Genomic DNA, 67,768 nt, shown 5'->3' with positions numbered 1-67,768 from the left:
TCAAATGTATAGGTACGAAAATCAGAATGTTGATAATGTGTGGGGTTAGTATAAGAATTTTTACAACAAATGAAATGAATATATATTCATATATACATATTTATAGCGGCTTTTGTAATGGCCTTTGCAATGCTTATGATAGCCATTAGAAAATATAGCCGTTATTTTGTAACGGCTTTTATAACGACCGTTACAAAAGAAAGAAAACATTCTTAATATGACGGTTCTTGTAATACCGTCTTACTTTGCAATGCCTTTTGCTACTGCCATTGTAACGACTGATTATTTGACCAAATATCCGTTACAAAAATAGATGGAGTTACAAAAATTATAGTAAGATAGTAATGGCCTACAAATTGTAATGATTTTAGGTACACACAAATTTTGTAGCGGTTTTGGCCGTCAAATTATTTTTTCATTTTTATCCCCTCAATGACGTTAGCACATCCAGTCCAGTACAAAGCCATTACAAAAGTCGTGTGTATTGAAACGACCTTCTGGCCATTACGAAAAAATCGTTATAAACCCCGCCATGTTTTGTAGTGTACAACACGTGTGCTTTTTGGTTCTATTCATACGATATATATATATAGAGGTGGAAATAATATTGATATATTATTACAATATGTATTTTAGTTGTATGAATTATAGATTACTCAAATATATAAAAAAAATAAGAAAAAAGAATACATATTAGTTTATTCTTATCTATTTTTTTACTTATATTTCAACCTCTGAACATGACGTTTGAATTTCGACTTCTTGTCCTGTATTCAACAAAATCAAATCCCTTTATTCTCTCTTATTTAACTATGCATGTTTTAGAAATCAGGCAAATAATATTTGAAAATATCTATTCATTGCAATAATATTTTGCTTACTTTTATTACAAGAAACCTCGGATATATTACCTACTACGTAGAATAATATTGTAAAAACAATAAATGAGATCACTTTTCTTTTGATATGTATACATTTTGCGAATTTGATTTTCAATCTTAATTGTATTATTGAATACTAATATAGACAATCACCACGATAACTATAAACACATCCTAAAGCATGTGTGTGTAGTAAAGATCGCAAATAGAAACAATCATGAGACGAATTATTTTATGTAAGAAATAAACATGTTTTTCTTCCAGTATTATATATTCAATTTGACACTCGAATATTTTTCAAGCACAAATATGATCCTTGCATGATTTAGTATAGATTTGGGCTACATATTCAAAATATATAGCTTATTATATGTCTCCGCCCATTGAGTTTACATATGCACACGTGCGTGTACACACGTGCATGTTTGTACGATTGCATAAAGTTGTAAAAAATTTACTTATTTCGTAGTACATCTTAAAAATATAATTTGTGTAAGAGAAACAAATATATTTTACTTCATTGTGTACTATTCTTCCATCCCAGTTGGCCCTTTTAAATACAACATAAACACATGGATGCACACTGTTTCAATTGATTTGTCATGATAAATAAGTGTATCAATATTTTGATCAAGAAAGTATTAAAATTTCAGCACGGATTAAATGGCACAATCACGAGGAAATATATGTATCGCTCAAAGTAAAGGATAACATGGAAGCATATTTTGATATCATGACACAGTTATCCAACAATATGAAACTGTGTACAACAGTACTACAACTAAAAAGCCTTGTTTTTTTTTTTTCTAATTCGACATGCAATGTCATTTAATATATTTCAAATATAGGAACTAACTACATAAATTACAAAATTCACCCAAAAAGAAAAGAAAAGAATACAACGTATTGGACATATATTATTTGCAAGTATTACACAATATGTATCTCTATTATACACAAATTACGCACGCAATGCTGGCATTATTTTTACTTAATATGCAGGTTGAACATATATACATGCATATATTCTAATTAAACAAATTGCTTTTTTGTTAACATTGTTGACGATAATATCCCTAGGTTTAGTCGTAAAATCAAAATTACTAGCTAAAATGGATCTTTGAAGATGCATCTTTGACGTAAATCGTGGATTTCTTAAATTTTCATCTTTCTCCTTCTACATCATACATAATATTTGAGGATAGCATCTCATTGCTAATTGTATGATTGTATCATGATCTTTTTATGATGTGATCTTATTTATCACCTATTATTAAGTAAGAGAAACTAGAGAAGAAAAAACTTGTTATGTAGATTAGTTGATTTGATTTTAAGCTCAATTTTGTGCTCTAACGCATGTTTTAAGACATGAAGAGAGCTTATGATGATCATTTTAGTGGATGTGAATGTCTTTGATCTTAAACTCCTTGAACCCAGAGTCTATTCAACCATTTGAACAACATAGCGATTGAGAATAATAAGTTTAAGTTGCGGCGCCTCTTATCATGACAGATTACTCAATAGACTTCTCCACGTGTCTTTTTCGTTTTTCATTACGAGCTGTATTTTTTTTGAATAAGTGAAGTAAGAAAGTTTGGAAATGGATTTATTTGAGATGCTTAATAAAGCAACACAACATGTCATTGTGGCCCTCTTCTGAGCTTTCATAGCCAATTTATCGTTATCGTTGTACCTTATAGTCCACCCATGTGAAACTCCCGGGAATATCTTCACAAAGCTATCAACCTGAGCAAGAACATTATAAGCTCTATTCATAAAATTAGTAGTTGGGCACCTCAAGAGTGTGGAAAATTTAAAAAAATAAAAAATAAAAAACAATATTTATGTGCTCGTGAGAAAAAAATATTAAGCATATAGACTTTATCATAATATTAAAAAATTAATTTATATTAACAGTCGAAACAAACTCAATATGTATGCGCAATATAAAATATTTTTATACTTTTTGTCTAATTAAATAAAAAGAAAATTAAATACAAGATAAATAATTAATTAAAATTGATAAATAGAATAATATTAAAATGTGAATAAAACAAAAGTATTGAAAGAGTTAATTGATTAAAATAAATGGATATCTTGTAAATAAATTAATATGTTTATGTGTATTTTTGTCATTCAAGTTAATTACTCTAGGAGTTATATCACGTCTTTAATAAATAGTATAGATTTATCATGGCGCTCGAACCATTTTATAGTTCCGAATGAACAAATAAAATCCGAAAATGAGTCGAGTGCCTCATTTAATGAGCCAATCATATGATACTTATATACGAGCGACAAACAAAGATTGTCATACAAAGTAATTAATATTGTACAGATGATTTTTGGTTCTATTCGTATGACATATATATTAGATATGAAAATAATGTTGATATATTATTAACATATGTATTTAAGTTGTATTAATTACATATTACTCATATTTATAAAAAAAATAGAAAAAAGAATAAAGTTTTTTCTTGTCTGAATATTTTGCTATTATTTTAACCTCTAAAAAGAATGTTCGAATTTTTGGAAATCATTGTTATTTTGATATGTAAATCCCTTTAGTCTCTCTTCTTTAACTATGCATGTTTTATAGTTTTAGGAATCAGGCAATTAAAATTTGAAAATATATGTTCAATGCAATAATATTTTGCTTACTTTTATTATAGAAAGAGTTCAGATTTATTACCTAGTACGTAAAATAATATTGTAATAAATGTAATCACTTATATATGGATATGTATATATTTTGCGAATTTATTTTTCAATCTTAATGTGTTTTCAATACTAATTAAGACAACCACTACTATAATTAACAAATAAATCCATAAGCACGTGCGTGTAGTAAATACGTAAAAGAAACAATGATGGGATGAATTGTTTTATGTTAATTTCCTAATGTGGTTGAATCAAATTATGTAAACTCGTAACATAAATAAAAAATGAGCATGTTTTTCTTCTAGTATTATATTTTCATTTGGCACCTGAATGATACGTGCATGTTTGTAAGATTGCATAAGGTTGTAATGAAATTACTTATTTCGTAGTACATTTAAAAACAATAATTTATGTAAGAGAATAGCAACAAATATATTTTACTTCATTTTGTAATATTATTCCATCTCAATTGGCTTTGTTAAACACAACATGAACATGTGGACTGCACGCTGTTTTAATCAATTTGTTATGATGAATAAGTGTATTAATATCTTGATCTAGAAAGTATTAAAATTATAAGGTGATTGATTTAGTAGAATCGACGAAGGAATATATATCGCTCAAAGCAAAGGATAACATAAAAGCATATTTTGATATTATGGCACAGTTATCCAACAATATGAAACTGCCTGCCGCAGTACTACAACTGAAAAGCGCTTTTTTTCTAATTCGACATGCCATGACCATTTAATATTCTTTCAAATGTAGGAACTAACTACATAAATCACATAATTCTCCCAAAAAGAAAAGAAAAAAACTATGTATAAAACAAATATTATTTGCCAGTATTACATAATATATTTATGTTATACACAAATTACGCACGTAATCCTGACATCATTTTTACTTAATATGCATGTTGAACATCCATGCATATATATATTCTGATTAAACAAATTGATTTCATTATTTTACTACGTTGTTGACGACAATATCCCTAGGTTTACTCATATATTAGCTAAGCGGATCATTGAAGGCGCATCTTTGATGTAAATTGTGGATTTCTTAAAAATCTCCATCCTTCTCCTTTGACATCATACATACTATTTGAGGACAAAATCTAATTGATAATTATATATTTGTATCATGATCTTTTTACGATGTGGTCTATTTATTCACCTATTATTACACTCCAATCGTTGAGTAAGAGAAACTAGATTAGATAAAACTTGTTATGTAGGTTTGTTGTTTGATTTTGAGCTTCGTTTTGTGCTCTACCGCATGCATGTTTTAAGACATGAATACTAATGCTTATGATCATATTAGCGGATGTTAATGTTTTTTATAATAAAATCCTACCCCGAGTCTATTTAATTATTTGAACAACGTAGCGATTGAGAATAACCAACTTACGTTGCAATGTGTTTTATCAAGATAAATTACTCATTAGACAATGTGTTTTTTTCGTTTTTCGACGAGTTGGAGATTTTCTTTAAATAAGTGAAGTAAGAAAGTTTGCGGATGAATTTATTTGAGATGCTTAATAAACCAATGCAACATGGCATTGTGAGCCTCTTCTGCGCTCTTCACAGCTAATTTATCATCATCGTTGTACCTTATAGTCCACCCATGTTGAACTCCGGGAAATATCTTCACAAAGCTATCAACCTAATCAGGAAAATCGCCGTTACTTTCATGGTATTTCATTTGGAGCATAAAACCTTGTATATACATATATGAAGTTGACTATAAAATTAAAATAATAATAAAGATAAACTCTATCGACACCTTCTACAGTCAGGTCTAATTATATAAATAATTGTATACTCTTTGCAATATTAAAAATACATTATTGAGGAGATCTCTGTGTAACTTACTCAAGGGTGTCGATGTAAGATTTTGCCCAATAAGGCTGTATTCATAATTATACCAAATCTCGCAAGGGGTGGCGGTAATTTTACCCTAATTAAGAAGAATAGATGAAAGTATGTATGTTTAACAATAGAGAAAAAAACATTTAATTTGAAGTAGAAAAAGAGAACGTAAATAGATGATCCCAAACTCAAATGTATTTTTAATCCTATAATCATAGGCATCTGGCGCTTTTAGCAGCCCTATAATTTGTTAGGGTTATAAAATGATCCTTCACCTTTTTTAATTTCACAATTTTAGGATAAATTGGTTGGAATTATTCAAGTTGGCTGGGAATTATGATGTCACTTTTTCAATTAATTTTGTCTTAAAATCACAACGTTTATTTTACAACCCTAAAAATTCCAAATTTAAAATGCCAAAAAAATTTAATTATATAACTAATAATACAAATTAAACCGATGATCCCAAGTGAAAGAAATTTAAAAATAAATATAAACTTTATGTAAATTTCTTACCTCGGGTTTTTTCTTCAAAACAGCTTCAAATTTTCTCACAAGCTTTGGTGGAGAAAATTGGTCAATCTCAGCTCCAAGAATTGAAATTGGAACCTTAACTCCTATTTTTATTATCAAATTTCAATCAATAAAGTTCTATAATATATAATGACAACTAAAATAAATAAGTGAATAAATATCTTTACCCCGAATATCTTGTATAGATACATTTGAAGGATGCAGCAGTACCCCGGCTTCGATATAGGCATGCTTCGTGAGTTCCACGTTAACCTTACCTAAAACAATATCCCATTTATTAGAGGAAGACAAACGTCAGAGTACTACTAGATAAAATATCTCAATTCGCATAAAATCCATGTCTAATTACACCAAATTTCAAAAGCGGATGTGTAATTATCCCTAAACAAAATGGGAAACTAATGCAGCTTGTGATTCGATATGTGCCCCGTTGCGCTAGATATTCTCCACTCTGACTTCGCATGAGCCTCGTGATTTTGTCCTGAAAAGGCGCATTTGCTAGGGAGAGGAGGCATCAGAGCTTACAAACCACTCACTCAAGCTTCTCGTCTGCAACCAATGTGGGACGTTTGCTTACATTATCAGCCCTCCAGACGAGGAACTTAGGGCGGACACATGGCCTCATTCCAACAGACGACATGAAATGATGCGGCTTGCGACTCGATTAATGTTCTATTGTGAAAGGGCCCTTTCAGGACAAAACCATAAAGCTCATACAAAGTTATAATGGACAATACCTCGAGCAATGGGGTACGGATCAAATCGTGAGCGGCATCAGAAACATTTGGAGTAATTTTACAAAAAACTAGAACTAGATGAAACCTCTTAACTTGTGGCCTGAATTTATTGTAAAGAAATAAAACTAACCTCCCCAACAAAATCCTGCAACTCCAATCCTACTTATGCCATTTCTTTTTATAGCTTTGACAATGGCTTTTGCATCTTCAAAGCCTTGATCCTATATACAAAAGAAGAACGCTATTTCTTTAAGTATAGTTCGAGCAGATCGAGAATGATTGAAAAAGTTGAAAAGATAGCTAACTCACGTATCCATGATGTTTAAACCAAATGTGGAAAGGCTTATGAGGGTTCCCATTTACGAATGGATCTCCACGAAAGAAATCTGGAACTACAGTATAAAATCCAGCTGCAGCTACTTTGTCCGCAAGCATCCTTTGTGGTTGTCGCAATTATTGGAGTATAAGATTTACATTAACATCACAGTACCTCAAATTATACTTTTTAGGATAGGAGTTCGACACTTTTTGTCATTCAGTTTACGAGATTTTCAAATGGAAAAAATTAGATTGTTTTAGTCCTATGCTTTACGAGACTTTTAAAATAATTCTAAAATTAAAAAAACTCGACACATTTAATTAGTTACATAAATCCTTTAAAATAGAGAAGTAAATGTGCCGAATTTTCTAAATGTGTAGAATTTTTATAATTTTAGAATCATTTTGAAAATTGTATAAAATATAGAACTAAATGTATTGAATCCTCATCTTATAGAACTGTGTACTACCAAAATTGCGACATAATTAGGATAGAGGAATACCTCAGGTGAGGAGCCTCATATCCTGCATAATATGAGAAGGAAAAAATACATAAATTAAGTAAAATGTGAGCATCGAATGGCTATAAAAGAAATTTGAGTTTTCGTTACACTATAAATGACGATAGCTTAAAAATCATTGAAAATAAATGCTATTAACCACGGTTAACAAGATCACGATTACTTGAAAATAAATACTATTAACCACGGTTAACAAGATCACGATTAATCAATATTCGCCATGATTTTTAATCATAGCCCAAAACATTTACAATGGTTTTGGTTATGGCTAATGTTTTAGACACACTTATAGAAACAACGGTTAATGGTTGTTGCAAAGTTGTGGTTGATTTGTATTTGCCACGGTATTCTTCTTTCGGCTACAGTAATTAATCGTAACGAAAAATCATATTTTTTCTAGTTAATCCATATAACTAAAACAAGGATAATTACACCCTCCTTCTAAAAAATTTGGTGTAATTACACATAAATCTCATGTAGTTTGAAAATTTACATCCACTACCCTCGAAGTTTGCTTTCGTATAACAAATAAGTTCCCTCGTTAGTTAAAATTTATCGAATCTACTTATATTAATAAAAAAAATTGGATAAAAATCTATTCACCTGAATTAACTTATTCCTAATATATTGCAAATCAAATAAATCTTTTTATATCTTCCCATATTAATACATGTGAGGAGGTATGTTTTCATCGTTATAATGATAGTTTAGTCGAGAAAAATAGGGTATACACAATATAACTCATTGGACAAATATGAGTTGAACCGTAACCAAAAGAAGACGAGTGTAAATTTAAAGAAAAATAGGCAGTGTATACCGTAAACATCTGATATCAAAATGACAGAGAAATTGGAATCCGCAGAGCCCGAAACGTAGCAGTTGAGACCTCCAAGTTCTTGCACTTTTCCTGCTCCTCTGGTTGCGCTTAGAGTTGGAGGATTATCAGTGCATTGATGACTTGACACACCTGCAAACAAGGTGCTACTTCACGTCAATCACTGGTTTTTGTGCGGCCCCGTTTACTTTGTTGTATGAATAATTTGAGTTCGATTTAGTAGTGGCAGATGAGTCGAGTCGGCTCGCGAGCTCGACTCATTTACACCCCTAGTTCAGTTAATCGAAGAGACTTGAACTGAGTTTTTGATTAATTAAAATTTCACTATATCAAAATGGTGTATGGAATATTGAACCAAATAAGCCTGTTCCGTTCGGTATAATCGAATTATTTTTGGTTCAATTTGATTGTAAATCCAAAATATCGAATATTAGAAAAAAAAAAACTATCATTTTATGATTTTATCAAAAAAAAAGTATATATAATTTAAATATACATTTTATAGAATTATAATATAATATATATATTTAATTTCGGTAATTCAATTAATGCAGTTACCTGAACTACAAAATCATTACCGATCGAATTATTGAAATTAAAAAAAATGAATAAATTTGATTAGTATTCCATAGAACCCAACAGTTCAATCGATTCTTGACTGGTTTATCGAATTTTGAACACCTCTAATTTGAGCGACATGATTAAAGTGAATCTATGTATTATATATATTATGTTTACTTAGACTGTTTAAGTTGAGTTATACAATATAAACAATAATACCAGGCTCATAGATATAAACACATGTCCATAATACAGAGTTACTTGAGTGTATTATCTTAGGAAAAAAGAAAATTTTCGTCCACTGATATTGGTTTGAATTTATTTTGGTCTTTATCTTTGACAATATTAGATTTAGTCCTTTATCTATCAATTTTACGTAGATTTGGTCTTTTAGCCTAATTTATAACTCTTTTGTCCTTTTGATGATAAAGGCTAATAGTCCATTCTAGGCGAGCATTAGCTACGAGATGCAAAATGAATGGATATATATGAATTAAAATTGCTCTTGAAAAGTTGTGTAGATATAAAATTGTCCGACATCAAAGGACCAAAACTAAGCAATTTTTAAAGTTACTGGGCTAAAACTAAAATGGACAAATTTTTTAAAGAATTAAAATTAATAATAGGCAAATTTAAAGAACTAAACATCGCATTGTTTTACTTATGTAACTTAATAATAAAAAATAAACGAGCCTAAGACTTTAATTTAGGACAATTTCAATTGCTACTTATTTATGATAATATGCAATTAGCAATATTAGCAATTATATAAAGTTTTTTATATATGTTGCACAAATTTGCATTGAAAAAGTTGCTATTTAATTAGATTAAAATCTTACGGCTTTTCATTTACATTTTTATACTATATTATTCAATTTAAACGTACAAATAGGTCTGTTAATAGGTAAGGTAAAATCCTACTCAAACTTAAATTTAAAAGAAATTCAATTAAAATTACCCAAACCCTACTCAATCCATTAAAGCAACTCAAAACCCTTTTACCGAAAAAAAAAACTCAAGACCCATGGGTTAAGACTCGAGTAGACCTAGTGTTCGGGTCCGGATAGATCTAGACCTAGTTTTTTTCCGACCCATTTTTTCTGCAATTTATAATGACAAAATTAAATTTCTTTCTTGCTACCCATAATTTAAAATAAATTTGGAATCATTGAGACCAATTAATAAGTAACTCTTTTGAATATTTTGTTTATTATATTATTTACAAAATAATCTTATGAAAATACTAAATCTATATATTTAATAGAAATCGAATTCAATATTATAAAAAAAATTTTGTAACTTCAACTATTCAAGCAAACATTATTGCCTCTCAAGATATTGAAAAATATATCCAGCATGATAATATATTTACATAACTAGCTATTTAATTATTCATTGTTAATGTATATGGTTAAAGAATTACATGATAAATAATGTTATGATGTCTTAAGTTTATTATATTTGTTCAATTGAAGGTAGATCGATTTATAAATAATAATCTAACTGATTAGGAACAAAAATAAACATATATATTGGGTCCAAACTGAGTACATAGACCCATGAATATTGATGGGTAAAAACCCAACCCAAACCTAATCTGTATTTTTTTTAATGGATCCAAACCTGCGCCTGGGTCTAATAATATTTATTGTGTTTAGGTCTAATTCTGGGTTTGAATCTTAGAATTAAACTATGAACCTGAGTAAGGTAAGTCCTACGTATAAGTAAACCATTTTCCCCTAAGCTAAAAAGTTTAAGAAAAAAATGATATAAAGTATTTTTCTAATTAAGATAAATAATATTATACAAAAGTGTAATGCATTTATTTTATTGATTTTTTTGCAAATAAATTATTATCAATAAAAATCATTAATAGAGTCAAATTTTCTAAAATTTGGAGGCAATGTACTTGCGATCTGATTTTATTTAGCAAGTCAAAATTAAATTAAATTAAATATAACTAACTATAAAAAAGTTGCGGTAAATTTCCAAATCATTAAATGAATAAAAGCGCAGAAAAAGCCAGATACAGAACTAAAAATGCATTTATACCTAAATATGCTCATCTATGAAAAGCTCAGCTCTATGTAATTGAATAATTGATCGAGATATTTGCAAATATTTTTCTTATGAATTTTAAAATTAATTATGAAAGTTACCCAACTCCGTCAATTTAAAAGGACGCACCTGAAATAATCGTTACGATCAAAGCGACGAACAACAGTTGTTCCGCCATAATTAATAAGATCTTATGAGTTTGAAAGGTGCCGGAGGAAGTTTATACTTCCTCCTAGGAAAAATTGGAAGACGAAATAAAAATGGGAGCTTGGAATGAGAATCGCAATGGCAAACAACATTTATAAGTCCGTACAAACATTTTGGGGTCCCCTGATTTTCGCAATTTTTGGGGCAAAATATTATACACATGTAAAATTTTATTACAAGAGTTAGAATATATGGAACTTAAAAACCGAAATAAATCTCTAACATTAATTAGATAAGATCAAAATATTTATGATATAAATGTAACGTATTCTATTGAAAAAGAAAAATAACGGTGCATTAATAACGTTGGTGAAAGAACATTAAAGAGGCCAAATTAATTTTTTACAATTTTTATAGAGTATATATAAAAACACATACCCACGTGCGTGCATGTGCACGCGCGCGCTCACACACACATATATATATAAATATATGAATACTTTTAATTTACTATATAAAAAATAATATCATTAACGATAATATAAATTTCTTGCAAAAGAGTGAAAAGATAAAAAAAAAAAATACAATTATTTTACTCCCTCAATTGCAAATTTTAAATATTAACTTACAAGGTCCAAATATAGAATAGATAATTAATCCACTTTTTTCTTAAAAAAAATTATAATACTATAAAAAATTATTATTAGTGCAAAGATTTTGAATAACCATAATATTTCTCAAATATAATTATTCTAATATATTTAAAATATGGTTTTCGAATATTTCTGTAGATTTTTTTATCAATTTCTCGCTATTATAGAATTTAATTAAATACTAATATATATAAGTGTTTAGTCAATAGGCGTGAAAAAATTGAGTAAATTAACTATTATAATGATTAAATGTAACAAGTATAGTACCTTAATTAATTAACCAACTATAATATTTTTAAGTTAAATGGGATATTTAATTTAACATTAATTTAAATAATGAAAATCATAAAATTTTTCGATTAAACATTATATTGAAGAATATGAACTACACTTAATAAATGGAATAATTAAATAGTATAAATATATAAATTAATATAAATTAAAATTTAAAACTTTCTTACCTGTTTATACTTGGAAATATCTAGACAATGCAATAATATTTTGCTTACTTTTATTACAGGAAAGCTCAAATACGTTACCTAGTACGTATAATAATATTGTAAATACAATAATGAAATCACTTTTCTTTTAATACGTATACATTTTGCAAATTTGCTTTCAATCTTAATTGTGTCTTTGAATACTAATTAAGTCTACCACTACTATAATTATAAACACATTTGTAAAGCACGTGCGTTTAGTAAAGATCGTAAAAAAGAAACAATCGTGGGACAAATTATTTAATGTTAATTTCCTAATGTTGTTAAATCAAATTATGTAAAGTCATAACATAGATAAGAAATGAGCATGTTTTTCTTCTAGTATTATATTTTAAATTTGGCACTCGAATGTTTTTCAAGCACAAATATGATTCTTCTATGATCAGGTAAAAGATTAGGGTTCCATATTCATAATATATAGCTTGTTATGTGTCTGTGTCCACTGAGTTTACATATGTACATGTGGTGATAATAAGATTTTATACTTGCCATTTCGTATATGCGTGCGTGTACGTGCATGTTTGTAAGATTGCATAAGGTTGTAACAAAATTACATATTTCATAGTACATCCAAAAACTATAATTTATGTAAGAGAAGAGCAACAAATATATTTTACTTCATTTTGTAATATTCTTCCATCCCAATTGGCCCTTTTAAACACAACATTAACATGTGGACGACATATTATTTCAATCGATCTGTTATGATGAATAAGTGTATCAATATTAGATCGTATCAATATCTTGATCTACAAAGTATTAAAAGTGTAAGGTGATCGATCGGTAGAATCGACGAATGAATATATCGCTCAAAGCAAAGGATAACATAAAAGTATATTTTTTGGTATTATGGCACAATTATCCAACAATATGAAACTGCCTACCGCAGTACAACAACTGAAAAGCGCTTTTTTTCTAATTAGACATGCCACGATCATTTAATATCTTTCAAATGTAGGAACCAACTACATAAATCACATAATTCACCCAAAAAGAAAAGAAAAAAACTACATATAAAACAAATATTATTTGCAAGTATTACATAATATGTGTTTCCATTGTACACAAATTACGCACGTAATACTGATATCATTTTTACTTAATATGCATGTTGAAGATACATGCATACATATATTCCGATTAAACAAATTGATTTCATTATTTTACTACGTCGTTGACGACAATATCCCGAGGTTTACACGTGTATTAGCTAAGTGGATCGTTGAAGGCGCATTTTTGACGGAAATTGTGGATTTCTTTAAAATCTCCATCTTTCTCCTTTGACATCATACATAATATTTAAGGACAAAATCTAATTGATAATTATATGTTTGTATCATGATCTTTTTACAACATGGTCTATTTATTCACCAATTATTACACTCCAATCGTTGAGTAAGAGAAACTAGACTAGAAAAAACTTGTTGTGTAGATTTGTTGTTTGATTTTGAGCTTAGTTTTATGCTCTAACCATACGCATGTTTTAAGACATGGATACTAATGCTTATGATCATATTAGCAAATGTGAATGTTTTTTGTCATAAAATCCTACCCCCATGTCTATTTACTTGAACATCGTAGAGATTGAGAATAACCAACTTAGGTTGCAATGAGTTTGATCAAGACAAATTATTCATTTGACAATGTGTTTTTTTCGTTTTCCAACGAGTTGGAAAACTTATTTAAATAAATGAAGTAAGAAAGTTTGCGGATGGATTTATTTGAGATGCTTAATAAACCAATGCAACATGGCATTGTGAGCCTCTTCTGCTCTCTTCACAGCTAATTTATCGTCATCGTTGTACCTTGTAGTCCACCCATGTTGAACTCCGGGAAATATCTTCACAAAGCTATCAACCTAACCAAGAAAATCGCCGTTACTTTCATGGTATTTCATTTGGAGCATAAAACCTTGTGTATAAGTATATGAAGTTGACCATAAAATTAAAATAATAATAAAGATAAATTATGTCGATACCTTCTACAGTTAGGTCTAATTACATAAATATTTTATACTCTTTGAAATATTACAAATACATTAATGAGGAGATCTCTGTGTAATTTACCTCGAGGGTGTCAATGTAAGTTTTTACTCTTCAGGAGTCATCAACATAAATTATAATTACAATCTCAAAAGGTGTAGTCATAGTTTTTCAAAGAGATGAAGAGTGTTAATTGTAGTATTAGACCTAATTTCGAGGGTGTATATGTAATTTATCCTAATAATAAGGACAAATATGATTTAATATAATTTTCCCAAGATCATTATTACCACTTGTTGTCTATTTGTTCATAATAGGAAGAAGGGTAAATTACAATTAATTTTCTTGAGATTTGTCATAGTTAGAAATACTCCCTTACTATTTAAAAAATTATAAATACTCCCATCAAATGAAAAATAATTATGTAGTCTGTAGGTGGTGAAATAGACTTTACTATTTCACTCAGGCTAATTTTTTTTAAAAATAAATAAAATATTTGAAAAAAAAAATATAACAAAAAATTTGAGGGTGGATGAAATAAATAACCTATAAAGAATATTAGTCCATAAAAATATTCTAATTTTTTTTAAAAAAAAGTATACAAAATTTTTAATTTATAATAAAAAATGAATATTGGTACCATAAAAATTGAATGGAAACATAACAAAAGCTAAGTGAATATGGTCATTGTTAGATAGACTTTAACATTATAGTGGTATTTATAATTTCTCAAACAATGAGGATGTATTTATAATTATGCCAACTCAAATGCATTTTTAATACTATAATCATAGCCATTTGGCGCTTTAGCAGTCTGGAATTTGTTAGGGTTATAAAATGATCCTTCACCTTCTTTAATTGAAACCCTCTAATGGTTTCTGCTGCCGAGAATTATGATGTCACTTTTTCAATCAATTTTGTCTTAAAATCACGTCTATTTTACAACACTAACAATTACAGAATTAAATGCCCAAAAGATATAATTATATGACTAATAAAACAAATTAAATCGATGATCCTAAGTGCAAGAAATTTAAAAGTAAATATAAACTTTATGTAAGTTTCTTACCTCGGGCTTTTTCTTTAAGACAGCTTCAAATTTTCTCACAAGCTCTGGTGGAGTAACCTCGTCAATCCCAGCTCCAAGAATTGAAATTGGAACCCTAACTCCTATTTTTATTATCAAATTTCAATCAATAAAGTGCTATAATATATAATGACAACTAAAATAAATAAGTAAATATCTTTACCCCGAATATCTGGTACAGTTACATTTGAAGGATGCAGTAGTACCCCGGCTTCGATATAGGCACGCTCCATGAGTTCCACGTTGACCTTACCTAAAACAATATTCCATTTAAACTTTCACCAAATCCTCCAAATTTACAATTCACTCAAACTTCTCGTCTGCAACCAATATGGGACGCTTGCTTACATTATAGACGAGGAACTTAGGACGGGCACATGGCCTCGTTCCCATATACAACATCAAGTAATGCAACTTGCGATTCGATCGATGTCACATTGTACAAGGCCCTTTCAGAATGAAACCGTGAGGCTCATACAAAGTTATAATGGACAATACCTCGAGCAACGGGACACCGATCAAATCAGAAGCCGCATCAGAAATAATTGGAGCAATTTAAATAAAACTAGAACTAGATAAAACCTCTTAACTTGTGGTCTGCAACCAATATGAGACACTTGCTTACATTATAGACGAGGAATTTAGGACGGGCGCATGGCCTCGTTCCCATATACAACATCAAATAATGCAGCTTGCAACTCGATCGATGTCGCATTGTACAAGGCCCCTTTCAGAATAAAATCGTGAGGCTCATACAAAGTTATAGTGGACAATACTTCGGGCAACAGGGCACCGATCAAATCGTAAGCCGCATCAGCAATTTAAATAAAACTAGAACTAGATAAAACCTCAAAGAAATAAAACTAACCTCCCCAACAAAAACCTGCAACTCCAATCTTGCTTATGCCATTTCTTTCTATAGCTTTGACAATGGCTTTTGCATCTTTAAAGCCTTGATCCTATATACAAAAGAACATTAATTCTTCAAGTATAGTTCGAGGAGATCGAGAATGATTAAAAATGTTAAAAACACAACTAACTCACATATCCATGATGTTTAAACCAAATCTGCAGAGAGTCCCCATCTTTGAATGGATCTCCACGAAAGAAATCTGGAACTACGGTATAAAATCCAGCTGCAGCTACTTTGTCCGCAAGCATCCTTTGTGGTTGTCGACAATTATTGGAGTATAAGATTTACATTAACATCACAGTACTTCGAATTATACTTTTTAGGATAGGAGTTCAATATTTTTAAATGGAAAAAGTTAGATTTGTTTTAGTCCTATATTTTACGGCACTTCCAAAATAATTCTACAATTGAGAAAACTCGACATATTGATTAGTTCCATAAATCCTGTAAAGCAGATGAATAAATGTGCCGACCATCAAGGACCAAAAGTGCCGAATTTTTACAATTTTAGGATCATTTTGCAGATTGCATAAAGCATAGAACTAAATGTATTGAAACCTAGGACTAAAAGTGTATTGCAAAATTGCGACATAATTCGGATCACGGAATACCTTAGGTGAGGAACCTCATATCCTGCATAATATGAGAAGGGAAAAAATACATAAATTAAGTAGAATACGAGCACCAAATCACTATAAAAGAAATTGAGTTTTCATAATATTATAAATGACCACGGCTTAAAAATCATGGTAAATAAATACTACTAACTACTGTTAAACAAGACCAAAGATAAAACTTAAACTTTACCACGATTAATCAATACTAGCCACAAACTTTAGTCACAACCAAAACATTTACCATGATTTTGGCTATAGATAATGTTTTAGACACACTTGTAGAAACGACTAATGACTGTTGCGACGCCGTGGTTGATTTTATTTGCTGCATCTAAATTTATTTTTTTGTGTCAACTTTACAAAAATTTTACACTTTTTTACTTATAACTGTTTTCCATCAAGTTTTTGGTAGGAAAAAATATCACATGCAATGCAATGCATATGTGATATTTAAAGGCTATGTGAATGTGATGTGATATTTTTCACAGACTCACTACTTTTTTCAATAGAAAAAATTAATAAAAATACGGTCATATATGGCAAAATGCAAATTCGCAAAGTTGAAATGGTAATTTGGCACAAAAAAATATTTAGACACCAAAATATAAAAACGGACATAGAATGTAATCAAAAGAATACGAGTCTAAATTCAAAGAAAAATAGGCAGTGGTATACCGAAAATATCTGATATCAAAATAACAGAGAAATTGGAATCCGCAGAGCCCGAAACGTAGCAGTCGAGACCTCCAAGTTTCTGGATTTTTCCTGCTCCTCTGTATGGGCTTTGAGTTGGAGGATTATCAGTGCATTGGTGACTTGACACGCCTACAAACAAGATGTTATTTCACGTCATTCACTGCTTTTTCTGTGGCCCAGTATACTTTGTTGTCTGAATAATTTGAGTTAGGTCTCTGCAGTTCAGTTATTGAACAGATATGAACTGGTTTTTTGATTAATTGTTAGGTATAAAATTGTCCGATATTGAATTAAAAGATCAAAACTAAGTAATTTTTAAAGTTATTGGACTAAAACTAAAATTGATAAATTTTAAAAAATTAAAATTAATCATAGACAAACTTAAAGAACTAAACATCCCGTTATTTTACTTATGTAACTTAATAATAAAAAATAAACGAGCCTAAGACTTTAATTAGATTAAAATCTGACAGTTTTCATTTACATTTTTATACTATATTATTCAATTTATAAATATAAGTAGGTCTGTTAATGGGTAGAGTAAGACCCTGTTCAGGCTTAGATTCAAAAGAGATCCAATTAAATTAATTTATACCCAAACCCTATTCAATCCAGTAAAGACAACTCAAGACCCATGGGTTAAGACTCGACTAGACCCAATTTTCAAGTTCGAGCAATCTAGACCTATTTTTTTCCCAACCCATTTTTTCTGCAAATCATGATGATTAAATTAATTTTTTTTTTTTATTTTCTACTTTTACCCATAATTTATGAATAAATTCGGAATTATTGAGATCAATTAACAAGTAACTATTTTGAATGGATCTAGACCCAACACAAACCTAATCTATATTTTTTTAATGGATCCAGACCTGGTCATGAGTTTAATAATATTTATTAATTTTGAATCTGGTTATGAATTTGAATTTTAGAATTAAACTAAAAACTTGAGTAGGATAAGTATTTTGACCACCCCAATTGAGTGACATGATTAGAAAGAAACCATATATTAATATACTATATTTTTTTATTTTTTTGCAAATAAATTATTATCAATAAAAATCATTAATTATGAAATTTGGATGCCATGTACTTGCGATCTGATTTTTTTTTAGCAGTCAAAATTAAATTAAATATGAAAAATATAAAAAGTTGCACTAAATTTCCAAATAAAAATGACGAAAAAGGGACAAAAAATGCATTTATACCTAAATATGCTCATCTATGAAAAGCTCAATTCTATGTAATTGAATAATTGATTGAGATTTTTTGCAAATATTTCTCTTATGAATTTTAAAATTAATTATGAAATTTTAACCAACTCCGTCAATTTAAAAAGGACGTACATACCTGAAATAATCGTTACGATCAAAGCGACGAACAACAGTTGTTTCGCCATTATTGATAAAATCTTATGGAGTTCAAAGGTGACGGAGGAAGATGAAATAAAAGTGGGAGCTTCGAATGAAAATTGCATTGGCAAACAACATTTATACACATGTAAAATTTTATTACAAGAGTTAGAATATATGAAACTTAAAATCCGAAATAAATCTCTAACGTTAATTGGGATGAATTAATTAGATAAGATCAAAATATTTACGGTAAGAAATTAATTGGGGATGAATTAATTAGATAAGATCAAAATATTTATGGTATAAATGTAACGTATTTCTATTGAAGAAGAAAATTAAAGAGGCCAAATTAAATTTTTTTACAATTTTTATGGGGTATATATAAGAACACACACTCACGTGTGTGTATACACACACACACACACACATATATATATATATATATATATATCTTAATTTACTATATAAAAAGTAATATCATTAAAGATAATATAAATTCCATGATATAGAGTGAAAAGATAAGAAAATAATAAAATTATTATATTCCCTAAATTGAAAATTTGAAAACAAGGTCTTAAATTATAATGTGAACTTACAAGGTCCAAATATAGAATAGATAATTAATCCTCTTTTTTCTAAAAAAACATTACAATACTATAAACAATTATTATTAATGTAAAGATTTTGAATAACCATAATTTTCTCAAATATAATTGTTCTAGTATCTTTAAAATATGATTTTTCGAATATTTCTATAAATTTTCTATCAATTTCTAGTTACTATAGAATTTAATTAAATACTAATATATATAATTAAGTGTTTAGTCAATAAGCATGATAAAATTGAGTAAATTAATTATAGTAATGATTAAATGTAACAAAATATAGTACCTTGATTAATTAACCAACTATAATATATTATTGAGTCAAATGGAGTATTTAATTCAACAGTAATTTAAATAGTGAAAATCATCAAAATTTTCGATTAAACATTATATCGAGGAAAATGAACTACACTTAATAAATGGACTAAGTAAATAATATAAATATGTAAATCAATATAAATTAAAATTAAAAACTTTCTTACCTGTTTATCAGTCAGCAAAAGTGTATGTTTATGTTCAAAATTTGTGTGATCTTGTGTGTGTGAAAATTGTGTTTCAATATTGGGTGTCTAACATATATTTATATATATATATATGTATTTTTATCGATAAATATTTTTTCTCATTCGAGTTAATCATTCTAGAAGTCACATCACATCTTTAATAAATAGTATAGATTCTATAAGACGCTCGAGCCATTTTAAAGTTCGGAATGAAATTTGATAATGAGCTGAGTGTCTCATTTAACAAGCCAATATTATGATACTTATATACAAGCAACAAAGGAAGATTGTAATACAAAATAATTAATATAACACGTATGATTTTTGGTTCTATTCGCACGACATATATATTTAGAGGTGAAAATAATATTGATATATTATTACAATATGTATTTAAGTTGTATTAATTATATATTACTCAAATTAATTAAAAAAACAGAAAAAGAATAAATATTAATTTTTTCTTATCTGAAATTTTTCTATAATACTAATTAAGTCAACGTTATAAACACATTTGTAAAGCACGTGCATGTAGGGAAGATCGTAAAAAAGAAACAATCATGGGACAAATTATTTAATGTTAATTTCCTAATGTTGTTAAATCAAATTATGTAAAGTCATAACATAGATAAGAAATGAGCATGTTTTTCTTCTAGTATTATATTTTAAATTTGGCACTCGAATGTTTTTCAAGCACAAATATGATCATTGTATGATCCGGTAAAGATTAGGGTTCCATATTCATAATATATAGCTTGTTCTGTGTCTGTGTCCATTGAGAATTTACATATATATATGTGGCGATAATAAGATATTATACTTGCCATTTCGTATATGCGTGCGTGTACGTGCATGTTTGTAAGATTGCATAAGGTTGTAATAAAATTACTTATTTCGTAGTACATCTAAAAACTATAATTTATGTAAGAGAATAACAACAAATATATTTTACTTCATTTTATAATATTCTTCTGTCCCAATTGGCCCTTTTAAACACAACATTAACATGTGGACTACATACTGTTTCAATCGATTTGTTATGATGAATAAGTGTATGCATATCTTGATCTAAAAAGTATTAAAATTGTAAGGTGATTGATTGGTAGAATCGACGAAGGAATATATATATCGCTCAAAGCAAAGGATAACATAAAACAATATTTGGTATTATGGCGCAATTATCCAACAATATGAAACTGCCTACCGCAGTACTACAACTGAAAAGCGCTTTTTTTCTAATTCGACATGCTATGATCATTTAATATCTTTCAAATATAGGAACCAACTACATGAATCACATAATTCACCCAAAAAGAAAAGAAAAAAACTAGGTATAAAATAAATATTATTTGCAAGTATTACATAATATGTGTTTCTATTGTACACAAATTACGCACGTAATGCTGACATCATTTTAACTTAATATGCGTGTTGAAGATACATGCATGCATATATTCCGATTAAACAAATTGATTTTATTATTTTACTATATTGTTGACGACAATATGCCAAAGGTTTACTCGTACGTAAATTGTGGATTTTTTTAAAAAATCTCCATCTTTCTCCTTTGACATCATACGTAATATTTAAGGACAAAATCTAATAGGTACAGTGTTTGTCCCCATAGTACACTACCTACTAGTACCATAAATACTCAAGTAATCTTTATACTTACAAACCTCGCATACATAAGTGAGAACGATATTGTATCACACGTGTGCAACACGTGCTATTGTATCATATACATGTGCAACACACGTGATATTGTATCATATACATCATATCACATAAAAAAGATCGCAAAAGTTTTACAAATACAAGAAGATGGAAAAAAAGTTTGATTAGTATTAAATCTAATGAAACAATTAAGTTGCTCCGATTTTGTAAAATTATTAAGCACTTGATTTTCTCACTCCATTATTTTTTCGGTGGAGACTGCTTATTTAACAACATATTATATTTTACTTTTGCGTAAGTTTTAGTTCACTTGATTAAGTTTTAATATAATTAGGCTCCATTTACTTTTTTAGATTGGACTGAATAACTTACCAATCCAGGCGAAACGATCATTTACTTGCTTGGATGAGGGCCCAAGCTTGAACATCATATCTGAGTCTAATCACTATTTCACTTAATAAATTCATCCAAATAATTTACGTGGGATGTGTTATTACACGCCCAACCACTATAGAACTGTATGAGTAAACAATACCCAAATCCAAATTCATTATAATAAGTTTAGACCCAGACCCAAACACATTATTTTTAAGTTAGACCCAAACCCACATTCAGGGCCATTAAAATAAAATAAATGGGTATAGGCTGGGTACATAATTTGTTCACTCTAATTCTTTAAACTTCAATACATAATTTGGACTGGATTTTTTTTTTTTTTAACATAGATTACTCTCATAATTGACAAAATAATTAGTAGTGATTGGATGGGTGGGGAAATTTTTCTTTTTCTTAAAAAAAATTGGAATTCGGGTCTTGGACCCATTGGGTCTGGGCTATATTCTAATAAGCGTATTGGGCATTTTTAAGGTAATAGATCCGGATAGAGTCTTACCCTACTCATTAACAGATTTAAATTACTGTAATCAATCTAAATAAACCGACTACAGTTAATCCTCAATCTTTTCATCATATATTTGATTCTAATTTTTATATTACTACCCCATTTCTCCATATCATAAAATAAATAGAGGCCTTATTTAATTTATTGCAAAATGCGGTGGCTAAGATACTGATCTCATCATATGCAACATATGGCGCGTACAATGGACCCACATGTTAAATGATTGATTATGATGAAATAATGTTCAACCTTTAAATTTTAGCTTGTTATGCGATATTGTAGAATAGAAATATAAAATAAAAGTGTATATTGAAATTTTAGGTGTTGATGAGTCTGTGACATATGCGCATAGAATTGCAATAAAATTTCTTACTAATTTTCATATGATACATACTATAAACAAGCGTGCGCGCGTGTCGCGCACGCATGCATGCGTACAGGCATGTGTATATAACGTGTTGGTAAGATCGGAAAATATTATAACTATATTTCTTACCTTTTTGGTATCTCCACAAATATATTATTTGTAAAGTTAAAAATCATATAATTTATGTATGAAGAGTTATGTTAGTATAGCAATAATAATTGAAGAAAGTATCAATAGTTTTGATGAAGAAAATATTAAAACTTTTATGCAAATTCATGAGGAAATGCGTATAATCTAAAGCAAAGGATCACATGGATGCATATTTCGATATTATGACATAGTTGTCTAATAATATGAAACCACATAGGACCGTATTACTGTTTAATATCGATTTTCATTTAAGCTTAAATTCAATTTTTTAATTTTTTTCTCTTGAAGTTTGAAAAAAATGAGAAAAATGGTGCATTGGACAGAAATTTGAAAATACCACAAAATTGAAGAAAAATGACTATTCTTTTCTCATCAAATGAAACTTCTATTAAGTTTAATGGTTTTATTAATAGAAGGACTAAAAACTCCAAAAAAATTAATCGTTTGAGGGTCAAAATTATAATTTCAAATTATTTTAGAATCAAAACTGTATAAGTGACTTTTTTTAGAAGCAAAATCATAATTATTGCTGATATTACAGATACAGTAGGTTCAAATTTATCTCCAAAAGCATATATCCCTACACGTGCAACGCACGTGATGCTATGTGGTATATATAATATCACATAAAAAAAATAGCAGAATGGTATATATAATTAGACCTCATTTACTTTCTTAGATTGGACTGGATAATTTGCCAATCCAGGCGAAATGGTTGCTTACTTGCTTGGATGGGGGCCTGAGCGTGAACATGGTTGGAACAACCTATTTATCATATTTTGAAATGGTGAACTGTTAGTCATTCTAAATTTTAAAGGTAATTTCAAAAGCCGTTCCAAATTTTAATGGCCTATATTGTGTAACAGCTTTACGGATACATATGTATAGGAATGGCTTTTGCAACATTTTCGGCCGTTACAAACTTATGCAATTCTTATGGCTACAAAACTGACATCAGCAAATGTTCTCCATCCCAAACTTCCTTCAAAGGCCGTTCTGTTCCAAAAAGGTCTTTACAAATCCCGTATTTTTTGTAGTGGATACCAGCAATTTTTTTAAAAATAATTATTATTAAAATTTATTTTTATTTAAAAAATATTTTAATTTAATAATAAAATTTTAATATATTTATTAATATTGTGTACAAAAAATTAACAAAAATAATATTGTGTGTTCAGTAACATTGTATTACAAAATTTACAGCAATCATATTGTGCAACTTTATTTGAAGTAGCTACAACAGCTAGTTTTTATTAAAAAAACAATTATTATTGGAATGTATTTTTATCAAAAAATTAATTTTAATTTGATAAAAATAATATTGCGTCTTTATTAATATCGTGTATAAAAAAATAACAACAATCATATTGCTGGATTTTAATTTTAAAGAAAAACTTCAAAACACCCTTTTTAGTAATTTTTATTTTGTTTGCATCAATAAAATAATTTTCCCCTATATGGCAAGTGGAAGTTGAAATAATTCAAAAAATAAGAAAAGACCCAATGTTTGAACAATTTTTTTAATTGATTTTTATTTGTTTTATTATCAATTATTTAATCGGATGAGTTAATGAAATACGCTATAGATGTGATAATTATAAACTTTTTTTTTATTTAATTCATACTTGTATCATGCTTATTTTAAATTTTTTTTTTTTGACAATTTTGAGTACAAAGGTTGGATCCTGCTAATATTTCTTATCGATGAGTATTTAGTGTTCGCAAAAAATTTGTGCCTGCAAAAAAATAATTACAAGATTAAAAAAATTGAGAAAATTTCAAAAACCCTCCTGTGATAATAGGAATGTTCAAAAAACCTCTTATGAAAATTAAAATATCAAATACCCCCTCTATGATATAAAATAAAGTTTAAAAAATCCCCTCTGTACAAAAATTGGGCCACACGCGCTTTGACTGTGATTCTTTTATGAAAGTACCTTTTTTTTTTATATATTTTTGCCCTTTTCTCACATTTAATATATATAATATTATATATATGTATTTAATAATTAAATATTAATTTATATAATAATTATTTAATTGAAATTATATATATTTTTATTAATAATAAAATATCTTTTGTATAACCATTAGTTTATTATTTATATAATAAAATATTATTTTAATAAATTAAAATTAATTATATATAATAATAATAAAAAAGGCAGCGACGCCGCCGATACTTAATGGCCCCGAATCTTAAATAATTTGAAATAAATTTTGTATTTGTATATATATATATTTATACATACACTATATAATATATATATATTAATATAGGCAGTGACGGCTGTCGCCCACTCATGACTGGGGCAAACTTGCATCGCCCTTTTCAGTCGCCCCCGCAAAGAGGGGCAACCTCGCCCCCACCGCCCCCTTCTGGAAGGAGCGATGGCCAGATCTAGGGCGACGTGGCCCTTGATCTTGGCCCTTGATCTGGGCGACGGTGGTTACCCAGAGAGAAAGGTGACCTCCATTGCCCAGGCGTTGTCGCTGGCATGGTGGCCGGCAACGGAGAAGAAGAAATTTAGAAAAGAAACTATTTTTATAATTACGAAGTAAAAATAATTTAATTTTTTCAAATTTTAGATATTAAATAATTTAAATATTATTTATATTAAATAATATAACATGAAATAATTGCTACTAATTTTTTTGGTATTTTGATATTTAATTAATATATTTAATGAATAAATAAAATAATATTTAAATTAATAATAATTTAATTGAGTTAGTAATATATAATTATTATAAGTAACTTTTATATTGCATATAAATTTTTAATTTAAAAATTAAATTTAAGTTTATTAATTTTTGTATTGTATTTTTTAAAATCAAATAAATATAATTCCTTGTAATATATTTGGACTCAATAAATAATTTAAATTAATCAAATATATTTAAATAAAATAATAATATAAATTAATTAATTAAAAATATATTTAAATGTTAAAGAAAGGAACAAAGTGGACACTATACAGTTAACGTAACCTTAAAAAAAGTCAAAAAATGAAATTCACTCACACGATAGGCGAGTGTTAGACACTCTTCGTCAATTTCTAATCGAGAGGTGGGCTTTTTGCTATATTTTATTAAATACAAGAAATTTTTTTATCTATAAAATTAATAAGGAGATTTCTCACTAATTTACTAAAATCAATTATAGTGATAAGATAAATCATATCCTGAATGGGTAATACAAAATCATCTGAAATTTCAAATTGTTTAAGATAAGTATTAACTTTGAAATTAAATTATTGTCCAGATGATTCCTGAAATAAATACAAATTAAATTATTAATTTAATATCAAGAGATTTTCCAATTAATGATTTTTTGTAATAATTAAAAATTTAAAAATACCAAAAAAAAAAAGGTATTTGATCAAAATTGTACCAATTTAATCATAAATGGTTTTTCATATTTGCATTACTAATTCTTACAAATTTCATGCTCTTATATGACACAAACATTTGACAATTTTGTTTTTAAAATAAAATATTTTGTCATATTAACATTAACTATAGTTAATCTTGAAAAGAATTAACTAATGATGTCTTCGTTCATTAGTTAAATTCGAGGTATCATGAATAAGTTCGGGTCCCGTTGAATGTGTTGGTATTTTATCGATTATTGTAATTTGTCCATTATTTTTAATTAATGTATTATTTAATTTATCGAGATATTAATGTAATTATTTATGTACAGATGTACATTACTTAATTTTGGTCCAAGATATTAAATAAAAGAAATAAATAGAATTACAAACCAATAAATAAAATAAAATACAAGAAAAGGGAAATCTTTATTTTATTTTATTTTTCCTGAAAAATCAGAGAATTAGAGAGGAAAAAGAGAGAAGAATTCAATGTAGAGAATATATAAAAAGCGAACAAGAGAAAGAAAAAAAGAAAAGAGAGAGTAAAATAAACAAAGAAGCACAACTACCCCAAAATCTCTCTGTTTACATCCGATGCTCTAAGATTCGGCCGACGTTTGATTGCTCCAAAACCATAAGCCCACTCCGGTATGAATCGATCATGTGAATTATCCCAAGAATTATGAAGAATCTTGCAATTGTATCACTGTTTTTCTGGGATCTTCACCCTGTCTATTAAATATTTAACTCTATTTATGATTTTGTTTACATGGGCCTTTCTCAATTTTGGTTATTTTAATCTGCTGGTTTGTTTGAATTCGAAAGTTGTTGATTTTCAGTTTTTTTTTTTTTTTTTAATTTTTTATTCTGGGCTGTGATTCTTTTTGGTTATTAGTGTGTGTTCTTTTGACATGCTGAAATATTTTGGTTATTTGTTGTTGGTTAGTGAACCAGTGTGCCCTTTGAGTTTGTTCTGTTTACCTGATTAATTGGTTGGCTGAGTTATTCTCGGTTTTGATTCAATGGTAGTGAGTTTGTGTTGATTTGGCTGGTTTGTGAATTGAAAGATGGATTTGCTACTGTTTTTTCAGCTTTTTCTTTGATGCTTTTGATTTGGTTTGGAGCTGGTTTCAGTATTTGAAGTGATTTGAATGTTGTGTAGGGAAACATGATATAATCTTTTAGTTATGTAGATAGAATATTGAATCTGGCAAAGTGCCGAAAACGTTCTACTGTGCAGAATAGGTATGGCATCAATGGTTGCGAAGGCGTGTAGCAGCACTTCCAGTCAAATGCCGGCTCTGACGGTGCAAGAAAGAGGAAGTAGGAATAAGAGAAAATTCCGGGCAGATCCACCGTTAGCTGATCCCAATAGGACCATCCCTGTGCCTCAAAATGAATGTACCAGTTTTGAAATCTCAGCTGATAAGTTTGAGGCGATTCCCAATCATGGTCATACAAATGCGTGCAATATGTATTGCATGAACCAAGATAGTTCCGATGCTTTGAAACTTGACCTTGGATTGTCATGCACTGTGGGAGCATCTGAGGTTGGGTCAAGTCAGCCAAGAGAGGAGATGGAGGCGTCAATGAACGAGTTCCATGATGCTGATTGGAGTGATCTTACGGAATCTCAGCTAGAGGAACTTCTCTTGAGCAATTTGGACATGATTTTCAAGAGTGCAATTAAGAAAATAGTGGCTAGTGGTTATGGTGAAGAAGTTGCTAGTAAGGCTATTTTGAGGTCTGGCCTTTGGTATGGGTGTAAAGACACTGTATCGAATATAGTGGAGAACGCACTGGCATTTCTTAGAAGTGGACAAGAAATTGACCCGTCAAGGGAGCACTATTTTGAGGATTTGGAGCAGATGGAGAAGTATATATTGGCGGAGTTGGTTTGCCTTCTGAGAGAGGTTAGACCTTTCTTCAGCACTGGGGATGCTATGTGGTGTTTGTTGATATGCGATATGAATGTGTCACATGCTTGTGCTATGGATACTGATCCTTTAGGCAGTTGCACTGGTGATGCTACTTCAAATGGCAATTCCTCTATTTCTGCACAGCCTCAGCTGAGGACCGAGCCTAGAAGTCTCGAATCTAATATTTCAGTTCCTTGTAAACCAAATGCATCAGTTGCTTATGCCCTTAAATGTCCACCTGAAGCGTCTAATTTGGCTACAAATCAGGGTGAGGACAGCTTGCAGTCTGAGGTGCCTAACCTAACAGATGGTCCTAACATGAATCTGAAAAATTCTGTTGTTCTGGACAGGCTTGCTTCGGGTGAAGAATGTAACAACTGTACATCTAATATTAAAGAGAAATCCTTTAGTGCTGCAGGGATATCTCATACTAACACAGAGGAGAAGTTTGTGGGCAGTAGAAAACTTTCTGGAATTGCCAAAAGAGAGTACATTTTACGTCAGAAATCAATTCACTTTGAGAGACAATACCGTGCACATGGTTCTAAAAGCACTTCTAGAGCTGGGAAACTTAGTGGTTTCAGTGGTCTAGTCTTGGATAAGAACCTTAAGGCTGTAGCAGAATCGACAGGTCTAAATGCTAAGAACTCCTTCAAGATTGGCAAAGCAGTTTCCTTCGATGTGCCTCAGAAAGACGTGGATTATAATATTTCGACTAGCAGTGGATTGGTTTCAGTGCCAACATCTGGTATGGAGACTAACAATGGCAGTTCATTACCTGTTGTCCCGGTCAACTCTTCACCTTCATTACCTGTTGCTGATACTGAACTTTCCCTCTCGTTCCCTGCCAAAGGTATTGCTAATCCGATGCCCATCAGCTATAGCGATGAGGCTGCCAATTGTAGTTTTGTTGATTCCTCAAACGATAAGTCCCTCGGGCAGTGGGTTTCGCAGGACAGGAAAGATGAGATGGCTATGAAGATGGTTTCAAGAGTAAGAGAACTGCAAAATCAGCTCCAAGAATGGACTGAGTGGGCAAATCAGAAGGTCATGCAAGCTGCTCGTAGACTGAGCAAGGACAAAGCTGAACTGAAAACTCTTAGGCAAGAGAAGGAAGAAGTGGAAAGGCTCAAGAAAGAAAAGCAAACATTGGAAGAGAGCACCATGAAAAAGCTTTCCGAGATGGAAAATGCCTTGTGCAAGGCTAGTGGACAGGTTGAGAGAGCCAATGCTGCTGTTGGCAGGCTTCAAGTTGAGAATGCTGCACTAAGGCGGGAGATGGAAGCTGCAAAATTACGTGCTGCTGAATCTGCCGCGAGCTGCCATGAGGTGTCGAAGAGGGAGAAGATGACCCTGATAAAGTTCCAGTCATGGGAGAAGCAGAAGACTCTTTTTCAGGAGGATCTTGCAGCTGAAAAACGCAAGTTGAGGCATCTTCAACTGAAACTACAGCAGGCTAAAGATGCACAGTATCAAGCTGAGGTAAGTTTACTTTTGCTCTAATCTAATTTAATCTAATTACTGCATTTTGATTAATTAGAACATATACTGCTTTTGGACATCTGGGAATTGGATCTGCCATAAAAAGTATGCTGTAACAACAAATTGACAACTTTGAAGAAATACTGCAAATATCTGTTAAGAGGTAGCCGAATGTAAAGATAAATACGTATTTGCCTTAACGGTTATGCATGTACGTCAATATTGTTTTCATGCATATGCTACTAAATCCTTAAAAAGTGTTACCAAGGAACAAGATTTTAAGAAATTCGATGATGGCATTGTTGCTGCATATAAATTGTAGCTAATTTAAGATGTAGGGCCTTGCGTACCGAAGATGTGGCTTTTAAGACCGAAGATGCCAATTGATTCATTTTTGTGGCTATTTTCAATTTGGGTTGCTTCCTACTCAAAGGAGGTCTCTTGGAAGCGTAAACTTTAAAGAAAAGGAACTATTTCCTAATTCATACACATCTTTCAGTCCTTGTGAGGTTCTTGGTTGTGATTATTCGATGTGTAATCTTGACAATCACAGGTGAGACTGAACCAGGAGGAAAAGGCGAAGGACGAATTACTCACACAGGCCAGTTCATTTAGAAAAGAAAGAGAGCAAATTGAAGCATCCGCTAAATCCGAGGAGGATATGATCAAATCGAGAGCAGAAAACTATCTACTCAAGTACAAAGATGATATTGAGAAGCTAGAAAAAGACATTTCCCAGCTCAGGTTGAAGACAGACTCATCAAAAATAGCTGCTCTCAGAAGAGGTATAGATGGAAGCTACGCAAGTAAAGTCACCGACTCCAGAAACATTCGAGCCCTTAATGATTCCGCAATGTCCTACATCTCAAGAGCGGTGGCGCCCACAGACCTCAAGGACCTAACCGGGAACGGAGGCGTTAAACGTGAACGAGAGTGCGTGATGTGCCTGTCTGAGGAGATGTCCGTGGTTTTCCTCCCCTGTGCACATCAGGTGGTATGCACAATGTGCAACGAGCTCCACGAGAAGCAGGGAATGAAGGACTGCCCATCGTGCAGGAGCCCCATCCAGCGACGCGTTTGTGTGCGTTATCACTCGTAAGTTGTTTCATCTTAATGAGATTAGGCCCCCGTGCTAGGACTCACTGGCAATAAATACTGTTTTTGCATTATCTCTTCAAGACTTCAGACAACTAAAGCTTGCATTATGTGAGTGCAAATGAAGAAGAAAAATATGGATTGTGTCTCAAGTCTGGGATTGTACATCTGCTTCCCTTCTTTCACTGAATAAATTGTGTGGCTTCTCTCTTATATGCATCTATCCAGTTTTGAGCATGGATATCGCAAAACCTTTCATCAACCTCAACTCAACGGGTGTAAAAATTCTTGCCCAGATCAGGTTCAATAAACTTAAGCCATGTTTACTATTCCGGATTGGGGTAGATATCCAACCCAATCTGGCCCAGCTTGGTGGGCGGGTAATAAACTGTCGGGGCCCACATGGTCAGGATAAAAAGTTCGTTTCCTAAATTATCCCCATTCAAGTCTTTGATCTCTCATGCCCTTGGAGATGATCCAATTTTCATCTCTCAAATGTCTACGGTTGAGAAGTCGTTCGTCTTTTTATGGCATTTTTTGTTTTTTATTTTTAGTTTAATAGAACATGTGAAAATTGCTAATAAAGAAAAGGAAAAGTTTTCTGGAATATTTTTTAATAATATTCGATGTTCTTTATAAAATTATAAACACACTCTCTAAGGGGTATTTATGTAATTTACTCTGAGGGTGTACTTTCAAAATTTTACCCTTGAATAGGGGTGTATATGTAATGACTACAACTTCAAAAAAATGTATTTATAATTTTATAAAAAATAAAGGGATAATTATATTTACACCCCTTCATCTATTGTTTTTTTATACAAACCATTCTTATCTTTTTAAAAATTACAAAAACTACCCTTGGTAACCTTAAAAACTCCAAAATACACTGTCGACCCGATCAAACTTTAATTTAATTATTCAATAACAGAAATGTCATCAAAGGTGTTTCTGTAATTACTAAAAGGTAGAAGGGGTGTCGAAGTAATATTTATTGAAATGAATAATATGACCTCCTATTTTTTGTGTATTATTTTTACCAACTTCTAATTTAAACTTAAATTGCTTTATTAACTTTTTCTTTATTGAATCTCTATATAAAATTACATCTCTTAATAATTGAAATGTTAAATTATTCAAGTTATATATTAATAAAAGTTAGTTACTAAGTTATAAATTTAAATAAAAAAATTAATCACACTTGCATAAATTATTTTAAATTCTTATAATTAAAAGATTTATTCTCTTTTTTTGTTTGTAACTAAATTTTACTAAAATTAATAAATTACATTTATATATTAATATGTAATAATTGAACATATTTAATCATATATATTTATATTGATGGCGGACGATAGCAAAAGATTGGGAAAAGAGAATAATTTTTTTTAAAAAAATAATTTAATAATTTAAAATATATTTAATAAATAAATAATTTATTTTTACTATTCTAAAACTGCATAAATTATTTTAAATTATTATTTATTAATTTTAGTTTACTTATAAATAAAAATGGAGAATATAAACAATCTTTTAATTTTAATAATTTTAAATAATTATAAAAATATTATAATTTTTTAATTTAAACTCATAATCTAGTAATATATTAATTGAATAATTAAAAATTATTAAAAAGTGTAATTTTATATGGAGATTTAATTAAAAAAAGGTAATAAAATAATTTAAGTTTGAATTAAAAAATAATACAAATAATAAAAAAAATCTATTGAATCATATTACTCATCTCTATATACATTACTTTGACACCCTCTCTACCTTTTAGTAATTACAAACACAACTTTGAGGGCATTTTTGTACTTGAAAAAATATATTAAAATTTGACCAAGTCAACAAGGATATTTTGAGGTTTTAAAACTTGTCAGGAATAGTTTCTGTAATTTTTTAAAAAGTAAGGATGATTTTTGCAAAATTACAATAGGTAAGAGAATGTAAATATAATTATCCCAAAAATAAAAAATTATCTATGTAATTAAACCTAACTTCAAAGAATTTCAAAGTAATTTACCCTCATTTATATTCTTCTCTTGAAAACTCAATGTTTTGTCCATCAACTCCTTCAAAGCTAGTATCAATTTTTTGGGTTTTTTTTTTTAATTTTCAATCTTCAATGAAAAATATGTATTTTAATTTTGTATAGATTTTTATTTATTTTTTGCGGTGAACTAACCAAGTATTCTTGTAGACTAAGTTATAATTTTATTTAACTTTTTTATGGACTAAGTGAATATTTTTTTATAATTTTTCATATTTTTCCATCCACCACGTCCCATTTTTTTTTTTAAATTCTAAAAAACTTCCATCCAAAAATTACATAATTTCATCAAATATAAAAAATTATTTATTTTCAAACAACGGGAGATATTTGTACTTATGTCAAATATTATAAAAGCTTATTGTAATTAACCTAGTATTTATGTATTTTGGCCAGCATCATGGATTGATGAAAATGTTACTGTGTATCTTGTCATCTCGATTGCTTTTCTTGCAAGCCAAATTTCGATCTGGCTTATATTATACCAAAAGATTTGCAGACAGAGATTGAACACCAACAGGGCTGTAGTAAAACCATGAGTGGCCGATTATGAACTAAACTGAGCAACTTATGAGATGAAAATGGATTTCAAATAGTATTGTTAGTTCATCTACTTCCCAGCCAGACAGCAACAATTTTCCAAGAAAGTTGCCGACGCACGAAGCAGAAAATCCTGAAACGGGGGATGAATCTCCTGCCCTGTGTAAGCACAGAAAAGAAAAATGCACGCTCCCTACGCAGGCATTATCCTGTTCAGGTTCAAAGGGACTTTCTCAGCCCGACCTGCTCGTTGTCCTGGCTGGAACCGGCCAGCACACGAGCAGATACAGACACCCCCGGTGCATTTGTTTCATCAATTTACGAGGAAAAGAGAACGATTTTCATATACAAACAAGGCTAAGAAGAACGTCTTTTATTGATGAGGGTGGTTTAAACACAAACAAACATGTTTCGCCTAAGATGTCGACAAACTAGAAGCTACATATTTACTTACCTACTGCTTTTGAAGATGAGGTTTCTAAAACCACATTTTTCGACCATGCTTTATAGCTCAGACATTCCGATCTGCATCTCAGAGTTTATTACGGTTTGCCAGGAGGAAAGGCCTGCAATAATGAGAGCAGCTGGTTAGACGAAAAAAGCATATTTTTTTCTGATAGATTTTCCTTAGAAAAAGCCATGTCAACACGGAATGAGTTTCTTTGCAGGCAATAGCGTCACGTATCAATGTGTTCACAGAATTCCATAAGTTAGCTAAATGCTGGATAAACTGCCAAGGAAGATAAATATTTACTCACCTTTAGGTCTTGATGGATTTTACGTACTCTTCCGGCAGGTAGATTTCTCCTCCAATCTCACCATGTTGCTCCCCGCTGATAGTTTTCTTTGCAGCTAGGAATTCTGCACTCATGGCATCCATACCGCGCTGGACTGCTTCCTCGGCAGTCCCATAACCATGCTCCTCAGCATATTTTCTTACATCCTCAGTTATTTTCATAGAACAGAACTTGGGCCCACACATAGAGCAGAAATGTGCCACTTTAGCACCATCAGATGGCAAGGTTTCATCGTGAAAGGACATGGCTGTCATGGGGTCCAATGATAAAGCGAATTGATCCATCCATCTGAACTCAAATCTTGCCTTGCTCAGTGCATCATCCCAAGCTTGTGCAAGCGGATGGCATTTTGCTAAATCAGCAGCATGTGCGGCTATCTTATATGCTATAACCCCAGCCTTCACGTCATCTCGATTCGGCAAACCGAGATGTTCTTTAGGAGTCACATAACACAGAAGTGCCGTGCCGAGAGCCCCAATATTCGCAGCGCCAATGGCTGAGGTAATGTGATCATATCCAGGAGCAATGTCGGTTGTTAAAGGTCCGAGAGTGTAGAAAGGTGCTTCATTACACCATTCTAGCTGTTTCTGCATATTCTCAGGGATCTTATGCATGGGAATATGTCCTGGCCCTTCATTCATTACCTGAATAAATTTGCACACAAGTTGAGGCCAATAAGCATCTTAATGAAGAAACAATTTTGAGATAGCAGACAATGTCTTTGGTTACCTGTACGTCTTTTTCCCAAGCCCGACGAGTCAATTCTCCTTGAGTTAAGAGCTCAGCAAACTGGGCCGTGTCATTGGCATCATATATGGATCCGGGCCTCAATCCATCACCAATTGACAAGGATATATCATACTGATTACAAATGTCTAGGATATCATCCCAGTGTTCGTAGGCAAAGTTCTCTTTGTGATGAGCCAAGCACCATTTTGCGTGAATGGATCCACCACGAGAAACAATGCCAGTCATCCGCTTGGCTGTTAGTGGGATGTAACGGAGTAGGACACCGGCATGGATTGTAAAGTAATCGACACCCTGTTCAGCTTGTTCGATCAGTGTGTCCCTGAATATTTCCCAAGTGAGATTCTCAGCAATGCCATTCACTTTTTCCAGTGCTTGATAGATGGGCACAGTTCCTACTGGTACAGCAGAGTTACGCAGGATCCACTCACGAGTCTCATGGATGTGACGTCCGGTGGAAAGATCCATAATGGTATCAGCACCCCACATTGTTGCCCATTGGAGTTTGTGGACTTCTTCCTCGATGGAGCTTACAACAGCAGAGTTCCCAATATTAGCATTTACTTTCACCAAGAAATTGCGTCCAACTATCATTGGCTCCAATTCTGGGTGCTTCTTGTTTGACGGGATGATTGCACGACCACGAGCAACCTCAGATCTTACAAATTCTGGGTCGAGATTTTCACGAGCTGCACAGAATGCCATCTCCTCAGTTATGATTCCCTGCTTAGCATAGAACATTTGGGTGTACCTTGGTCCACCCAATTTCTCTCTTCTGGCAATCCACTCCTTCCGCAACTTGGGGAGTCCTGTTCATCAGACCAGTCCCAAAATTACAAGCTGAAATATGCAATCCTAAGCTTAAAGAGCAGTGTAAAACAACACCAATATTCAAGAATTCAATAATTTCTCTTGCAGCTTATTGGAATCTGAAGCTTATCCGAATGATATTATAACAGTACTTGCTATTAACTTAAATAAGAGAAAAAAATGGGGCAAAGAATGTGGAGATGATCAAATCATGCTTCATAACAATCTAAGCCAAACATATGAAATCTGAAGTTTCAAGACATGAATGCTCACTATTCTAACATTAAATAGACAAATATGAAAAGAAGTTAACTCTAAGAACATCAATCAACAACCTGTTAAAAAAAATTGAGTATTACGAAAGCCTACCAATGCGTGGGCTGATGTTCTGTGGACCGCTGGTGTCATAGGTGTCAAAATGGGGTTCTTCTCCCGATAGGTGAATTCGTCGAAATGGAATTCTCAGCAAATGGCCAGAATGCTCATGAATGACTTCCCTGAAACGCAAATACTTCATTAGACATCTATATGACAAATCAAAAAGGATGCCGAGTGAAATAAAGCTTGAAAACCATGTAAGTAATGCTATCAACTATTACAAGCACGCTTATGTATGATGGCAGTAATAATGTTAACGAGCTAACAAAAATATACTAGAAAGCATATCATATTTAGAAAAATAGCCCACGTGTATTCTTTGGAGCTTTTAGGGAAACATTCCTCGAAGGACGGAAGTGGAAGAAAATCAGGAGCATTAGGATCGGCCGTGTGCTTCCGTTGGTTAACCCTCTCTTTGTTGTTAGTGGGCGGATCAAAGGTCAATGTAGCTTTCGGGCCTGAAAAGGCAGTGGGAATTATGTCCTTTCTTCGAAAGCCGGCAGCCTGTCCGATCACATCAACCCCATGCAAGAAAGAGCTGCTCAGAAATTTTGGGGAAGTCGAGTGGTTCCTGTTGTTGCATATAGCTGATGCCAAACTAGTTTGCATAGACGCCATCCCTGGAATAGCAACGAAACAAAAAATGTTAGAGAGAATTGCAAGTTAGTATAACTTACAAAAACATGAAGAACAATTAGGATAGGTTAATGTAGAGCCAGAATAGCAAAGCCAACCGGAAAAGAGAACAAGGCCGATGACAGTACAGTACAGTCTCACATATTAGTTCAATACCGAAATCAATAATTAAACTCAAATTCCTATCTTTCACTTCTTATATTGACAGTAAAGTCCACAGCAATGCAAAAAAGAAATATAAGTACCTACTTGGATCATGATTTATGCTAATAACTACTTGTCTCAGAAGTGATCACCAAACAAAAAGGCGATCAAAGTTACAGCTTCCTCACAGCATGTTTATACAAAAAAGATATCAAACCATGTGTAATCAAGAACTACCCCTCACCCGAAATAAGTACAACAAAATATCATCTTTCTGATCATTAAACATGATTACAATCCAAAAACATAATAAAGAAAAAGTAAAATCTTACTCATGGATTGTTAAACTACAACAAGATCACAGCTCTTGTAAGTGATTAGTCCTCTTTTAAAACTTGTTCATGAAATCAAAAGGATGCCAATCCAAATACAAATTCTTGGATAAGTACCTAGCAGGGGGAAATAGCATTTTTTGGTCCCATAAGTTAGGCCAGTTTTACTTTTGGTCTCCATTCATTATGGGATTAACACTTTTAGTCCACGTGTGCCTACAACGTTAAAATTATAGACGGAAAAGTGACCGGGACCAAAAATACTAAATTTTATAAGTTACGGAACTAAAAGTATTTCTCGTAATGAATGGAACAAAAAAAAAAATGAGCCTATCTTATGGGACAAAATATGCTATTTCCCCTATCTAACAGAAACAACATCATTTGTTCCAAACAATGTATGGTGGCAAGTTATGAGAATGATAAAGAAAATTCTTAGCACAAAATAAGTGTACACACTTGCCACCATATCAAACTAACCACGGAACAAGTGTATACACTAGAATTTCCCGTCAACCACATTGCTAAATCATGTTCACAAACCCAAAACATCAACTTTTACTACAAATGCTTATCAGCCCACTTCCCCAAACAATGAACAACAAACTGAAAAAAAGCAAAAGGCAGCCCATAAATTGGATTGAAGGAAAACAGACCATGCAATTGCAACCACATCAAGATTCAGCTTGAGCAGATAAATTAAGTAGAAAAAAGAAAGGGAAAACAAGAACCTGAACCTCAACTGAAAAATCTTATCTGATGAGATATTTCTGACTGAAAAAAGGAAAATGAATTATTGAACTGATCTTTTCCTACTGCTCTTGTGGGCTTTTATAGCCGAGCCAAAAAGGCCCCGGAAAAAGGTAGAGTTTGCCAAAAAGATCGGAGAGCTTTTGGCTTAAAATATCTCTTGCAAAATGACAAGAAAAGAAGGAACAAATTTCAAATTGACCCCATAACTTTTATCTTGTTCACAATTTGGTCTTTGCATTAACTCTATTTAAATATTTCCCATAACTCTCTCATTTTTGTAACTTTATTGATGATAATGACATTTTCTTGGCCTTAGCCAAAAGGGCAATAGGATTGTGATTTTTTCATATTCACATGGAGAGTGTGGCCATCAGTAGTAGAGCTTGTTCACTCTTCCTTTCTTGCAAATGGTGACCCTCCTCTCCTTGAGTTTCCTAATATCTATGGAGAACAATATCAAATGATATGTCCATTTTCATCCTGCATTTTACTTTCCATATTCATCCTCTGGATACAACACAAGAGTTGAAGCTCGTAGAGATATCTTAGGGTTTCAAATGTTGTGGAATGGGGGAGAAGGCACTGGTTTACCTACCATATGAGGGTAGGGGCGGAGAACTCGACTCGAGCTTAATTCTCATTGTTCATGAGCTCGCGAGCTTTTTTTATTTTTTTTATTTTATATGTATATTTTTATATTTTAAAATTGTTATATATTTAATTTCATATTCAATATTTTATCAATTTTATACTCAAAATAACCATATATTATAATTATTAATTAATATCATATATTTTTATTTTGGATAATAATAAATTAATGTACTTTTATTTATATATTTAATCTTTACACAAAAATAAATTTAATCAACAATTTAGTAAAATATAATATTTTTATAAAATAATTATTTAATATGACACAAATAAATATTATATTTTAATATATATTTGTATTGTGTTACACTTTTTTTAAATTGACAAATAATTCACTTGTGATTTTTTTTTATCTATTTTTTAGTTTTATATTTATATCAAGATACATAGTATATATTATAGAATCTATTTTATTACTTATAAATTTATGTAAAAATTTAGTAATTTTCTATGAATTAATCTAAAAACAATGATAATAATAATAATACTATATATATATATATAAAAAGAGAGAGAGGTCCTCTACACTCAAGTCACAATCGACTCTTAACGAGACAACCCCACCAATTTTTTGTGAAGTAAAAAATGTTACAAGACATCAGAATGGACCTGGACTCAATATTCATGTTGTCAAAATTGCAAACCGAGAATGTTCATGCGGGAAGCGGACTTAATTTGGTATCCCTAAGTCACGCTCAAAAGGTATGATGTATGATCAATGTTGCATCAATGGTGAAGGATTACTATGATTTAATGGCTTACAGGAATACATACTCTGAGTCATTTAAACATGTGCATTCTGAAGATTATTGGGATGTCTTGAAATTTGAGTTGGGTCACGGTACTACTATTCGTATCTCTACAAGCCCTGGTCGAAACCAAATATCACGTATACACAATGAGATGGATTGGCCGCAAATTCGTGAAATGCAACAAACTCAACAAAGAGATTTTTCTAACAATGAAATGTGCCCGTGCGAGGTTGTCAACAATAATTGTATAGTTTTAGAATTGTATAAAAAAAATATACACTATTATTTATAATATGTCAAATCTCAAAAAAATAGCCGTAACTTATCTAATAAAATATAAAAAGATGGAGTAAATTTTATTTAACGGATAATGAAGGGAGTCTAAAGACAAATTAGGACATTTTAAGGGGCCAAAGCCAATATAACATTTTTGCCTAATTAAAATTTTCAAACGACGTCGGAGTATCTGGCAAATCCAACAACTCCATACAAGCGAAAGCAACCCATTCCCCTAAAAACCTACACCTCCTCCGCCGATCCCCCGCCGCCGGGTCGACTTGCACCACCGCCAGTGAGTAACTGTCATATACATGGAGAATGAGAACACGAAGAAGGAGAAATACGAGAGCTACGTGGTTGTGCACAACATAGCGAAGAGGCACAACGTGGGAACACTCGCCCGCAGCGCCACCGCGTTCGGTGTGTCGGAGCTAATATTGGTGGGGCGGCGCGACTTCAACTCCTTTGGCAGCCACGGCTCCACCTCACACCTCCGGTTCCGGCACTTCCACTCTCTGGCATTTGCCCGTTCCTTCCTCAAGGTTACAACTCACCCGACATGTTTGTGTCTGTGTAATGCGTTTTGGCGTGGAAAGTCTTACTTCTGGTAGCTAGATTGAATAAAAATTTCACCTTCCTTAAGGTTACAACTCACCCGACATCTTGATTTTTCTACTACGAATCTTCTTCCTCAATGCCTGTGTATTTGCATATGCCTTGAAAGAACATTTAGCCTCCGTATGATTATAAAGAAGTATCTTGTTCATGAAATCTTGTCGTTGTGGATGAGCAGTTACCATTTCCCTAGCAGTTGGCTGGTAAAATTTGTATTCCTTGTGTTGGAAAAAGTTCAATTATAAATTGAACATCCTAGTTTATGGTGTTGATTTATGTGGATCAATGGGTGTAAACCATAAGCTGCGTATAGAGAATAGGATTAGTCATGAGAACTTCTTTACAGTTCTAATTTAGTATGGTTATGATGTTTGCATTGATTAGGAGAGGGATTGTGATATATGTGGAGTGGAGATCAAGGATAATGCTATGGCTATAAACCAGCATCCTTTCAGGAAGAGTACCGCCTTTCTTCTCGGCAATGAGGTTAGATACTATTTTCCAATCCTCCCTTTGGGACTCGCAACTCAATTTCTAATATTAAGCGAGTAACTGAGGCCAATTATACATTAGGGAAACTGAGAAAATAACATGAAGTGGAAGTGTCTTTGTGCATGTAAAAATACATATATATTTAAATAAAGCCTACATTTACTTTGCTATTTCTGATAATAATATCTTGTTATTGCTGTCATTCAATTTGTTTTCGCTTACAATAAAGTGTATGTCTTGATACCATGTGTGGAATGTGGATTTTCTGTGATAGGGAACAGGGCTTTCTGCTAAGGAGTGTGAGATATGTGACTTTTTTGTTTACATTCCACAATATGGCGGTGGCACTGCTTCTTTGAATGTTACTGTAGCTGCTTCCATTGTCCTACATCATTTTGGAGGTATGGTGATCGATTTTACACTTATGAAGAAGGTGTTTATGCTACTAATATGCTTGCTGTTTTTTTCCGTAAAGGAATACATCTTCTTGGAATATGTATTTTGTTCACTGTGCTATCTTCTACTCCTGCCATTTGATTTGGTATTCCTTACCTTGATTTCATGTCAAAAGGTCAGAAATTAGTTAGGAATTTCTTAAAGCTTCGGCTGAATTCTATTTTAAAAGTCTCTTGTATATGCTAACCATTTAGAGGAAAGGTTTGCCTTGGCATTATCGACGCAATCCTACGTGTTGGAAGATCATTGGCAATCGCAATCTTAGGTGTTGGATAGGAACTACAGCAATATCATCTGAATGGCAGACAAAAAACGAATGCAGTGTCTCCCAGTTCCTTGATTTAATAGCAAAGACAACATAAATAAAATGGACATTGATTTATTTATAGAATGTAATAGATAAGTGAAAATAGCATATCAAATTAAGGTAAATAGACATATCGATTGTGGGTAAATAGGCGCACTGTGGGTACTGGTGGTTGTCTCTGTGATGACTGTAGCTGATTGTCTGATAGTTTCTATGTTACCCAAGAATCTTTCTGGACCTGGAACTATACCACTTCTTTTCTGGGATTATTTCACTTTTAATATATTTCTTTGTTTCACTTTTAATATATTTATTTTTCAAAATTTATTTCAGTTTGGGCAGGATTCTCTGAGAGAACCCGTGAAGGCAACAAGTTTCAAGTGGCTGAAAAACCAGCTAACCAGATGAGGAGAAGTCTCTGCACAGAATCAGCAGAATCGATCGCGGAGGAGCGAAGACTAAAAAAGGAAAATGCTGCAAATGGTTTTTTTGATGAGAATGGAAAAGACGAAGCTCCTTCCAACCTTCTTGATGCATTGTTTGATTCATAGTCGTGGGAAATCAGAAACCTACTTAACTTCATTACCAATCTCAAACTTTTTCCAACAAATCATGCACATGGATGGAAGCATAAAAAGTACACAGCCGTTGACCTGGAGCTTCTGGCTATTATCATACAGGAGCTTCAATATTGGCTGCTAATCTTGGGCAATGCCGAATATGAATCAAATTGGTGTATCACATATGTTGTCTCTGGCATTTGCTTGACAATCATTAGACTTTCCAAGTTTGTAAGAGGCACATATGAGTGTAACCTTATTCAGGATTGGTGTTTCTGAGGACCATATTGTATTATGTAATGCTAAATTCTGGACTCGGACATGCTACACATGTTTCTATCAGTAGTAAAAACGAGTGTATTTTTGAGTAGTTATAATACGAAATTGTTTGGTATTGAACGTGTCACTGTAGTAGAGCAAGTGTATACAGTATTTCCTTTGTTAGTTTATGCATCAAGATAAGCTTGATTGCCGCGTTAATGTCAAATGTTGTTGAGTAGGTGAACTCAGTTTGACCTTTATTTTCACAAGCATCGCTTTCTTGCTCTTGTAATGTGACTGTCTGGTCTAAGTCCTTGCATAGTTTATCATAAAAAGCAATGACAAGATTCTCAGTTCAACAGCTTCTGCTTGTTATCTACTCATCTAATTTCTTGTTGATTATAAGAGCAAGAAAACTAACACTGGCCTTTTTCATTTGTCTTTCAATTAACTTTTGACTTGGAATCCAGGAAAGTCTACTCTTAAAACAGAGAACCAAGTTGGAAAAGAATCCTAGGTTTCTGTCTCAAGAAAATGTATGTGCCCTCATTTGATCTTTTATGAAACCAATTTTTGTTCCTCCCCTTTTTTAACAAAAAGAAGGAAAAGGGTTAGCACCTATTGCTGATTAGAGAGTTTTTGGTGCTTGCACACTGGTTTGGGAGACCATTGAAGCAATTGTCTTTTGCTAAGTTGAATTAAATTAGACCCCTCTCAAAATACCAAAAATTCACTTACACTCCTTCCAAAAGTTTATCGTTTAAATCAAAAACATTTTTGTTATGGTTTGGATGAAAAATGATGACGTTAGCAAAAAAAATTACATACAAATTTCTATTTTACCCTCCATTTAACATTCACATATAACAATTTTGTATTTTTTTTACAGGAATAATTTTGTACTTAATAAAGAAAAAAATATAATAATGTTGTCCCCCCCCCCTCTCTCTATATATATATTACATTTATTCCCTTTATAAGTAAAAAAAAAGTAATGAAAATATTAAATGAGAGACAAAATTGAAAAATTATGTAACTTTTTTGTTGATGTCAGTATTTTCGTTCCAAACCCTAACAGAAGAAAATTAAGTGTAAACGAAAAATTTTCAGAAATGGTGTAAATATAGTTTCAAAATTTCTTTGGAAAATAATGTAATTTTACATTTTCCAGAGGGAGTCTAAGTGTAATAAATCCTTTAAATTATTTAAAAGAAAGCTCTTTTTTGGATTGTAATTTAAAGACTTCTCTGGATGTGGTTGTAAATAATGGACATATAGTCCTAGATGACTTATGCAGATTATATTTTATAAGAGATGGAGGGGTACAATCCGTCACAAAATATATATGAAAAAGTAAAATAGAATTCAGGATTTGTCCTCCTTAAGACCTCCAAAATTGCCCTCCCAAGTGCATCAAAACGTTTTATCTGACCTCATAAAACACAGAATTCTTACCCAAATAGTATACTACTTGAAAATCTTGGTTCTTTTGTTGTTCTTGTCCAGTGTTCCTATTGGGCAACACAAAAAGTCCTGTTTCACAGGTGGGAGTTGGTTTATGTTGTAGTCATGGGAAAGCAAGCTCAACAATAATAGCCCCCATTTGTCAACCTCTAACCTTAGTTTTTTGGAGCAGTTGAGATTGTTGTTTTGTCCAGATAGCCAACTTTTCTTTCACATTTGCCAGCATTGTGCATCAACAAGACAAGAACCCCACCTCTTTACACTCATCTCCTTACATATCCAATCACTGGTCTTCAACAAATACACAAGTTATTTAGTTTCTGATACTTTCTCCACGCAATCAAGAAAGCCTTCACAACTTTCTTGCAGCAACCAGTTATCTTACATGTTTTATGTTCTCAGAAGGAGGTTTTGGCGCCTTTTCTCGAGGGTACGTTGGTTGGTATGGCGACGTCCTAGGCCTAAACTCATCGTCAGGAGGCTGAATGCAAGAGTTGAGCCGAAAAAGAAGCCGAAAATCAACTCAGCAGTCCATCAGAATGGCCATGTCAATGGCCCCTTCATGCAGGTTATGCCTATTCGACTAGCCACCTTCAATGCTGCCTTGTTCTCCCTTGCACCTGCCGTCCCAACAGCTGAGAAATCAACCGTTTTCGTGCACGAAGAGAGTGAAAGCATAACTGCCCGTCGTCCCAAAGGAATACTCAAACAGTCTCCACTCCATTCCATGATGAATGCATCAGAAAAATCAAAACCAAAGGTTTCCATTAACCTGCCTGAGAATGAGATTTCTTTAGCACAGAACAAGGTGATCAGCATAGTTGAGGATTCCTCAAGCAAAACATTCAGTTTCAACAATAGGATGAGATCTCCCATCTGCTTCCCTGCCGGCATGGCTAACTGGCTGACCGATGTCGGTTTGTGTGGAAGTAGGACCATTTTTGACGTGCTCAAAGAAGTAGATGCCGATATCTTGGCCCTGCAGGACGTGAAGGCCGAGGAAGAAAAAGATATGAGGCCGTTGTCTGATTTGGCTCGAGCGTTGGGGATGAACTACGTCTTTGCGGAGAGCTGGGCTCCTGAGTATGGCAATGCTGTTCTGTCAAAATGGCCTATCAAGAGGTGGAAAGTTCAGAAAATATTTGATGACAAAGATTTCAGGTATTTCTCACTTTCCTTTCCCATTCTTGAATGTTTAGCAGATATTCATGATGTCATATTGGAATTCCGCATGAAAACAAGTTTATGACTTTTGTCATGTCTAAAGCTTAATTACCCTTAAATTCCATCTCAAAATGCAAAAATTGCACTTTTTGTAAAATAAGTTTTGAAATTATACTCACATCCCTTTCAAAAAAAATTTTCTTTACATCCGACATTCTTCTGTTAGGGTTAAAATAAAAAAAAACGCTAACGTTAACAAAAAAGATTAAATAAATTTTTAATTTTACCCCTCATTTAACATTTCAATATATATATCTATAAAGAGATAAATTACATTTTTTCTATTATAAGTACAAAATTATTATATAAAAATGTTAAATGAATGGTAGATTTGAAAATTTATGTAATTTTTTTTAATGACATCAACATTTTTCGTTCAAATCATAACGAACGGAAATCAAGTGTACAATGAATTTTCAGAAGAAGTGTATGTACAATTTTAAAATTTTTTTTAAAAAAACAAGTGTAATTCCACATTTTAATAAGGGGTGGAACTGTAACCAACCCTCAACCTAATGATGCATCAGAAAAGCCTCATCCTTCTTAGGTTTAGGAATAGAGTTAATTATAATCTGAAAGTTATAAAAGTACAGAAACATTGGACGGGATGTCAGTATTCCATTTTCAAAATGTGATTAACTCTTAGAAATATTGGTATTAATGCGATTCGTCGTAATGTGATATTAAAAATGAGCAAATTATTCCCCTATAAAAAAATACTAAATTATTCCCTGTGTTTTCTAAAATAGAGAAATTTACTCCCCTCACGCGATTTCGTATAATCCATGCTCGTATTCTTTATCTTCTAATTTTTTTAATTTTTAATTATAAAATTATATTTATATCTTTACTTAATAATTATTGAATCTAATTCGATCTAAGGTTTACATTCAACTAACAAGATCGATTGTCTAAATTTTCTTTAATTTGAATTAAGGGTCTAGATTTACATTTGTATATTTATGTTATATAAATTTTACTTTAAAATATATATAATACATTTTAAATATATATAGAGAGAGGGGGGGGGGGGTGCAAGCGGGAGGGGAGAGAGGCTGGCCAGCGACAATGGGGGCCTGGAGGAGGAGGGTCGACAATGGGATTCGGTGAATGGGAAGGGGAGCGACTACGGCTAAAGGGTTGGCTCGAGTTGGGGAAGGGGGATGGTGGGCGGTGACTGGGAGCGGGGTGAGTGCAGGGTGAAGGTGCAGGCAACGGAATGGGTGGTGGTGAGGGTGGAGCTCAGAGGTGAAGATGGTGAAGCTTCGTGGACGTGATGTTGGTGGAGCACGGAGGGTAATTTGATAATTAGTTTTTCATAAAGGATAATTTGCACATCCCATATAATAAGAGGTGGCTTGCATTTTTCTCAATATATATACGTATATCAATGAGATAAAGAATTCATCATCAAAAAGAAACTTGCGCTTGAAAACTAATAGGAAGCTACATGCTTTGCACCAGGAATGTGATCAAGGCAACCATTGACGTTCCGTGGACAGGGGAGCTCAACGTTTACTGCACCCAACTCGACCACTTGGATGAAAGATGGAGGATGAATCAGATGAACGCGATAATTCAGACGAGCGATCAACCTCATATTCTTGCTGGAGGACTCAACTCTCTTGATGCATCAGACTACTCATCAGAGAGGTGGAACGACATTGTGAAGGTAATCATTTCGTTTTCTTTCAACAATGCCATTCATGTATGTCTCCCTGTTACTAAACGTCTACCATGGTATTGTCCTAGTAGTACTACGAGGAACTAGGAAAGCCGACTCCAAGAGTTGAAGTAACGAATTTCCTCAAGGGAAGAGAGTACACGGATGCCAAACACTTCCCAGGGGAATGTGAACCTGTAGTCATGATTGCCAAAGGCCAAAGTACATTTAACTTATCTTATACTACTAGTCAAGATATCAATTCCTTTACATCTTCTTGAAAAATTCTGGTATTGAAGCAGATGTCCAAGGAACATGCAAGTATGGAACTCGGGTCGACTACATTTTGGGATCCCCAGATTTACCATACAAGTTCGTGCCCGGATCTTACTCAGTTTTGTCATCAAAAGGCACCTCTGATCACCATATAGTAAAAGTTGACATTATGAAAGTAGCTGATAAGAGGCCGAAGAGCAATAGAAGACAAAAGAAACTGAAACAAAGAGTTTTCAGGCTAAGCAATTCTTGTTCTAGTAGAGGTATTTGGGAAATAAGTTGCTGAGTCAGTAGCATCCCAAATAATTACAGCATTCTGAGCTTGGTCCAGCTTATCGTTTTATTTGTAAGCAGATATTACCAATTAAAAGTTCATTCAAAGATAACCAAAGTGGAGCTTAAATAGCATATATATATATATATACACATATATAGCATATTCTTTGAAGAACAGATGACAGAGTCATGAGCTAAGGAACCTGAAAAATGATTCCTCAAGCTCTTTTCATCGACCAAAGTACTTAAACCAATATATCATAGACTCCTCTTGCATATCTTAAGGGATGCTAAGTTGAAGATGTAGATGAATTCTGGCTGGAAGGGCACGCCATGCTTGCTGGACATTAGTGCCAGAAACAGCCGGTAGCAACCTCATCAGCAGATCTTCTGTGTAGACTCAAGATGGATAGAAGCATTTCCACAATGGCCACAACAGCTCTTGTACAAATCCCCAAACCAAGCAGGCACATCAATGATCATTCTTACATCACCCTAATGTGAATGACTAAAACAAAGACAACTGATATAATATCCCAACTTTATATTACTTAAAGAAATTTCCATAAGTTTTTGCTACAGTCTATCCGCTTCACCTGGTATTGCGCTCAAGACAATGACCTCAATTAGGAACACACAGAATTCATCCAGCTCGATCCTCAACAATAGAGATCATCCCGACTAAGCATCATTGGAAGGTGCCATCGCCAGATGTCATTTGGTTTGAAAACAGGACACAACAACCAAGCAATCTCCAGTAGGACCTCCCAACTCCCCCACCCCCCACAACCCAAAGGGGGGAAAGAGGAGGACGTAGAACGACATCAAGTGAAGTCCCATCCCAATTCACATTATGCCTCTTGGCCCTTCAAACCTTCCTAGCTTCGAGTTGTCAAGATTACAAAAGCATTAATAACTATGATAACAAGAAGCTCATCAGCCCCAATCTACCACTTACACAGAACATGAAAACGCAAAAACAAACTCAACACAAAGAAAACGAAAAGAAAAACATAACTCAAATGCCCAAATATTTACAACCTAATAATATAAACATAATATTATTGCTACTGATGATTTTCATTGATGATACATACGACGCACAACACATGAGCTACGACAACAGCATATGATAGACATATGCATTTAACAATTTCTGTCGACTTCCCAAACTCCAACTAATCCCCAACCCAAATTACCCAGTTCAAAGCTACAAAGGCTAAGTACTTGTAGTAGTAGTAGTAGTAATTATCAGTGAAAGAGGTCATAATTCTTCCACCAGATCCACGTCGCCACATAATGATGTGCGTGAACAAATACAGAACCCCATAGAAAATAAGAAAAACTAGATACGAGACCACCTTCGACTGAATCGCTTCTCGTTTTTGCTTAGAGCTCCAGATCTTGTATATTCTTTCATCCGTATTGTTGAAAAAATATCTACGGATAGAAATCCAGATTCAAGATAATCTAAGCAAGAAAGCGAGTTCTTGATTTTTTTCTCAATCATATTCAGAATTGGGGAAATCATTCGAGACGAAGCAAGCGCCGCAAATCCCTCGTAGCACCGTCATCGAAGGGTTCGCTCTGGCAATCATTTGAGTCCCTCTTGTTGAAGAACGAAGGTAGAGGTACAGATCTGGGAGATGGCGACGAGAAAAAAGCCGATCCGGCGTAAACATCACCGGAGGAAGGCGCCCCTAGGCGGATCTGCTTCGGCACCATTTCCGGCAAGTCGGGTCCGATTCTCACCGTCCCGAGAACCGCTAGATCGTCAACCGGCTTTTGAGTAGGCGCCTCGGCGCTTCCACCACTTACTTTAGAAGCAAGCGAACTCAACGATTCGCCTCTTCTCAACAGCGTCACTTGCCCCATGACGGGGCCGCCACCGCTGACCTCAACCCTCTGCCGTAGATCGGAAACGCCGCCATAACTCGATCTCTTTGTCTCCGCCGCGGCGTTGAATCTCCTCTTATCCGGCTTGGGAGACGTCTTCCTATGTTGCCTCCGGCTCGCGTCTAAGTGCGTCAAGCTTCCGTTCGCCGGAAAATTCCTCCTGCGCGGACAAGACGTCTGTGGCACGCGGAACCTCTCAACCAACAAATCTTGGGGCCGTAACACTTCCGTCGCCATTTTTCACCTCAAAAAGCACCAAATCTAAAAGAAACCCAGAAATCACCCTAGAAATTTCAGAGAAAAAAGAGGGAACCCAGAAATATGTATATATATATATCCTTGCCAAACAAAATTAGGGTTTGTTGATAAATTGACAAGGGAAAGATAGAAGCTAAAAGTTTAGATGAATCAGTTCCCAAATCGTTCTCCTTCTCGTCTACAACTCCTCTTCCTCTACAGGGAGGGAGACCTCTTTTTCCCTATAATATTTCTTTTTTTTCTCACTCACTCAATTAATGAGGTAGTCCGATAGCGCAGCGGGTCATATATAGGAAAACAACTAGAGAGAGAATATCTAGAGCTCAATTTCCACTTTTGGTCCCTCATCTTAGGTTCTCTATGCATTTGGCCCCAATTGTTTCAAAATATTTGCATTCTGCCCCATAGTTTAATGTAATTTTTCAAATTTAGTTCTTTTAGTATCATTTTTGGATAGCAAAAATCAAAAATAATTCTTACAAGCAAATGATCTCCAATACCTCACTCTCTCTCCCTCACTAAAACTGTCAATATCCAAATATTCATATCTAACAACTACTGACAACTATAACAATCATATACTAATTATCGATATCAAATAACTGTATCTAATCAACAACTATTATTAAGGTATAATAACATCTAATGTGCTAGTGGGATTTGAACTCATGACCTTATTATAGTGATGGAGCCTCAATTTCGTCAATTGAACTACGCATCACTACCCGTCAATAATGCAATTTCATAGTAACATTTGTCTTGTCTTAACTAATTCCATATTAGAAATGATTTCAAGTTCTTAAACACGTATTTCGTAGCATTGTAATTGAATTCCAATACCTTTAGTTATTTGAAATTTTTCCTCAAATGATTCATTCAAATTAAAATTTCGACTATCCAAATGCAATATAAGTGTGCGTTTGGATTAATAAATTTGAAATTCTGAATTCCAAATGCCCAATAAAAAAAATTAGATAATTTTAAATTCAACGAATTTTAAATTATTCAACTCTAATTCTGAACTATGTTCTCCTGAACATTGATGGATCTTAAATTCTTCTAACTCAGAGACATTTCAAATTCAAATCCATCATCCCATATATTTATATTTATACTGTTATTAAAAATAATTATCGTATCAATTTTTAAATTTCGAAATTTACCCTTTATTTCATTCATTTTCTTCAAACAAAATTGCATAATAGTAATTTTAATATTTTTAATAATCCTACATATTATAATTTATGTTCTGTCTATTACCCCACTCCATATTTATTTTTCTCATGGATTTCTTTTTTTCCCCTCTCTTCACAATTCACATCATGTTTGTTTTTTTTTTTTTTCTTTATCTTACATATCTGTTCTTTTGTATATGACAGTGGGGGATGACGTGCCATAATAATTAGTATCTAAAAAAAAAAAAGCAAACAAACAAACTATGATGGGTCAACAAAGAATTTTCCAAAGTTAAGGTACTAAATTGCAAATTGGGAGAGAGAAAGGCGTGGACGATATTTCGCAGCGAGTCAGTCACCGCCCTTGGAGTTGGAACAACGCGTAAAGCAATTAAACAGATGAAAATAAAATAATAATAATAATAAAATTAAAAAAAGAAATAAAGACAAAAGGGGAAAATGCGCCGCCCTCTTTGATTTAAAATTTTAGGGCTGACTGGACCGGGTCAAGGATGTGGGGCCCGCCTAAGCTGATTCTGACGCCGTTTGATGCTACCGTTAGTTTGAGTTTTTGTCGGCTTCTCACGGATTGATTGTCGTGTTTACTTGGAATCCGTTTACTTTGAAAATGAAATTAAATGAGTAATAGAATTTTTTTATAATAAATAAAAAATTAAGAAAATTCGATCTACTTATATGTATCATCAAAATTATATTAATTTTATTAAGTGTTTACTTTGAAATATTCTAACGACTTTGATAGTAAAAAGATATTTTTAGCCCTTTTATTCCGAATTCTAGATTTAAATCAACAACAAAATTTACGTCCAAAATCATCCATTTGTCCTAATATTGCACGACCACCGTTGGAGACTCGGTTCATTGAAAAATTCGAAGATAATTTTTCGGAATTTTCATTGTCCAGGTAAAGAAATTATTTAGCTTTGTGGTGCTATTTTTCCAGCTAGCAATGCTTTGTCTTCAGATCTGTCAGTTATTTTTGTTTCGTTTTTATTTTGTTAATTTTAGGATATTTATTCCAGCTAATATGAATTACTTCTTTTTTTAAGAAACCAAGACGCTCAATTTTTAAAAAAATTTATAGAACTCTGGAAAGTTTCTATACAGATTTCTAGTAATTTAAAGTTGAAGTTATAATTCGAAGATGTATGAAAAAGGTTAGCTAAACTTAATAAAAATCGGTATTTTAGGTCGTTCAAAAAAATTGGGAGAAGTTTGTTTGAACCCATGTTTGAGTTTCGGAGAGAGTTTTTTTTTTTTTAAATAAAAAAAAAAGTTCGGACAAAGATTGTACCTGAGAGACGAGCTTATGTTGAGGAAAGAATGGCGGAATATTTCCACTTCCAAGACGTCTGAAAGAGATGGAGAAAGAAGAATGGCTTTGCACTCACTTTTTTACTTAAGATCGAGCGGTGTTTTGGTAAGTGAAAAGGGTTAGTCTCCGGACTAAATTAACACCACCTCTCAAGGTGGTATTAGTTATACAGGTGCAACAGTAATTAGTACTGAGCTTTGATTTTATACCGGGCCTCCATACAACAGAGTAAGCGCAATATTAACTTATACTAATTTTCTTATATAGACTTATCCATCAAAATAAACGGGGCCTTATATTTTATAGGGATAACTAAACTTCTTTTATTGAGATTTAGTATAATTACACATAAATTACTTATAATTTAAAAATTTATATTTAGTATCTTTGATGTTTGCTTTCGTCTACTAAATAAGTTCATTCGTTAGTCAAAATCTACTAAATTTCTTGATATTAACAGAAAAATCGGATAAAGATTTACATATACCATCGATTAACTTATTACTAATTTATTGCAAGTCAAATGATTTTTTTATTATCAAATTATCCTTATACATCTTCACCCATTAACACGTGTAAGAATCTTCACCATTAATCAAGAAAAATTTATTTGACCTGCAACAAGTCAGTAATAAGTCAATACATATTAATTTTCGTTCAGCTTTGTTTTGGTAATACAAACAAATTAGTGAATTTTGACTAATAAAGAGACCTATTTGTTAGACGGATTCAAATCTTAGGTTATTAAATTAATCTGACTTTTTTTTTTTTGTTTGTCATTTCATATTTTTATATTATTTAATTTTATTTATTTATATAACTCCCACTTTCCACTATTTTTTAGTAGCTTTTTTTTTTTTATTTTCATGGATGCATCTTTTTGCTTTCTAATATTATATCATTATTTTTTTTTCACCACTTCCTTATGCATTTAATATTAGCTTATTATATTATATATATTTATTAAATAATAAAAAATATATAAATATTTGATTTTAAATAATATTTAGTAATTATGCACATACATAGAGTTTGCCACAAACTTTTCTAATAAAAACCAATAGAGAAGTATTTAATATTTATATTTTCAATTATTTATTTGTATAGATAATCATTTATTATAAAAAAATGTAATAACAATATTGAAATTTTTATATATAATAATAATCCACAATATAAATATAATTCTAATACACATTTAGAAAAAATTACATTGCATTAATTATTTAAAAAGTAAAATCAAATACAGTATCATTTTTTGAGTATATTGTTCTCACATCGTAATTTTATAATCTGGTTTTACGTTGAAATAAATAAATAAAAACTCATAATTATATATTTTCCGTCAATGAACAAACCACAACCACATAACAAATATTCTTTTTTTTTTTTTTGTGAAAATGTAATTATATAATGATTTCATCAATTTTTCCATAAACGAAATATTATATTAATTTAATCAATACATCAATATAATTCAAAATAATAAATAAATTATATGATAACTCACATCAAGTGAGATAAATACTTACATATCCAGTGAAATTCGAACTTACAACTTCAAACGACATATCGAGAAGTGATAATTGGTTAAATGGTAATTTTACTTCTCTTGTTGTAATTAAAGATTGTTCGTAATTTCTTCAATCTCATTTTAACTGACATAAATATTATATCAGCTAAAAAAGAATAATTTTGTGCTAATTATTTTTTCTTGGTATAGAAATATATTTTAAATATAACTTTTTTTCTTTGTTTTTGTAATTTATTTATGAATGTTTTCAAAACAAATATAATATATATATATATATTATTTTTTTAATTTTTGTATAATAAAGGAAAAGCATATGGCAAATGCAAACACAAAGGGGGGGAAAGGTCTTTGGTGGGGTGTGTGGGGGGAAATTGCGACACGTACTCGATTGTTCTAACGGCGTTGAGAAAAGCATTTAATTGTGGTAATGCCGTTAACTTTAACGATGAACTGTCAATTATTTGGGGGACGAAAAAATATGTTCTTATCTTTGTTTTTGTCTTCAAATTATTTTCGGAATGAATCAAAATATAAATAATATTTGTCATCATATAAAAATATTTTATTTGAGTTTTTTTTAATTATTTTAACATAAATATATACATATATATACACAGATATATAAATATATATAAAAAGATATGATTTGATAATGAATAGTAGTTTTTGTCTTTCGAAACACAACATTAAACATACAATACTTATTGAAAATTATCTCCAAAAACAAATCGAAACATACATACTATCTCTAAAACATACTTGTTTATCTTTATTTTCTATCTCTATCTCCATAAAATATAACAAAATACTCAAAAAAACGAATCCAAACACTATGATGACAGTTGATGTTTATCCGGAATCCATCCAACGTCCGTGTGGCTGATGACCACTTGTCCTACTTATTATGGAAATTCACTTGTTCGCCACTTTTTTTTTATCTATGCTTCTTGTGTGAGGTACGATGATGATTGAATTGGATAAATTATTGAATCATTAGTCTAATTAATTGGATTAAATTAAAAAAATTGATAGGCTCGCATGTTGTATATGAATTGATTAAATAACAATGTATAACAATAATTTTTTATATAATTTATAAAGAAAATAATAATTTGACAAAAAAAAAACCCTTTGGAAAAATGCAAATTTAAAATCAAAATTTTAAATTTTAAACCACACAAACTCGTGAATTTTAAATCAAAAAGTACAAATCAAGTTGAAACACTTTATGCTATAAATATAGAAAAAGCTTAATTAGGTCAAAATTGATTTTGATCTCAGCGGTTTTAATCCTATAAATTGGTCTGGACATATGATCAAGTAACTCAAACTGACCTATCTTGAGAACATTGGTGAAGTATTCTCCATTTTAATTTTATTTGAGCTTTAGATTTTATCCTTAAAAAGATGCATAGCTAATTAAAGTAGGAGGACTTGAGGCTTATAAGCGTCGCAAACTCTTCAGCTGCAATCGATGTGGGACGCGTGACAGCATCATCAGCCACTCGTACGAGGGGCTTGGGATTAGCCAATTGTGAGGCATGTGAGGGAATTTGTCCATCCTAACTTTATATGAACCTCAAGGATGTTTTTTTTATCTATAGACGATATGAAAGAGCGGTAACATCATTGGTCCATACGAAGGGTTTGAAACGTGCACATAATTTCATTTCTCAAAAGAAGTGCTCATTATAATAAGCCGTGTAAAGCTATTGATGCCCTATTATTGTTAAATTTTGCTTTTACGTAAAATATATGTAGGGTTAATTATATTTAAACCTCCTCTAAACTATAAAATTATACTTTTTTTAAAGAATGTTTGAAATTATACTTACACACCCTCCAAAAATTCTTCATTTACATCTGACCTCCTTTTGTTAGAATTTGGACGAAAGCATTGACGTTAGCAAAAATAATTACATAAATTTTTAATTCTGTCCGTCATCTAACATTTTCAAGTATACAATACTTATAAAAAGATAAATGTAATATACATATATATGTACGACGTGAGGTTAAAATCATTATATTTTTAAAAAATATTAAATGAGGGATAAAATTAAAATTTTATATATATTTTTTGTAACATCAGCATTTTTTTGAAAAGCTCTAATGAAAGAAGATTAATCGTAATCAATGAATTTTTGAAAGAATTCTAAGTGTAATTTTAAGATTTTTTTGAAAAATTATAATTTTCTATTTTAAAAAAGGATTTAACTATAATTAACTCAAAAAAAATAATATAACTTTCATCAAATGGTACATTTGTACGATAATCCAAAATTAATTTGAATTTGAGAAACATTTCTTGAAATGCTCTAATCAATATCATTTATTTTTTTATCATACTGGTATTAATTTCTTATAAAAAGTTTTGATTATTTCGATTCTGATCACCTCTAAGGTGAAAATTATTCCCAAATTGAATTTGTCGAACATCAATGAATTATATAACAAGTACAATACACTTATCTTGTAATAAATATACAGTTTTGATTAAGTGATAGATCACATTATTAATATACTATATTTGGAAAATTGTGCAAGCAATCTTCTTGTGATATTACAAATAAGCAAATTACCCCCCTATAAAAATAATTTTAACAATTTACCTTTATATATTTTTAAAATACAACAATTTCTCTGACATAACATGCCTGGGATCACAAAATTTGCTGGTACATGGCTAAATTGTCTGTTTATCCTTTCCCGTAGAGGCGCATTTTGTTATCATAGAAAGCGCTCAGCGTGGAGCAAGAAGCGCTACCGAGTTCACTGTCTCTTTTCTTCGCTGATTGACGCTGTGCAGTGCTTAACAGTCTTAACTTCAGGTACTTCTCGAGTTCTTTTTCTTGGGCTTTTCATATTCTTTTCGAATTTACTCGACCTTGTCGTTTGCATTTCTCGCTTCTTCGCAATTTAATTTGATGAAAACCCTAATGGGTCTGTTGGTTCTACTGCCAAATTGATAGATTCTTACTCAAATTTGTCGCTCGGCAAGTTTCAGGACCCGATCTCTTTACTTTCTGATTTGAACAATCGTTTGAAGTCATTAGTATAAGTTGCTGTTCTTGTTGATCTGCAAGTTCATTTTGAAGTTACCCTTCTGCCCATTTGTATGGTTAGTGTGCGTAAAATGCTGAATTAATTCTCAAGGAATTAATGGATCAATATTCTGTATTTGTGATTTTGGAGTTAGTAGTATGGAAAAAGAGGAAAAGGGCTGAGTTCGGTATGTTTATATTTTCAGGTGGTGGTCTGATGGTGTGGTTTTGATTGATTCCGAATTAGATTTTAAAAAACAGGGAATGTTTCTCAAATTCTTTTCTGTTTTGAATTGGTATTTGGGCCTTTGTTACAAGCTCATAAGTTAAATTTCTTGCCTCAGCTGATAAGCATTGTGGTTCTGTTGTTTTGTTCATGTCAATGTCGAAAGAGGATGATCTATCTTCTAATTCAGAGGTAATTGTTGCTCCAGTCATTTAGTTCTTGAGTTGTTTAATTTATGTCTTTATTGTTTTCTGTTTCCCATATGTCGTTCTTGTGTAATTTTGTTGCAGACGTTTAGTGCAGCAAATTGGGGTTTCAATGGTAGAATACGGTAGTTTGGCTTAGTTTGCTGGAAGTAGTTTGCCACAACCAATAACGAAACTGTTTGCATGTTTGTTCCATCAGCTGTATGTTTGCTGACGAAACCGAACTGACCTTTGGTTTTCAACTTTGTCGATTGTGTTTTAAATTTAAGAGTTGTGTGGCTTCTGTTATTACAATCTTGTGCCCGTTTCTTTGTTCATTGACTGCATATTCCGATCTACCTAGGTAAAATATTTCTGTTGAACATTGGACTGTGTTTCGACCTTTGGTGATTATGTTAATGATTTCAAAAAATGTTTGATGGCATGTCGATGAAATGGTGGTTGTGAGGACGTTGATCTAGATTTTGCTTGTTCTTCGGTTTGATTTGCAGCTCTTATCAGACGTTTTCCAGTACCTTCTTGATTGCATCATTGTTGATGTTGCATCGGAGTCCCACCGAATTGCTAGGCTAGGACTGGACCGTAATTTGGATGAAGAGGAAGAGGAATTGAGATTGTCTGCGGATGCACGAGCCAGGACATCTGAAACGTGCCACAGCAGTGAAGCCAACGGCAAATATATTGTCGATATATTTGGGCAAACTCACCCCCCAATCGCAAATGAGATCTTTGATTGCATGAACTGTGGCAGATCTATAATGGCCGGAAGATTTGCTCCTCACTTGGAGAAGTGCATGGGCAAGGTGATTCCTTTGCACTCATTTCTTTCATATATATGATCATATGTACTCAGATTTAATTACGAGAACTACCCATTGGAGCGATTGTAATTGCTGACTATACCTCTTTTTGAAAACTACAAAAAGTTTCATAATGTTTGGATTCATTTTTTGAGTATTTTGTGGAGATGGAGGGAGAAAAACAGATATAAATAAGTATGTGTTGGAGATAATGTGTATGTCTGAATTTGTTTCTAGAGATAATTTAAAATAAGTGTTGTATGTTTGATGTTCTATTTTGGAAGACAAAAGTCATTGTTCATTGTCAGATCATGTCTCTTATATATATATATGTATGTATATGTTGTATGTTTAATGTTATTTTTGGGAGACAAAAGCTGTTGTTGCATGTTTATATATATATATATATATATATAAATATTGTATGTTTAATATTGTGTGATGCGGAACAAAAACTACTGTTCATTGTCAAATCCAAACATTGAACATAGAACATATACATATATATATTAATGGGACATGATTTGACAATGAACAGTAATTTTTGTCTCCGAAAACAAAACATCAAACATACAACAAACAAATCCAAACATACACACTATCTCCAACACATACTTTTTTATCTCTATTTTTCTCTTTCTATCCCCGCAAAGCACTAAGAAAGTGAATCCAAACACTAACATGTTTTTGTCATGTGGCATGTGCCAATCTAATATATGTAGCATCCATCCACACTCTCCATTGTTCATTCTCTCCTCAATCACTCATACACAGGGGCGGAAGGCTCGTCTGAAGTCGACAAGAAGTAGCACAGCTTCACAAACCAACCGGTATTCACGAGGAAGCCCTCTTTCAAGTCAGTCCCCTTACTCAAATTCCACCGCCCTCAACCAATTACCGAATGGAAGTGCAGGTAATGAGCATCTGAACGGTGCGCTGGAAGAGCCGTGACACGTGCAGACCAAGATATACCATGGGGCTTGTGGGCGAAGCGTCATGCAGGACTAGTTAGGATGCCAAATATCTGTGCAGATTTTGCCCTTTGAACAACATACATACATTTCTCACATAGTGAAAAAGTATGTTATGCAGTGATTATGATGCACTTGCTAATTAGATAGCTATGCCACAGTTGCTTTGGTTGATCATCTGTAACTATTCTATACACGACTTGTAGTTCCAGAATATGCTCTCACCCGTTGCCTGCATTCATCAATATTTTACAAGTATTTTTATATACCATCTATAAAAGATGATGTATGTACGCAGAGTCTAATTTAGTTGACGAAGTTAAGACTCTACAGTCGTAAAGTCATATATTCGAGTCCCATCAATGTGTGTTTCTAAAAGTAGTTGTTAATCCATTGTAATAGTAGTTGTTGGTTAGTTATAGATAATTGATTGAGTTAATTATACTTAGACCATCTCTAAAAATATAATATTACACCCCCCCCCCCAAGAAATTTTGAAATTGCATTTACACTCTCTCCAAAAATTATTCATTTACAATTAACCCCCTTTCGTTAGGCTTTGAAGGAAAATATCAACGTCAGCAAAAATAATTACATAAATTTTGTCCTTATTTAGCATTACGTCGTATACTTTAGCATTTATAAAGAAATAAATGTAATATATATATAATATGAATGAGGTTAAAATTATACATCTTTCCCTAATAAGTACAAAATTATTACATGAAAATATTAAATTATGAATAAAAAAAATTGTAATTTTCCTTTTGATGAGATCAATACTTTTTATCCAAAATCTAATAAAAGAATGTCATATTTAAGCGGTGAATTTTTTAAGGAGGTGTAATTATAATTTTAAAAGTTTTTTAAAAAATATGTGATTTTGTACTTCTAAAAGCGCTCATATAATTAACCCTATTTAATATTGATAGTATTGAAATCAATTTACTAAAATAAGAAATATTATTATAAATTAAGTAGAGATGTGTAAAAGTTTCATCCACATAATTAAAAATAAAAAATAAAAAAGATATTTAATTAAAAGCACACGCAATCTCTTATCCGAAGAATCGACCTCTAAAACACGTTGTGGTGTGGCTGCAGCAGCGTACACACACGAACACACTATAAAATCCAAATTTAAAAAAAAAAAAAAAAGAAAAAGGAAAAGGAAAAAGGGGGAAAAACGACAAGACTACGGCGATGTTGTCCAAAGAATCGGGAGGCGGTCCGAAGTTCGATCTCCCCGAGGAATTGCTGGAGGTTTTGCCCTCGGATCCCTTCGAGCAGCTCGATGTGGCGCGCAAGATCACCTCTATTGCTCTCTCCACGCGTGTCAGCGCCCTCGAATCGGAGGCGTCTTTTCTCCAGCAGCAGCTCAGCGACCGTGACGCTATCATTGCCGGCCTCGAGTCGCAGCTCCAGTCGCTCGATGCCTCCCTCAGCGACGCGGCGGATAAGCTCGCCCTAGCTCAGGAGGAAAAGGTCGGAATTACGGAGACCCGACTCGTTTAAGCACCTGAACCCCTATTCGGTTCCACTGCAAATGTATGGTTTTCTTGTTGTTTATGTGATTTTGGTGTTTGGGAATTGTAGGAGAGCTTGATGAGGGAGAATGCCCAGCTGAGCAGTACTGTGAAGAAGCTGAATAGGGATGTTGCTAAGGTATTGTTTGGTTCAAGTTTTAATTTGTAGTCAACGGCTTCTAGATTTTCTGGTCTCTTAGGATGCAAAAACAATTTCTTTTCTAGTGTGCAATTTGTTTCTGTTTTCGGAAAATTCTTACCCAAGCAGATTGGGTACAACAACATTGATCATGGAGCAATTGTGATACATTTAAGTGGCTTCTTGTACACCAATCAGAAATGTCACTTTATCTGTGGCATACATGGTGTAAAATTGGTCATTTTCCCTGGTCGAACCACAATGCAATAGAGCAAGTGCCACTTTCTCTTAAGTATACACTAAATTACACGACAAATATATTGCATTTGTTATATAATTAGTTTAAGTATGATCAAACCTGGTCTGATTTTAGAATTTTCTTATGTTTTTCTTTGTGTAGATTTCATGTTTCTTGCATGCGTTGGTATAGATGATCAGTTAAAACAATGAATCATGCCATGTCAGTACAATGTACGAAATTTTGATTGGTGTTTTCAGGCGTGTCATGGGACAATGTTTTTTATGTATTAGGTGGTAAAATCATGGCAATTGTGTGTTGCTTTGCTTATTACTTCGTTCTAGCTCATACAAAGCACAGTATTCATGGTGCTTGATTTACAGGAATTGTTTGTAAATCTTGTCTATGTCATTCCTATTTATAGCCATAGCACTTAGCATTTTCCTTCCGATAAATGCTGTCATTCTTGACAAAGTTTGTGAAGTTGGCCATTGCAATCCCTTTGATTGGATACCCTAGTATCAAATTGAATTTAAGATTCTTGTAATCACTCGATGTAGGCTGTGTTTCCCAAAATAGCATGTGTTGGATATTCGGTCGAGTTAGTGGACCCATGACTCAATATACATCCATATTTGAGTTAGAGTTTGAGTCTCCTATATACATGTTGAAATAAAGACTCCTCTGGGATAAACCCCTATCTAGGATAGAATTTGTAGTCTTCTAATTATGTAATGGGATATGGACCCATCTTAGAAATAGGTTTATGACCACCACAGCTCCTCTCTTTTCGAGAATCCATACATCCCTTACTCTAGTAGTGATCCACCAAGGCGAGCAAGGTACGTTTGTGGTGTGCACAAGATTTGGAGCAAGATCCGACGTGGGGTAGTTCTTAAGATGTTCGTGGGGTGACCTCGAATCAACGAGAAAAGCGATGTGTTCATGATCCATAAAAGGCATGGGCTTGTAGACGATGTTGATCCGTATGCATGGATCAACATGCTTCTGCTACTTAAAATTAATTCGATCCACAATTATGTGCCTATATGATCAACATCTGTGTGGATATAATCATTTAATTATATGCGAGATTTATTAATGAGATAATATATGAATTATGGATTGTTATTTTCCAACAGCATGCACATAATCTCGTTGTCAATATAATTCTTTTCCTTTTTGGTGTGTATGTGTGTGTTTTATCGATATTGAGGTTCTTACGGTTTCCGATTCATTGCAGTTGGAAGCCTTCAGGAAGACGCTTATGCGGTCGCTTCAAGAGGATGATGACAACCCTGTAAGTGATTAATTTTATATATTTTTGCCATAATTGTCCTTGTATGCGCTTCTCGTGCAAATATATATACACAAATATGTGTTTGTGTGTGTGTTGGGGGTAGGGGAGGTAGGCGGTGCTAATTGATTGGGTTGCTCATCTTGATTTTGGTCTGACGGTCTACTGTGCCGCAGGTTGCCGCCCCAAATGTATCAAGCATTACAGGTATGTAGATTTGATTTCCTGCCGCCATTTAGACATTTATGCAGACTCTTGTGTCTGCTTAAATTAATTTATGCTTTTTGGAAAGTCCAAGTGGCAATAAAGTAGATTGTAATAATTATAGAATTTTGTTGAATTATTTGTTCGATCGTGTTTTTTCTTTCAGACGACGAAGCTACCTTGCCACCCACCAGAACAGCCTCCATGCGTAGCCAGTTTTCTGATGCCGGATATTCAAATGCCGAGGACACTGAGACTGAAGGTATGTGTTTGTCAAAGTTCCTTTCTCAGAGTAAAAAGGAACCTCTTCCAGACTAAATGTTTGTAAGAAGTTGCAAGATGTGCAAAAACAAGCACCATGTTTGGTTTCATTTTTGGACAATCTCCGAGACAAGACAAACACTAATGTTTGCCTCTTTGTTTTCACACTTTGTTTGTGTTTTTTTTTTTTTTTTTTTGAACTTTTTATATATAATAGATATATACACACTTCTATATATATAAATATAATATAGAAGAAACATCATTTGACAATGAACAGTAATTTTTGTCTCCAAAAAATACAATATTAAACATACAATATATATATATTTGTATATAAAAAATATATAAAAGAGACATGATTTGATTTTTGTCTTCCAAATCCCAACAACAAACATACACCACTTATTTTAAAATACCTCTAAAAACCAATCCACACACACTCTATTTCCAACACACACTTATTTATCTCTATTTTTCTCTCTCTATCTCCAAAACACAAAACAAAACACTCCAAAAACAAAACTAAACATAATGTTTCAGTTTATGTGGTTTTGAGATTAATGACAATCATCTGTCAATTATATATAACTCAGCGCTTTAAAAATACGTAAATTACAAATTTACCACTGGTAGTAAAGTGCATGCGGAAAGGGCTATGGGCGTCGCCCTCAAACCCTATGGTTGAGTCAGGTTCCCAACTCTGACCTCATTTTCTTTTTCTCTTTTCGTTTCCGCAGATGCATCAAAGTGCATAAGTCTTATAGTTTCACTCATTCTTTTCATGTCGTGACAGTCGTGAGGCCCCGTATATCACAAGGCCTGCTGCTAGCATCCCAAACTAGCACGCCTCGGCTTACGCCTCCCGGTACTCCTCCAAGTCTGTCCGCATCCGTGTCTCCATCCAGGACACCCAATCCTTTGTCTCCAAGGCGGCACTCAGTTTCATTTTCAACATCAAGAGGCTTTTTCGATGATAAGTCTTCTATGTCTTCAAGCCAGTTCAGTTCAACGTCGAGCTTGGATTCGGGATCACAATCCGGTTAGTTTCCACAACTGGATGTGTTTCCATGTCTTTTCATAGCAGCTGAAGTTTCGGAAACGGCCCTTTTTAGGAGGACAAAATTCATTGTCTATGATTGGAAGTCAAACTTTTTTGCTCATCCATAATTGCTAGAATAACAATCGGACTAACTGTTTATTACTTTTCGTGCTTATGTTAGGGAAAACACGAGTGGATGGAAAAGAATTCTTTCGCCAAGTCAGGTACTTGTGGTTTCTTATATTCTTCTACTCCTAAGTTAAATTTTTCGTATTTATCAGTCCGTGTACGAAATTTCCTGACAAATGGTCGACGAATTTCTCCTGCATCCACATTCTCCCCAGTCTCTTTAATAGGGATGAAGAAATTGTAAAATTACAATAGACAGCTGCTGATAATTTATTTACTAAGATGCCTTCAAACATATGAAAATTATCAAATATCCCTGCGAATAAAATGTATAGATGCCAAAATATTTTTAAAAAAATAATAATATTGGGCAGACATATGAGTACAGTCAGATTCCACGCTCCGACATTTATTACTCAGTTTTCTTTAGTTAGCGCCATTATTTTGTACTCGAGCACTCTTACATTCAACAATATTACAGTTGATTGCTATCAAATTCTATGTGCTCATATTTTGTTGCTTTTCTTACTAAAACCTCATCGGCTTCATCAGGAACCGGTTATCGTACGAGCAGTTTGGAGCATTTCTAGCAAATGTTAAGGAACTCAACTCCCATAAGCAAACTAAAGAGGTATTGTGACCATACATACATACATACATACGGACGACGTTCTCTACACCCTTAATTTCTTGTACTTTTTCGCCCTGAATATGCTGTGTGCATCGACGACCTATCTTGATGTTCTTATGTAATTTGATTATACTAGGAAACTTTACAGAAGGCCGATGAAATCTTTGGCCCGGACAACAAAGATCTCTACGCCATTTTTGAGGGCTTGATCACTCGTAATATCCAGTGAGACGACGATATATGCATGTATGTGGATTTAAATTTATTAGCATTTTGTGTTGATGATGATAGATTTTGAGGTGTAATTATTCTTGTAAAGTCAGTCTTATCATTTATTTTTTCATGACCATTGTAAACGGGAGTTGCAATAAAGTTTGTAGCAATTTACAAAAATTTCATTGTCAATGTTCAACATGAATAAAAGAATTCTGCCTTTGTGATTTCTTGTAATATTTCTTTTAGGGTTAAGCTACTTTCTACCCTTTTAGAAGCCATCTAGTTTTTATTTTTTGTTTATAAATAAAATAATGGATAATTTACACTGTCCACCCTTGAAGTTTGGTGTAACTGTACGTAGAATTTTTGTGGTTTGAGAAATTACATTTAGTACACCAAACATTTATATATGTCTAGCAAATAGATCCCTCTGTAAGGTGAAAATTCACTAAATCTATTGATATTAGCAAAAAAACTGAATCAAAATTCTATTTACCTTCGATTGATTTATTACTGGCTTATTGTATGTTAAACAGATATTTTTCCCAATTATCCTTATAAATCTTCACACGGGTGAGGATGTATAGCTTCATCCTTATAAGGATAGTTTGGTCAGAAAGATTTGTTTGACCTATTGTAAGTCGGTAACAAAACAATCGGAGGCAAATATGAATTTTCATTCATTTTTTTGTTAATGTCAGCAAATTCAATTGACTTTAACAAGCGGATGAATATATCTATTAGACAGAAATAAATGTTAGAAACACTAGATGTAATTTTCAAACTACAAAGCGTCTATATATAATTACATCAAATTTTATAGAATGACGATATAACTATTCTAACAAAAAGAGTACGAGTGGCATTCTACAAACTCGACGATTGCAATTATTATAGTTGACTGAACGTCGTAAAAAAACCATGATCCAACTACTTAAGGATGACTTGGATCCCAAATCCCAAGTTTATCCAGGCCCACTGTGCATGAACAACCTCAATGATTACATGGGATTATTTGTTGACTTGTATGTCCTAAAATTCCTCTCCTGAAAGAAAGAAAAACAAATAATAAAAATATCCATGTTTGTAAACTTTTTTTATTATAAATGAATCGAATATTTCGATTCGAGATAGTTAAATATGATAAACTTGTGATAACCAAGTCCCAATATTATCTTTTTTTTTATTATTATTATTGGTAAAAATGATTAAATTGGAATAAATTCGTTGTACCTATCCCAACTAAAATAACATAACCTCCACGAAATATCAAGTATTATGAGCCAGCTATGTTAGTCCATCTTACAACCATATAATGTTGAGGAGTTTTACGTTTTAAGTGAAATTCAAACTCGTAACATTCAAATATAAAATCGAACACTTAATTACCAGAGCACCATGTTGATGGTACCTAGGTCCAAACGTTGTCAATGTTCTATATATATATGTGTGTATGTATATGTCAAATGGTAGTGGAGTGGACAAATGAGAGATTCCAATAATTGAAAGCAATAAGATGTCCTTTCATATGATGCTCATTGTCTTGTCCAAAAGTTTGAATAGTAGTAGACCACTACCAAAGCATAAATTCCATCAACACTAATATGGTCTCCTCAAGATCACTAAGGTGGCCCCAAACTGAAAAATTTTGACTAGACCTTCTTGCAACATAAAATTCTTACATACATAAAAGATTTTTACACTATGAAGTTAAAAAAAGGGTAATTATTATAAATGGTTTCTTGATAGTGTATTTAAAATCAGTTTAGTTTCTTCATTTTCATTTCCTAACATTATCATAAAGTTCATATTTTATTTTATTTTATCTATTGGTTAATATTTCAATGTAAAAGTCATTTAAACCTGGTCATTTGACCTACACATCATAATATACATCTTTTAAAAATATTACATATTTGCTTCTGAAAATATAGTATGTGCAGGTCACACGATCATGATCAAGTTTGGAAGACTTTGTTGTCAAGAGTTGGCTAAGGGGCTGGAATGAAATAAAATATGAACTTTATAGATGATAAGATGAGGGGAAAAAAAAAGATGGGGGCTAAACTAAACGGCATTTATCATATTTGGAGGGAGCGTAACTTGAGACGATTCGAGAACATTGAGAGATCTCTGACTATAGTCGCTAGTGTTATTATAGAGGATGTCAGACTACGTATTCTTAGTATTAACTTGTCGAGCTCTGTTAGTACAAGTGCACTAATTCTAAACACAAATATAAGCGAACATTTATGACAATTACCCTAGTAAAAATGATGACATGTGTAGAGGTGGTAATTGGACCGGTACCCAGTAAAACTAGCCCCGAACTGGCCGCTCATGCTCCAAAAATTTGAATGCCCCTAAGGTTTAGAATCTCTTCTCTCTCAAATACTCAGTTGATAAATTAAAAAATTGTCTTACAATACTTGACGAGGAGGAAGATAAAGAAGTTGTTACTAATATTTTATTGTGAATTATTTTGTTATGAATAATTTTATTCGTACTTTAGAATTTATTTTTTGAATTTGAATATTTTATTAATAATTTTATTTGTAATTGATATGTTGATTCTTTTAAACATTTGTGGAATAAATAAATAAAAAATAATTGGGTCTATCGGATTAGACCAATCTCGATGAACTTTGTACTAGGATGGACCGAGTCCTGAGTCCTTCCCGCCCCATTGTCACCCATAGTCACATTATCAATTGTGATTGTATACAATTAATAACAATGTTGATCTTGTTGTTTTATTTTTTCTTGATAATAATTTCTTTCTTTATAGTTGATACCTGGGATGACACCAGCATGCCACAAAGTAGTAAACCTAACTAGGCTAGACTACCCTTAGCTTATTGGTGAGACATAAGCCAATTTAGGTTCAAATTTAGTCCGTTGATTACCCGTCCAACTCAAGGGACTCGTTAGCCCCGCTTCACACCTCAAATGACACACCACCTCGAAGCCACGTCGATAAACATAACAATTATAACTTGTTGGATAAATTGACAAGTGACCATTCCCCTTCTATAGGCTACTTACATGTTGATGCGGCAGAATCTGTTCCTGTTAACATAACAAACAATATCACAAAGAAAGTAGATATCCCAAAAAATCCGAGGTATATCTCAACTATCCCAACAACCTCTATATTTCTC

The 67,768-nt window shown here is 32.4% G+C and overlaps 9 protein-coding genes across 17 annotated transcripts; 5 read left to right on the top strand and 4 right to left on the bottom strand.

The window, feature by feature from the left end:
* Window positions 1–4,954: 4,954 nt before the first annotated feature.
* On the bottom strand, window positions 4,955–11,317 carry LOC105156944 (endo-1,3;1,4-beta-D-glucanase). The gene is made up of 8 exons (XM_011073216.3): window positions 11,113–11,317; window positions 8,347–8,496; window positions 7,512–7,533; window positions 7,000–7,126; window positions 6,821–6,911; window positions 6,121–6,210; window positions 5,936–6,036; window positions 4,955–5,213 (listed from the first exon to the last, which is right to left on the bottom strand). The coding sequence occupies exons 1-8, from the start codon at window positions 11,159–11,161 to the stop codon at window positions 5,073–5,075; spliced, it is 771 nt and encodes a 256-aa protein (XP_011071518.1). The 5' UTR covers window positions 11,162–11,317; the 3' UTR covers window positions 4,955–5,072.
* Window positions 11,318–13,814: 2,497 nt separating this feature from the next.
* On the bottom strand, window positions 13,815–19,039 carry LOC105156942 (endo-1,3;1,4-beta-D-glucanase-like). Its single transcript, XM_020692976.2, has 8 exons — window positions 18,929–19,039; window positions 17,558–17,707; window positions 16,877–16,898; window positions 16,397–16,514; window positions 16,221–16,311; window positions 15,516–15,605; window positions 15,335–15,435; window positions 13,815–14,141 (listed from the first exon to the last, which is right to left on the bottom strand). Exons 1-8 carry the CDS (start codon window positions 18,975–18,977, stop codon window positions 14,001–14,003), a joined length of 762 nt encoding a protein of 253 aa, XP_020548635.2. The 5' UTR covers window positions 18,978–19,039; the 3' UTR covers window positions 13,815–14,000.
* A 7,988-nt stretch (window positions 19,040–27,027) lies between these two features.
* Window positions 27,028–31,222, top strand: LOC105156941 (putative E3 ubiquitin-protein ligase RF298). Its single transcript, XM_011073214.3, has 3 exons — window positions 27,028–27,161; window positions 27,754–29,914; window positions 30,468–31,222. The coding sequence occupies exons 2-3, from the start codon at window positions 27,761–27,763 to the stop codon at window positions 31,011–31,013; spliced, it is 2,700 nt and encodes an 899-aa protein (XP_011071516.1). The 5' UTR covers window positions 27,028–27,161; window positions 27,754–27,760; the 3' UTR covers window positions 31,014–31,222.
* Window positions 31,223–33,585: 2,363 nt separating this feature from the next.
* THIC (thiaminC) lies at window positions 33,586–38,334 on the bottom strand. Of its 4 annotated transcripts, none has more exons than XR_847397.3 (6): window positions 36,645–36,954; window positions 36,326–36,453; window positions 35,129–35,955; window positions 34,361–35,043; window positions 34,057–34,168; window positions 33,586–33,861 (listed from the first exon to the last, which is right to left on the bottom strand). XR_847397.3 is itself a non-coding variant. In XM_011073212.3 (6 exons), the coding sequence occupies exons 2-5, from the start codon at window positions 36,950–36,952 to the stop codon at window positions 34,363–34,365; spliced, it is 1,944 nt and encodes a 647-aa protein (XP_011071514.1). In that variant the 5' UTR covers window positions 36,953–36,954; window positions 38,178–38,334; the 3' UTR covers window positions 33,586–34,168; window positions 34,361–34,362. The 4 variants fall into 4 exon arrangements, 2 of the variants coding, with proteins under 2 accessions (XP_011071514.1, XP_011071515.1); XR_002286684.2 differs by having other exon boundaries at window positions 33,586–33,857; XM_011073212.3 differs by adding an exon at window positions 38,178–38,334 and having other exon boundaries at window positions 33,586–34,168.
* A 1,722-nt stretch (window positions 38,335–40,056) lies between these two features.
* On the top strand, window positions 40,057–42,708 carry LOC105156939 (tRNA/rRNA methyltransferase (SpoU) family protein). Its single transcript, XM_011073210.3, has 4 exons — window positions 40,057–40,426; window positions 40,884–40,985; window positions 41,266–41,392; window positions 42,088–42,708. Exons 1-4 carry the CDS (start codon window positions 40,196–40,198, stop codon window positions 42,303–42,305), a joined length of 678 nt encoding a protein of 225 aa, XP_011071512.1. The 5' UTR covers window positions 40,057–40,195; the 3' UTR covers window positions 42,306–42,708.
* Window positions 42,709–44,204: 1,496 nt separating this feature from the next.
* On the top strand, window positions 44,205–47,605 carry LOC105156938 (DNAse I-like superfamily protein). The gene is made up of 4 exons (XM_011073209.3): window positions 44,205–45,200; window positions 46,728–46,935; window positions 47,019–47,148; window positions 47,229–47,605. The coding sequence occupies exons 1-4, from the start codon at window positions 44,425–44,427 to the stop codon at window positions 47,486–47,488; spliced, it is 1,374 nt and encodes a 457-aa protein (XP_011071511.1). The 5' UTR covers window positions 44,205–44,424; the 3' UTR covers window positions 47,489–47,605.
* A 906-nt stretch (window positions 47,606–48,511) lies between these two features.
* LOC105157064 (uncharacterized) lies at window positions 48,512–49,900 on the bottom strand. Its single transcript, XM_011073359.3, has one exon. It carries the CDS (start codon window positions 49,609–49,611, stop codon window positions 49,006–49,008), a length of 606 nt encoding a protein of 201 aa, XP_011071661.1. The 5' UTR covers window positions 49,612–49,900; the 3' UTR covers window positions 48,512–49,005.
* A 6,470-nt stretch (window positions 49,901–56,370) lies between these two features.
* On the top strand, window positions 56,371–59,217 carry LOC105156937 (SAGA-associated factor 11). Of its 6 annotated transcripts, none has more exons than XM_011073206.3 (4): window positions 56,371–56,508; window positions 56,928–57,139; window positions 57,645–57,956; window positions 58,728–59,217. In XM_011073206.3, exons 2-4 carry the CDS (start codon window positions 57,098–57,100, stop codon window positions 58,902–58,904), a joined length of 531 nt encoding a protein of 176 aa, XP_011071508.1. In that variant the 5' UTR covers window positions 56,371–56,508; window positions 56,928–57,097; the 3' UTR covers window positions 58,905–59,217. The 6 variants fall into 6 exon arrangements, with proteins under 6 accessions (XP_011071508.1, XP_011071510.1, XP_020547861.1 ...); XM_011073208.3 differs by having other exon boundaries at window positions 56,404–56,508; window positions 57,066–57,139; XM_020692202.2 differs by lacking the exon at window positions 56,371–56,508 and adding an exon at window positions 56,517–56,673 and having other exon boundaries at window positions 57,066–57,139.
* An 810-nt stretch (window positions 59,218–60,027) lies between these two features.
* On the top strand, window positions 60,028–64,841 carry LOC105156936 (PH-response transcription factor). The gene is made up of 9 exons (XM_011073204.3): window positions 60,028–60,409; window positions 60,521–60,589; window positions 62,071–62,127; window positions 62,301–62,331; window positions 62,495–62,590; window positions 63,386–63,631; window positions 63,813–63,855; window positions 64,313–64,391; window positions 64,528–64,841. The coding sequence occupies exons 1-9, from the start codon at window positions 60,128–60,130 to the stop codon at window positions 64,618–64,620; spliced, it is 996 nt and encodes a 331-aa protein (XP_011071506.1). The 5' UTR covers window positions 60,028–60,127; the 3' UTR covers window positions 64,621–64,841.
* Window positions 64,842–67,768: the final 2,927 nt, after the last annotated feature.

The sequence above is a fragment of the Sesamum indicum genome, linkage group LG3 (assembly GCF_026168435.1).
Source record: "Sesamum indicum cultivar Baizhima isolate 11 linkage group LG3, ASM2616843v1, whole genome shotgun sequence".
NCBI lineage: Eukaryota > Viridiplantae > Streptophyta > Magnoliopsida > Lamiales > Pedaliaceae > Sesamum > Sesamum indicum.
This window is presented reverse-complemented; position numbering and strand designations above follow the sequence as displayed.

What these genes read in the sequence shown, in the direction of transcription:
- LOC105156944 (XM_011073216.3), bottom strand. Translation starts at nt 11,161, where the DNA reads ATGGCGGAACAACTGTTGTTCGTCGCTTTGATCGTAACGATTATTTCA. An exon ending in GATCGTAACGATTATTTCAG is followed by an intron (nt 8,497 to 11,112) that starts GTGCGTCCTTTT and finishes CCTTGTTTGCAG; the next exon opens with GTGTGTCAAGTCATCAATGC. An exon ending in ATCTATACAAGATATTCGGG is followed by an intron (nt 6,037 to 6,120) that starts GTAAAGATATTT and finishes TAATAAAAATAG; the next exon opens with GAGTTAAGGTTCCAATTTCA.
- LOC105156942 (XM_020692976.2), bottom strand. Translation starts at nt 18,977, where the DNA reads ATGGCGAAACAACTGTTGTTCGTCGCTTTGATCGTAACGATTATTTCA. An exon ending in TATGAGGTTCCTCACCTAAG is followed by an intron (nt 16,515 to 16,876) that starts GTATTCCGTGAT and finishes ACAACCACAAAG; the next exon opens with GATGCTTGCGGACAAAGTAG. An exon ending in GGTTTAAACATCATGGATAT is followed by an intron (nt 16,312 to 16,396) that starts GTGAGTTAGTTG and finishes TTTTGTATATAG; the next exon opens with GATCAAGGCTTTAAAGATGC.
- LOC105156941 (XM_011073214.3), top strand. Translation starts at nt 27,761, where the DNA reads ATGGCATCAATGGTTGCGAAGGCGTGTAGCAGCACTTCCAGTCAAATG. An exon ending in ATGCACAGTATCAAGCTGAG is followed by an intron (nt 29,915 to 30,467) that starts GTAAGTTTACTT and finishes TGACAATCACAG; the next exon opens with GTGAGACTGAACCAGGAGGA.
- THIC (XM_011073212.3), bottom strand. Translation starts at nt 36,952, where the DNA reads ATGGCGTCTATGCAAACTAGTTTGGCATCAGCTATATGCAACAACAGG. An exon ending in GAACATCAGCCCACGCATTG is followed by an intron (nt 35,956 to 36,325) that starts GTAGGCTTTCGT and finishes TCTGATGAACAG; the next exon opens with GACTCCCCAAGTTGCGGAAG. An exon ending in CTTGGGAAAAAGACGTACAG is followed by an intron (nt 35,044 to 35,128) that starts GTAACCAAAGAC and finishes AAATTTATTCAG; the next exon opens with GTAATGAATGAAGGGCCAGG.
- LOC105156939 (XM_011073210.3), top strand. Translation starts at nt 40,196, where the DNA reads ATGGAGAATGAGAACACGAAGAAGGAGAAATACGAGAGCTACGTGGTT. An exon ending in TTGCCCGTTCCTTCCTCAAG is followed by an intron (nt 40,427 to 40,883) that starts GTTACAACTCAC and finishes TGCATTGATTAG; the next exon opens with GAGAGGGATTGTGATATATG. An exon ending in CCTTTCTTCTCGGCAATGAG is followed by an intron (nt 40,986 to 41,265) that starts GTTAGATACTAT and finishes TTTCTGTGATAG; the next exon opens with GGAACAGGGCTTTCTGCTAA.
- LOC105156938 (XM_011073209.3), top strand. Translation starts at nt 44,425, where the DNA reads ATGTTTTATGTTCTCAGAAGGAGGTTTTGGCGCCTTTTCTCGAGGGTA. An exon ending in TTTGATGACAAAGATTTCAG is followed by an intron (nt 45,201 to 46,727) that starts GTATTTCTCACT and finishes GCTTTGCACCAG; the next exon opens with GAATGTGATCAAGGCAACCA. An exon ending in CATGATTGCCAAAGGCCAAA is followed by an intron (nt 47,149 to 47,228) that starts GTACATTTAACT and finishes GTATTGAAGCAG; the next exon opens with ATGTCCAAGGAACATGCAAG.
- LOC105157064 (XM_011073359.3), bottom strand. Translation starts at nt 49,611, where the DNA reads ATGGCGACGGAAGTGTTACGGCCCCAAGATTTGTTGGTTGAGAGGTTC.
- LOC105156937 (XM_011073206.3), top strand. Translation starts at nt 57,098, where the DNA reads ATGTCAATGTCGAAAGAGGATGATCTATCTTCTAATTCAGAG. An exon ending in ATCTATCTTCTAATTCAGAG is followed by an intron (nt 57,140 to 57,644) that starts GTAATTGTTGCT and finishes TTTGATTTGCAG; the next exon opens with CTCTTATCAGACGTTTTCCA. An exon ending in TGGAGAAGTGCATGGGCAAG is followed by an intron (nt 57,957 to 58,727) that starts GTGATTCCTTTG and finishes ACTCATACACAG; the next exon opens with GGGCGGAAGGCTCGTCTGAA.
- LOC105156936 (XM_011073204.3), top strand. Translation starts at nt 60,128, where the DNA reads ATGTTGTCCAAAGAATCGGGAGGCGGTCCGAAGTTCGATCTCCCCGAG. An exon ending in AAGAGGATGATGACAACCCT is followed by an intron (nt 62,128 to 62,300) that starts GTAAGTGATTAA and finishes ACTGTGCCGCAG; the next exon opens with GTTGCCGCCCCAAATGTATC. An exon ending in GAATTCTTTCGCCAAGTCAG is followed by an intron (nt 63,856 to 64,312) that starts GTACTTGTGGTT and finishes CGGCTTCATCAG; the next exon opens with GAACCGGTTATCGTACGAGC.